The sequence below is a fragment of the Pyrus communis genome, chromosome 12 (assembly GCF_041283825.1).
Source record: "Pyrus communis isolate YQ-2024b chromosome 12, ASM4128382v1, whole genome shotgun sequence".
In the NCBI taxonomy this organism is placed as follows: domain Eukaryota; kingdom Viridiplantae; phylum Streptophyta; class Magnoliopsida; order Rosales; family Rosaceae; genus Pyrus; species Pyrus communis.
This window is the reverse complement of record NC_142576.1, coordinates 11,395,163-11,467,023: the sequence shown is the minus strand read 5'-3', so window position 1 is coordinate 11,467,023 and position 71,861 is coordinate 11,395,163. Positions and strand designations below refer to the sequence as shown.

The 71,861-nt window shown below is 35.5% G+C and overlaps 5 protein-coding genes, 1 long non-coding RNA gene and 2 other non-coding genes across 9 annotated transcripts; 2 read left to right on the top strand and 6 right to left on the bottom strand.

The window, feature by feature from the left end:
- Positions 1-10,793: 10,793 nt before the first annotated feature.
- LOC137744938 (uncharacterized) lies at positions 10,794-13,417 on the bottom strand. The gene is made up of 4 exons (XM_068484759.2): positions 13,293-13,417; positions 13,137-13,214; positions 12,905-13,000; positions 10,794-11,158 (listed from the first exon to the last, which is right to left on the bottom strand). The coding sequence occupies exons 1-4, from the start codon at positions 13,293-13,295 to the stop codon at positions 11,081-11,083; spliced, it is 255 nt and encodes an 84-aa protein (XP_068340860.2). The 5' UTR covers positions 13,296-13,417; the 3' UTR covers positions 10,794-11,080.
- A 50-nt stretch (positions 13,418-13,467) lies between these two features.
- On the bottom strand, positions 13,468-13,541 carry TRNAI-AAU (transfer RNA isoleucine (anticodon AAU)). The gene has a single exon. It is a non-coding gene; the product is annotated as a tRNA-Ile (tRNA).
- An 872-nt stretch (positions 13,542-14,413) lies between these two features.
- Positions 14,414-16,375, bottom strand: CDC25 (Rhodanese/Cell cycle control phosphatase superfamily protein). Its single transcript, XM_068485232.2, has 3 exons — positions 16,133-16,375; positions 15,923-16,061; positions 14,414-14,849 (listed from the first exon to the last, which is right to left on the bottom strand). Exons 1-3 carry the CDS (start codon positions 16,213-16,215, stop codon positions 14,673-14,675), a joined length of 399 nt encoding a protein of 132 aa, XP_068341333.1. The 5' UTR covers positions 16,216-16,375; the 3' UTR covers positions 14,414-14,672.
- A 3,086-nt stretch (positions 16,376-19,461) lies between these two features.
- LOC137745106 (uncharacterized) lies at positions 19,462-21,981 on the top strand. The gene is made up of 6 exons (XM_068484986.2): positions 19,462-20,162; positions 20,260-20,332; positions 20,429-20,533; positions 20,625-20,669; positions 20,940-20,999; positions 21,371-21,981. The coding sequence occupies exons 2-6, from the start codon at positions 20,288-20,290 to the stop codon at positions 21,431-21,433; spliced, it is 318 nt and encodes a 105-aa protein (XP_068341087.2). The 5' UTR covers positions 19,462-20,162; positions 20,260-20,287; the 3' UTR covers positions 21,434-21,981.
- Positions 21,982-24,780: 2,799 nt separating this feature from the next.
- LOC137745105 (uncharacterized) lies at positions 24,781-30,412 on the top strand. Of its 2 annotated transcripts, none has more exons than XM_068484984.2 (13): positions 24,781-25,405; positions 25,580-25,655; positions 25,743-25,832; positions 25,923-25,967; positions 26,239-26,319; positions 26,424-26,520; positions 26,912-26,970; positions 27,565-27,675; positions 27,777-27,916; positions 28,005-28,044; positions 29,032-29,094; positions 29,207-29,400; positions 29,784-30,412. In XM_068484984.2, exons 1-13 carry the CDS (start codon positions 25,014-25,016, stop codon positions 30,283-30,285), a joined length of 1,890 nt encoding a protein of 629 aa, XP_068341085.2. In that variant the 5' UTR covers positions 24,781-25,013; the 3' UTR covers positions 30,286-30,412. The 2 variants fall into 2 exon arrangements, with proteins under 2 accessions (XP_068341085.2, XP_088538112.1); XM_088681986.1 differs by having other exon boundaries at positions 24,874-25,405; positions 26,424-26,550.
- Positions 30,413-32,733: 2,321 nt separating this feature from the next.
- LOC148692338 (uncharacterized) lies at positions 32,734-33,760 on the bottom strand. Its single transcript, XR_015954499.1, has 2 exons — positions 33,336-33,760; positions 32,734-33,250 (listed from the first exon to the last, which is right to left on the bottom strand). It is a non-coding gene; the product is annotated as an uncharacterized LOC148692338 (long non-coding RNA).
- A 191-nt stretch (positions 33,761-33,951) lies between these two features.
- Positions 33,952-34,041, bottom strand: TRNAY-GUA (transfer RNA tyrosine (anticodon GUA)). The gene is given in 2 exon segments: positions 33,952-33,987; positions 34,005-34,041. It is a non-coding gene; the product is annotated as a tRNA-Tyr (tRNA).
- A 6,409-nt stretch (positions 34,042-40,450) lies between these two features.
- LOC137746198 (putative xyloglucan endotransglucosylase/hydrolase protein 32) lies at positions 40,451-43,014 on the bottom strand. The gene is made up of 4 exons (XM_068486273.2): positions 42,674-43,014; positions 42,466-42,566; positions 41,929-42,146; positions 40,451-41,053 (listed from the first exon to the last, which is right to left on the bottom strand). Exons 1-4 carry the CDS (start codon positions 42,999-43,001, stop codon positions 40,687-40,689), a joined length of 1,014 nt encoding a protein of 337 aa, XP_068342374.2. The 5' UTR covers positions 43,002-43,014; the 3' UTR covers positions 40,451-40,686.
- Between the last annotated feature and the right edge of the window lie 28,847 nt (positions 43,015-71,861).

The window sequence follows — 71,861 nt, the reverse complement described above, 5'->3', positions numbered from 1 at the left end:
ATAGACTTTGTATTACTTGGAGAGCAAGTTTCTCTCCTCCTTATTACTATAAATAAAGGCACAATGACTGGGGAATTAACACGCAATTTCTCAAGTCTATTCTCCACTCTCTTTTATCTCTTTGCCGCACACCTTAGTTAAATATAGATCACAACACAAACAAGTTTTACTTTTTAATTTTTCAAAATTAAAAAATAAAAACAGAAAACAAAATAATTATAACTCATAGAATTTGAATGAAGCTTCTAATTCAAGTAGATAAGACGATGCACTAGAGGTCTTGTTGATTATGTACATTTTTATTGTCTTTGAGTTTGGTAATATGTTTAAGTTGGTCCCTTCAAGCGGTTAAAAGGGAATCTGAACTTTGAACTACTCGATAAGCGTTCAAGTTTAACTAAATTTTTTTAATATATTGTATTAATTATCTACATTAAGGATGGACGAGTAGACTAAACTTCATAATGTGCTAATCATATTTAGTTCGCATTCGTCTTTGCTAAGAATCGAACATACATAAGACCTCTCACTTATAAGTGAAGAAAACTATTACTAAACCATAATACTAAGTAACAAGTTTAACTAAATTAATGAGGGTAAAAAATTCAACCTCAACTATACCGATGAATTAGTTTTTTAATTCAAACTGCCCAAATATCACATACCTTCATGATATCAAGACTCTCATCATGATTTTACAATCTAAACTAAAATTATTCTAGATAAATCTTATTAAAAAAAACTTATAATGTGCGAATTATATACAGTTACGCTTTTCCTCTATTTGTTCATGTGCCTAACTAAGATTCATTTGTTATAGAATTAGTGGGTGAATGCCCACTCAAAAGAATGCCCAAAGACTTAGTAATAGTGAGTAATAGTATTTGATACTTTCAAAAGTATCATCATTGCATTTTGATGGTTGTAGTTACGAGAGTCGCTCTATAAATAGAGCACTCCGTCTGTTATCAAATGCACTGCGAAAGAAAACAAGAGAAATAATATTAGTATCCCTCCCTCTCTTTATCTGTCATCCTTTTTGTGTTATAGCTACTGAAGTCATAATGTGATATTTTGCATCTGCTTTGCTCTTGTCCTTAGAAAGGTTATCTCTCTAACTTTTGTCTATTTATAACACGTTATCAACACGACTCTCTAACCTTAAATAGTTCACATCTCCCTTCACCGAAAGAAAGAAATAAAAAAAAATGCTTCCTTTAAGGTTTTTCCTGTTTTTCTTCTTCTTCTGCTTCATCTGCGTGATATACCCAGGTGATGAACTGCTAGCACCATGCCTGCTTCTCATTCTAAATTTAATAGTTACTTATAACTTTGATTTCTTGTTTGGTGTAGTTCCTGGTTTCTAACCCAGTGTTTATTTATGTTAATTTTACTGTAATCAAAGATGGTGCGGTACAATCGCCCATCTTGAACTGCAAATTTAATTTTCACTACGATCAAAGATGGTGCGGTATAGCCCATCTTAAGATGCAAATTTAATTTTACTGCAATTTTAGGTGGTGCGGTACAATCGTCCACCTTGCTCTACATATTTAAATATATTATATCTTACTCTGCATATATAAATTTTTCTGCTATTCAAGTGGTGCGGAATAATCGATCATCCTATGCTTGTTTCGATGAGACTTGTGCGGTACAATCGCCCTTCTCATTAATCATGAAAATCTCGAGCTTGAAGTTTCGAGTGCTTATCATTTTTGGCCTGAAAATCAAAATGAAATATTTGTAAGAACCAGAAGTTCTAACACCATATTCCTCTAGGAATACATATTATTGCAAGTTCTTACGCATCTCATTTTTCTTTTAGAAAGAAAAGAAAATGGCAAACTTGGCAAAGCTTGATTTTGCTGCCCTGGACATTACTGGGAAGAATTACCTTACCTGGGTACTGGATACCAAGATCCATCTGGAAGCAGGGAATCTTGGAGATACCATTAGGGAAGAAAACAGGCCATCCTCTCAAGATCGGGCGAAGGCCATGATCTTTATTCATCGCCATCTTGATGAAGGACTAAATAGCGAGTACTTAACGGTTGAAGATCCGTTAGCTCTCTGGAAGGCATTGAGAAACAGATACAATAACCAGACAACGGTGATTCTTCCAAGAGCTCGCTATGAATGGACTCACCTAAGGATCTAGGATTTCAAGTCAGTGGCTGAGTACAATTCTCCGTTGTTCATAATTACCTCTCAGATGAAGCTCTGTGGGGATACTCATAAACGAGGACATGGCCATAAGCAAAGCCAGTGGAACAGGAAAGGCAAGAATCATGGTGGACAATTTCACAACAGATTCCAAGGTAAAATTCAGGCCCGAGCTTTAAAAATGAAAATTGCCACAAAGGCAAAGTTCGTATGAACATTGCTCTTAGAAACTCTGATGGAGCCTGCCATAGATGTGGTGACAATCGGCACTGGGCGTGTACCAGTCGTACCCCAAAACATCTGGTGGATCTATATTAAGTCTCCCTCAAGGAGAAGGGTGTTGAGACTAATTTCCTCGACCAGGCTAGACCAATGGATAGACCTGATCCTGTGTGCGACTTATCAGGACAGTTGAACACAACCCACCTAGATGTCTCGAACTTCATTGTAGAAAGAGGGAATGAAGTGTATCGGTCCGACTGAATCACTTATATTTGCTGTACTTTTATTATTCTGAACTTGAAGTTTAAAAACTCGCATTTCAATAAAAGAGGCATTTTCTAAGTTGTTTTTAACTGTGATCCCCTTTACTCAGAAAGCATGGATAAAAGCTATGGTTATTCTCAAAACATGAGAAATTGCGGAGATATTTGTCTTGCGGACAGCGCAACCACACATACAATACTTCGTGATCGAAAGTATTTCTCAATCTTGATGCATACAAGAGTAAGGGTAACAACAATATCAAGTCAATCAGGTGTAATTGAAGGCTCAGGGAAAGTCCAAATTATGTTACCAAATGGAACAATATTGTCAGTACAGAATGCATTGTATGCTACTCGATCTACTCGAAATTTGTTGAGTTTCAAAGACATACGTTTAAATGGATAACACATTGAAACAAAAAATGCAAAAAATGTGGAGTATCTATCCATTACCTCCAATGATACCCAGAAACGTATATTGGAGAAGTTGCGTGGTTTGTCGAGTGGATTGTATTATACATACATAAGGATAATTGAATCATATGCTGTCATGAACCAGAAGTTCATTGATTCAAATGATTACATGTTTTGGCATGACTATTTGGGTCATCCAAGATCCACCATGATGCGTAGGATCATTACCAACTCTAATAGACATCCATTATTGAGCAGAGACATTGCTACCTCAAATGATAACACTTGCAAGGTTTATTCTTAAGGGAAGTTGGTAATTAGACCATCACAACTAAAGGTTGATGCTGAATCCTCAACATTTTTGCAAAGAATTCAAGGGGATACTTATGGACCTATTTAACCATCTTGTGGACCATTTCGATATTTTACGGTTTTGGTTGATGCATCTATCCGATGGTCACATGTTTGTCTCTTATCTACTCGGAATGTAGTTTTTTTTGAGACTTTTTGCTCAGATAAACAAGTTACGAGCACAGTACCTAGATTATCCCATTAAGTCAATTCCACTTGATAACGTTGATGAATTTACGTCTCAAACCTTTGATGATTACTGCATGACATTGGGCATTGATGTTGAACACCTTATTCCTCATGTCTATACTCAAAATGGTTTAGCAAAAGCATTGATCAAGTGGCTTCAGTTAATAGCTCGCACTCTACTCATGAAAACAAAATTGTCAGTTTCTGCATGGGGAAATGCCATCTTACATGTTGCATCATTGGTTCGATTGAGACCTAAAGCCAACCACCAATACTCCTCAGTACAACTCGTGTTTGGACATTAGCCAAACATTTCACATTTACGAGTTTTTGGTTATGATGTTTATGTGCCTATTGCACCGCCGTAACGCACTAAAATGTGACCTCAGCGTAGACTAGGAATTTATGTGGGTTTTGATTCACCATCTATCATTAGATATTTGGAACTCCTAATTGGTGATATGTTTATAGCTCGTTTTGCTGATTGTCACTTTGATGAGACAGTTTTTCCGTTGTTAGGGGGAGAAAATATCGTTCCAGAAGAACGGCAAGAGCTAACATGGGTTGTACCCACCTTATCTCATTTTGATCCAGGTAGCACTCAATGTGAAAATGAAGTGAAAATGATTGTTTATCTTCACAGTATTGCCTATCAAATGCCAGATGCATTTAATGATGCTATGAAAGTGACAAAATCACATATATCAACTGCAAATGCACCTATAAGAATTGATGTCCTTGTTGGACAAAATAAATTAGCAGCGAATGATTCATCTGGTGCACGCCTGAAGAGTGGTAGAACCCCAGGTTTAAAAGATTCAGTCCCTCGAAAGGGAAAGACAAGGGCACAGCTGAATCCAAATGAATCATTAAGGAAGAGAAAATGAATGAAAAATCTGCAATTCATGATTTTGTACTTCCAGAAAAAGAAAATGACAGCTGAATCCAAATGAATCATTCAGGAAGAGAAAATGAATGAAAAATCTGCAATTCATGATTTTGTACTTCCAGAAAAAGAAAATGTCCTTGATGAGACACATGTCCTTGAAGAGATATATTACATGAAAGCAAATAAATCTCCATAAATTATGCATGTACAAATGAATTGTGGGATTGGAATGAAATAATCATCGATGATATGTTCACATTCGCAATAGCCACTGAAATCATATTAAGTGATGATATTGAGCCCTACTCTGTTAATGAATATTCACAAACAGAGACAAGATTGGCCTAAGTAGAAAGATGCAATCCATGCATAATTAAATTCCTTAGAAAGGCGAAATGTTTTTGGACCGGTAGTCCAAACTCCGCCTGATATAAATCCCGTGGGTTACAAATGGATATTCACAAGAAAACGCAATGAGAAAAATGAGATTGCAAGATAAAAAGCACAACTCGTTGCACAAGGCTTTTCACAAAGACCTGGAATTGATTATGAGGAGACATATTCTCCTGTAATGGACATTACTTAATAAGTTTAGTGGTTCCAGAAAAGCTTAACATGCGACTTATGGATGTCATTACTGCGTATCTATATGGAGAATTAGATACTGCCATATACATGAAAGTCCCAGAAGGACTTAAGTTGCCTGAAACAACTAACAAACCACGAGGTATACTCTCGATCAAATTAAGACGATCATTGTATGGGCTCAAACAATATGGACGAATGTGGTATAATCATCTCAGTGAATATTTGATCAAAGAAGGATTGAATTTGCTATAGTGACAGTATATGTTGATGATATGAACCTAGTTAGAACTCCTGAAGAGCTCAATAAAACTGTTAAATATCTTAAAAGCGAATTTGAAATGAAAGACCTCGGGAAAACAAAATATTGTCTCGGCCTGCAGATCGAGCATTGTGCTAATGGAATTTTGGTCCACTAATTAGCTTACATTGAAAAAATCCTGAAGCGATTTGGCATGGACAAGGCTTAGTCACTCAGCACGCCAATGGTCGTTCATTCTTTGGACATTAAGAAAAATCCATTTCATTCAAAAGAAGATGATGAAATGGTTATTGGTCCAGAAGTACCATATCGGAGTGCAATAGATACTTTATTGTACTTAGCGCAATGTACTAGGTCAGATATAGCTTTTTCAGTTAACTTGTTAGCAAGGTATAGCTCTGCTCCAACAATGCGTCATAGGAAATGAGTCAAAGATGTTTTGCGATACCTTCGTGGGACAACAAACAGGGGTCTCTTCTACTCAGGAAAATCCACAAATGACCAGATCCTTGCTGGATATGCAGATGCTGATTTTCTCTCTGATCCACATAAAACCTGCTCATAAACTGGATATGTGTTCACTAATGGAGATACAACAATCTTATGGCACTCAACAAAGCAAACATTAGTTGCTACATCTTCAAATCACTCAGAAATACTTGCTTTACATGAAGCAAGTTGTGAATGTTCCTGGTTAAGATCAATGATCCATCATATCCGGAATTCATGTGGTCTACCTTCGAAAACAGACAATCCAACTGTCATCCATGAAGATAATGCAGCCTGTGTTGTCCAAATGAATGAAGGATTCATTAAGGGCGATAAGACTAAACATATATCGCTAAAGTTTTTCAGTGCACATGAGCTTCAGAAGGCTAAAGTTATTGAAGTCAGACAAATCCATTCTAATGAAAATCTGGCAGACCCGTTCACCAAGTCTCTACCAAAATGCACGTTTCAGAAGTTAGTACAGATTATCGGATTACATCGACTTACCAATTAACTAAATTTGAAGAATGCAGAATCAGGGGAAGATAAATATCAGGGGAAGCATCCATGATACATGCTTGTTGTACTCTTTTTCCTTTGACTAGAATTTTTCTCACAAAGTTTTTCCTATCAAGGTTTTAACGAGGCAACATAAGCATACTTAACACTATATCAACAATCCAGGTAAAGTTGTACTCTTTTTCCTTCGCTATGGTTTCTTCCCACTGGGTTTTTCCGAGCAAAGGTTTTAATGAGACAACTGATGTTGATATGTAGGCATCCAAGGGGGAGTGTTATAGAATTAGTGGGTGAATGCCCACTCAAAATAGTGCCCAAAGACTTAGTAATAGTGAGTAATAGTGTTTGATACTTTCAAAAGTATCATCATTGTATTTTGATGGTTGTAGTTACGAGAGTCGCTCTATAAATAGAGCATTCTGTCTGTTATCAAATGTACTGTGAAAGAAAGTAAAAGAAATAATATCAGTATCCTTCCCTCTCTTTATCTGTCATCCTTTTAGTGTTATAGCTACTAAAGTCATAGTGTGATATTTTGCACCTGCTTTGCTCATGTTCTTAGAAAAGTTATCTCTCTAACTTTTGTCTATTTATAACATCATTAACATTTTCCTAATTTTTGCCTTTTTGTAAAGATAGCTGCAAAACCCTACCACATAAAATTATACAAAAACCCTAATCCAAAATAACTGCGTTTTATTATACTTGTCCATATCATGCACAGATCGAACTTGCTTCATCAACTTTCATTTCACATTAACTGCAGAACAAAATATTCGACCTTTCAAATCACCATCACCTCACAAGCTTTCACCATCAACCTTTAGTCTACAATTCATCTTGGTTTCCCTTGGCAGGCAAGTAAGTGAAAATATAATAATCACACCAAACCCTAAGCAGAACCCTAAGGCTGGGGCTTCAACTCAACGGTCCAGTGAAGCCATTGGCCATGTTTGAATGTCACCATTAAAAATTTAACCTGCCTTTACAGCAAAGTCATCTTTCCCCATTCCTAACACACTGCCCACCAACCTCCCAATTTAAAAATAATATATTTTCCCAATTTCTTCCGAGAAAATTAAAAGAAAATCCGATTTGTCAAGTTTTTTAAATTATTTTTTTTACAAGAATTTTGTGGCAAGTACTACATGAATTTATAAACATGTGCGATAATACCACTGAACTCTCTTAATTGTTGGAATGTACATTTACGTTAATTTTCATCTATTTTGCTGTTAAAACATATCACATGTAGGAATATTTTTATTCAATTAACTTTATGAGACTGGTTAGAGTCAAATTGGCTCCAAATAATATTTCCTAGTCAATATGGCTCCAAAATTGGAGGTTTGTACAGCCCAGTTTGGCAATTCCCTTCATTAGACCTTGAAAAATTAAAATTTGAATAAATTAAGATGGATTGCACACCCACTTGTTCAACCTACAAAAATATTGAAAATCCACTGTAAATAAATGACTAGATTTATTTCTAATTTTCACCTCAAGTCTCCAACAACCCTTGCCAAAATCAAACACGTACGTAATCAACTTCTCTTTTTCACATTTTTACCATAAAAAACTTCTCTCTTTCACTTCATGATTTGACTTCAACATGCTAAAAAAAATGCCTTTTGACTTAGTATAAGTTGATTCCGGCTGGACATAGGAAGTGAATTGGCAATATCATCCCTCCATCGGGGGAGCATGTTTAACGGAAAATTGGATAAAAAGTAACGTAAATGTTAAATTCTAACAATTAAGAGACTCTAGTTAGTAAAAATGAAATATTGAAAGTACACGTAGTATTAGCACACATGCATACAAGTTTAGAAGATACACATACAAAATTCCCCTTTTTTTTTTACAATATTGAAGCATGACCTATGAATAGACCTGATAATTTCTTACACGACACGTAAATGATACAAAAATAATAGGTTTCAAATCAACATGATAACTAATCGGGTCACATGATAATAACCCGTTAATAACGGGTCCTTAACAGGTTTACACGATAGTGACACGCGGGTAACCTGTTTCGACACGATAAGAAAAAAATTATTTTGATGATTTTAATTTTTTAAACTACTAAAGAAAACTTACTATAAAATACAATAGATATAATGAATATGTATATATTGTTAATTATTATTCTATTATTATTTTAAAATTAAAGTTTTATTTATTTATTGATTTTTATAGTATATTATAGGCAAAGATTGAGATTAAAAATCATAAAACACATTAAAAATAAAAATATCAAGTAATTAAAAATACCAAACACATTAAAAAAATTATAATAATCAATTTACATATGTGAAAAATATGCAAACGCTCGTAGTCGCATCCTATACGCTTTGAGGATGGGTATATGATCGTGTCAAATTTTAAAACCATACAAACTCTCATGAATAGTATTTTAAGGGAGTTCAAAATAAACAAAATTCATAATCATTAATATATAAGTCTGAAAGATGTGAAAGCATAATAAATGTTCATAATTGCATCCTCAACGCTTAGACGATGGTTATATGGTCATTTAAATTTTTTAAACCCTTCAAATCTCATGAACAGTGTTTTTTATTTGAGTGCAAAATTAATAAAATTAATAATAATTATTGTAGAAGTGTGAAAAATGTAATCACTCGTAATAAAAAGCTTTACAACTTTCATGAAGAGGTCATCTCTGAAATTTAGTATGTATATACTAATTTAATATTATGTTTTACATTTTTTTTGTTAAACTATGTTTTTCATTTTCACTTTTATTGATTTAAAATATATTTTTTATAACATGTAACGGATCGGATCATATTACTTGATAATATTAACTGGTGGATTTCGGATCAGGTCATATTACCCGTTTACTTTAACTGATGTTAAATGATACGACCCGTTAAACTATCGAGTATAACACGAAAACAACACGAATGCCAGGTCATGAATCCTAACGGTGTTCCATGTTTGCCGGACCAACAATTGTAAATGTAAAATGTCGCTTTCCATCGGACGGTGGTCCTGGTCTTTGCTGATCTGTCCTGCACTGGCTCTACTCGATGGATCCTAACTAGATTTTTTCTTGTAGATTCTTCAAGTCAATGGAGGGCTAAAAAACACAGCCACTTAATTTTTTATCAAAAAGGCGGTCTACAGTTTTTTCTTTTAGTTAAAAATAGTTTGTCATTTTCCTTTGTTTAATCACAAAACTCAACGGTGTCCTTCCGGGGACTTTCATGTTTATGTCGCTATCTCCTCTGCTGTGTTCATTTAAATATTTTTAATCCAAACGATAATAGTTAAGTAGATTTATGGGACCGCATCTGCACATAATAAAAATTTTGATAAAATTGTAACAGAAAGATAATATTAATTTGAAACGCTTTTAAGAGACTATATTAATCGATTTTCAATTTCAATAACCATTTTGATAAGATGAGTTAATTTTAAGAATCATTTGTAGTAAAAACTCTTATAAGTCGTCGTAGTAAAATATCCCAACAACGTGGTATCAATTTGTTATTTTATTGGCCAATAATGGAAACCCAAAGCCCATAAATAAGAGCCCAAAGCCTAAAAGCCCAAGCAAATTAATGGTTTTGCTAGGGGTGGAGCAAAATGTCGGAAAACAAACAATACGGAACCGGCTGTTTGGTTCGGGTTTTTAAACGAAAATATAGTGTTCTGTACCGAACCAAGCATCTTGGTTTATTTAATTCAGGATATATGGAAAAATAACCAGAATTTTGACCTCACAACCAACAATTTAAGTTAATGATAATTATAACCAAAATTTGATATAAAAACACTAATATACCCTTACCATGCATCGTCAAGCTTTCCTTTCCACAATCCTTGCATCACCAGTGCTGCATAATTCATGTACTATTTGACTAATAATATCCAACACTAATGCATGAATAATCAGAAAATACACTTCTCCATCTCTTCACTGGAATTTGGATCTGCTTTCCCAAATTTTATTATTATTGGCTATTAATCTATTAATTTTACCCTTTTGTTCTTAATAAAATTGTACTCTTTCTACAATTTCTAACCGAATAATAATAAAATGTTCGTTTCCCAAGATCTCCATCAAAACATGTGGACGACGAAGCTTTCATACACAAACCCAAGACCCTGCTAGGCTGCTACCACTTCTGTAGTTTCTGCAATGGCTTCGATGCTATACTTTACAGTTGCTTGATTTGCTCTTGGGTTTGGTGTTCGAATCATGCAGTTCTGTATACCTACATACGTCTGTAATGGGATTAGGAAAATTTAATTTTAAGGGTATATTAGTACTTTTATATCAACTTTTGGTTATAATTATCAAAAACTCAAAACAAGGGCTATGATTCTATATGGAATCCAAATTTTGGTTACTGTTCCAAATTTCCCCGTTTAATTCAAGAGGAAAATTCAAAGGAAAATCCAAGTCAAAAGATTAATAACCAATTCAGACTGGTTTGTGCTACCTCTTCATCTCTCATTGTATAATCAAATTGAACGACAAGAAACAAGGTTGTCCAAAACGTTCGGGATTTTAGCCCCTACGATTAGAGGCAAAGGTTCAAACCTTCCAACTTTAACGAAGTAGTCGAAACAAACGACATATTTTACACATCTGTCACACCAGCTGATCGAGGATGTTGTTTTCTTGAGAAGAAAAGAAAGGCCTTATGCTTGTACATATGTCAGGTTCATGCACATAACAGCAAAAGAGTCCGAGGATCAGTCTTTCTTCAAGCCTTCCGCTCCCACCGATTCTGGAGCAGTGTCTGGTTGCCCAGGTTCAGCTTTTTCACTCACCTGAAATAAACGGAAATGCAAATTTAGCAACCACTCAAAGCATCCTTGTGAAAACAACCAGAGCAACCAAAGAGGCACACAAAAACTAGGTAAGTCAGAGGTTAAAATAGCAAGATTCAGCAACAGCCACCACTCTATCATGACCAGTAATAAGTGGCGTTTCAGTAATATCACACTTCAAAGCGTTTAGTTTAATGTCAGCCGAGCACAAGAATAACCAGCAAAGAGTAATGCATTCACAAGCTAGTAATGCAAGAATCAAACTGAAAATTGTTAGGTGATGAACTCTCATAAGCACACTTTCATGATTGGAAATGTATCTTTAGGCTATGTTTGGGTGAGGGACTTCGTGTAAGTACCAAGGGACCGAGGTCCAGTTAGTACAGAATGAATAACAATATAACATATTAGATTGAAGGAATTAGAAATGAACCATATGAGCATTACAAAGAAATGTGAGTGGGATTCGCAAATCTCTACTTGGAAGGAATCATTTACTACTCACTCTTACATGCCTCCACAATGCTCATATGGTGCAGTTCTGATCCCTCTGATCCAACATTTTGTGATCCATCCCTCACTATCATCCCATCAATCCCTTCGGACTTAGGAAATACCGCATCCAAACATAGCCTAAGCCTGTGTTTTAAAGACAATAATTTCCTTGAATCTTGCGTTGAATACAATTATCTTCTAACAAACAGCTGGAAGCAAGTAATTCAGTTTTAAACGTAAAGGCCAATGATTTTTTACAAAATCAAGAAGTCACTGATTGGTATCCAACAACCATCCATCCCACTTTTTCTCCTTGGTTGAGGGAATTTTTTTTCATGATAGATAAACAGAACCCATTATCCATTCCTCCCTTTCAACTGTATAAAGATCTCACCCGTACTTCAAACCCCCAAGAATGGAGAACAAACAGTTATCTACCACAAGGAAGACACAACAGAGTCTATATCTTAGTCCCGAAGATTCACACACCAAAGTTTTCCTTCACAACTGATATAAACCATCACTGTTTATTCTTTACTCTAACTAGGAGCAACAACCACCGGTGTCACTAGATGATAGAATTCCTTGTCACAGGAAAGAAAAAAAAAAACCCAGCTGGTAAAATCTGATGCAACTAACACCCTAAACGATCTCAATGACCAAAAAGTTCAGCTAACTACTCTCTCGCCAGTTTTCACTACTTTTCCTGGTGCTATATGCATCCATAAGGATTCAGTTATTTATCAGCTCGAAGGCACCATAACAAAGGGAGATACGTCCTCATGTTTGTTTGAGACGACAGTGCTGAGTGATCGACTTACCAAACGGAGAAAAACAGAAAAACACATTGATGCATAGCACCAAATCCAGTTCAATCAACCTCCGATCCTCAACTATTATACTAACCGCAACGAACCCGCCATTTACGCTTGATATGGCATTTTGTTTCTGTTTGTTTGTTCAAGTACAGGATTAAAAAGACCGCTAGATGCGGATACCGTGAAATGCAAAAAACACGGCTAAACCATTCTAATAGAATACTAAACATCAATATGCATGCTACTAGTGTTACAAGCTCTTATAAGGTTCTACAAATTCTGCATCCCATTTATTATCAGACCAATCCTTTCAAGAAAACCCAACAAACATTGAAACCGATAAGATCCTGTGGGACGATCCATACAGATAAAATATATATAGATTTATACTAAAAGAATTAAAGAGAATTCAAAATTCAAAATTCAGACTCACTTTGGTGTCCTTTTTAGCTACAGGCTTAATAGGGCACGCCGGAGGAGCCCTTTCTGGCTTCCTATACTCCCATCCGAAAAGCTGGTAAATTTTTCCCTAAAAATGCACAGAAAATTCAACGTCTGATAAAAGAAACCATAATTCGGACAATTAGAAAGTAAACTGGAATCAAATTCAATTTGAAGTGATGCAAAATTTTCCCGGAAACCAAACAGGGAAGTGAGGGATTTACCATGATCAAATCGAAGAGGAGGGGCAGAAGATTGACGATTGGGACGAGGAAAAGCGGTAAGAGACACGCCACGCAAACCTAATGAAAAGAGGGAGAAACATAATTAAACAGTGAAAATTGATGGAAAAATTGGATGAGAAATTGAGAGATCATTACCATCTTCGAACGCGATTTGGATTGATGAGAAGATGAGATGGAGTTCTTCTTCTTCCGGTTTGGTGGTTGTTTACACAAGTATACGGAACTTTGAGAATTATATTTAAGAAATATAAAAGAAAGAAAACAAATTAAGAAATATAAAAGAAAGAAAACAAAAGGATAAATGAAAAGATGGCCCATGCAGGTCTCGAACCTGCGACCTTCGCGTTATTAGCACGACGCTCTAACCAGCTGAGCTAATAGGCCTTTTGTTTAATGAAACCAAATAATTATTTTTCTCTCAATGCCATCGGCGCATTAAAGAAACTCAATTGAACTGGCATTGAGCGTATTCGACTACGAAAGAGAAACTGCTACCGAACGCGACTATTAATCAATCTCATTATAATAGTTTGAGAGAAACTGGATCCCATCCGGATCCACTTTAGGATCCCATCCGGATCCACTTTGGATCCTCACATTTTAGTCATTTATCGTGTATCATGTAGTCAAAAATCATTTGACTTTTTTTATTTAAAATTAAACACAAATAGTATCTGACGAAAACTAACACTTAGTACTGTATTTCTTTTTTAAGATATGAAGAGTTTACTTTTCCTTTTTTAAGTGTTCCACACTAACATTAACAGTTATCTGCCACTTAGTAGTATTCATTTTCACTTGCAATGAGAGGTCTTAGGTTCGATTCTTGCCAAAGGTGAATTTGAACTACATTATTGCTAGCTCATTATGAAGCTAAGCTCACCCTCCCTCTCCCCCTCCTTCTTTAATGTAGATAATATCGTTTGTTCAAAAAAACATTAACAGTTATCTTATGAACTGACAACCATACAAATTAGATTTGTTCTTAGGATTCATACTCCACGTTTCTATGAATCCATCCGTGCGAGTTTGAAGCTCAAATTATGGTAACGAATCCATTGCTTCCCCGTGATAAGGCATTCCTCTTCTACCCACATAGTCCTGCGTTCAAACGATTCTCTCTCCATAGTTTAGATGAACTTAGCTCTCCGTAGTTTAGATGAACTTAGTGTAAATTATCTACCGTTTGCCTTATCAAATCCAATCAACGAAATCCATTGAGTGCCCCTCACTGAATTAACCACGGCAAACAAACATTCCATGTTAAGCACACATGTTCCTTACTCATTGTTGCTTCAATCAATGGCAACTGTTGGAAGAAGTTTGTTCCCAAAGTTACATATTTGTTCCCAAATTACATACTTCCATCAACATTTGCTGTTGAAAGAAACCAATTATTACACAAATATAGTTGTTTACATATGTATTTTGTGATAGCCTGCAGCAATGGGGCAATGGAACAAAGGGAAATTCAATATGCTTCATCCTCGACGAGTATGTCCTTTTAATCACGCATTACGCACTCCCGCTCTCGCCTTTACAGGGAATGCTGTTGCAGTGGCAAACAGGTCTACCCGAACTCTGCCAGCCATTGAAGCCACGCTCCAAAATCAAAATGTCTTTGATTCCAGTCTCTTCCTTCACCTCTTCAAGGTAATTGGCAAACTTTCGTGCACAGGATGGACCCCGAACCTACAAAACCATCGCAAAACTTGCAGCATTATATAATCTTTCAAAAAAGACTTCAACCATGAGAGGGTGACTAAAAGAAAGGTAATCACTAGTATAATAAATTTTGTGGGTGAAGTTAACTCAGGATCTTAATTCATTTCCTTAACCAAAGAAACATAATTACAAAATACGAAAGTAGACGGAGTTCAAAACTTCAACCAGCTAAAGGGGGTAGCAGATATTATGATTTATGACGGCAGTTCAGTATTCGAGGATTTGGGACTATAGAAAGGAATTGCATTAGCTTGTTTAAACTTCACGGAACAGTTCTGACTCAATTATTTGCGATAAATACAATCAGAAAACTCTAAAATTTAGAAGTCAGAAAAAAAATGGATCTTTCTGCTATAGCAGTAAGCTGATTCCTCATCCAAAAAGATACTGAATTGCAGATACAAAACATATCAAACAACGATTCCTACTTTCAACTTTTCAAGAGCATACAATTTCTAGGCAGGATCAAGCTGCTCAGCTAGATACATACAGGGCTTGCGTGCTCGTTCGAAGCAAAAGGAGAATTGTTTCTGGGTTATACCAAAATTCATAATTATAACATCCAACAAATCCATTTGAAGATGCTTTCAGTTTCAAAACAAGCCAAGAAAACCATGCTAATGAGTATATTAGAGCATGCTTTAATTAAACCATTAACACTAAACGACATGTTTACGGGAAATAAGAATTCGAATCATTTTGATTCTTATGTTCCATATTTACTAAATTTTGGGTACGAAAATCATTTCACTTCATAACTTCCCCTTTGAAATCCGTAATCAAATACCTAAATTCGAGGAATAAGATCAACTAGGTTGCTTACTTCCCCTATTTCTAAGCAAACACGCCCTCAGAACATGCTATTAAGCAACGAAAACTCCATTTTATATCTCAAATCAATCTGTTTCTAGGCAACCCAAGCTTTCAAATTTCAGCACAAATTAGGAAAAACAGTAAGAAATTGTAAATTGGGTAAATGCAAATTAATCTCAGAAACAAAATGGAAAGATATGATCCATGATTGGGAAGGGTTTGCGAACCTGGCTAAGAGCGCAGTGGAAAACGAGGGTGTCTTTGCCTTTGACATCTTGAGCGAGATTGGAGATCTTGTCGTAGAAATTCCCACTCGGGTAATGCAAAGATCCTGCTATGTGCCCGTCGCAGCTCCGCTCGTCGTCCCTTTTTACCAAATCAAATTTTTAACCAAAAAAATCAAAATCTCAGAAGTAAGAGAGAGAAGGTGATGTTACCTGACGTCGATGATGGCGATGTTGGGGCGGGGTTTGAGGGAGAGAAGCTGAGAGCCTGTAATGTAGGAGATGCTCTTAGCCATGTCGATTCTATTGGTTGCTGCAGGAATCACAGCCAAAAATGGAAGATGAAGAACAAGTTGAAGAATTGATATTTTTTTTTTCTTATGGGCTACGAAAATCCTCCTTCACGCGCTCCTTTATTTTTCGTTCACTTTTCTTTTGACATTTTTGCTTTTGCATGTGAGTAAATTTAGGGTTAATCTCAATTTATTATCGGGAAAAATACTGATTTTCAATATTTGATAGATTAAGAATTTTTTCATTCTAGAATGGTATATAAAATCATAATTTTAGGATACTTTCATACATTTGTTAAAGTTACCGTTAAATCAACTATTAACTAGTATCGTGACATCTATGTGAATAATGATCGAGTGCTACGTGTCAATATGGGTCACGTCGATGATACGTGCTCTTCACCTTCTGCTGCCATGGTAGCGTAGATCCTATACGACAACAATATGAGTCATCTCGGCATCCACCACCTTTGTAGCATCGATTTGCACCCTTTCTCCTTATTGTGGATCTCCCTTTCCACTTCATGTTTGTGGTTGTAGATGTTGCCTTAAGTTTTTAATCTCCGTTTTTTTTTTAAATTTTACTTTGAGCTTTTCATGCTTTTTAAATAAATAGGGTTTCTAATAATTTAAAATAAAATATTGTGTTTTTATCACAAATGGTCTCTGAAATTAACCCTCATCATCAAGATAGTTCATGAAATTAAAAATCAATCAATGTGTTCATTTCGTTACAATTCTGTTAAAAATTATGTTAAATGCTGATGTGGCACATAAATGGGCCCCATAAGTCATTTTTCTCACAAATGGTCATTGAAATTGACCTACGACATTAAAATGGTCATTGAAATTGAAAATTGATCGATGTAGTTCCGCAAGTATCTCAAATCCATGTAGCGCTTCCGTCACAATTATGTCAAAAATTCTGTTATGTACTAATGTGACGCATAAATGGGTCACACAAGTCTAATTAAATTAAAAAATACAAATATGTTTAATAATTTAATAGTTAATAAAAAAATTGTCAACCCAAAAACCCAGTCATGCAATCACCTCCAATCCCTGTCTACATTTCTCTATCTCCTTCATTGTCTATTCTCTAGAAAAAAATTACCAATACACTTATCTTTACGCACTTCGATACCCTTTTACAGAATTGAACTTGGATCGAGATCACCTTTGGTGACAGCTTGACCCATTGGCAACGATTTTTGGGACATCATCGTTAACATTTAGGCGATCATCATCCTCACAATCTTAATCTTAGAGAGCTTGTTCGGCACTTCCCTAGTGGTCTGTTGATGCAAAGAACGACGAGGTTTGTCCTGAGATAATGAGGTTATAACCGAGGGCATCTATTGTTGGTTGAAAAATATTTCCACACCCCCTCTTAGGCCTTGGTTAAGCCTTGTGCCTTTGAGAATTTATGGAAGGGATCTCTCTTCGAAATAGGCCCTACTATAAGAAAAAAAAATTCATTGTGCAAAAAGGTATTTAGACAACTTTTTTTTTATTGATTATTAAACCCATATCAACACATAATAATTTTTTTTACAGAATAGTGGCGGAAAGATCATATTGATATGCGACACCTATTTTCAAAAACTACATTGATTGATTTTTAATTTCATGGACCATATTGATAGTGTGGGTCAATTTCAGGGACTATCTTGATGGTGTTGGTCAATTTCAAGAACCATTTGTGATTAAAAAAAAAAAAAAACAGCAAATATTGTAGGGCCCATTTATGTGCCACATCAGCACTTAAAGGAATTTTTAACAGAATTGTGATAGAAGGACCACATTGATTTGCGACATCTATTTTCAGGGACTACATTAATTGATTTTTAATTTCAGGGATCATCTTGATGATGATGGTCAATTTCAATGACCATTTGTGATAAAAACCTAATAATATTTAATAGTAAACTAATATATTTGATCAAATTTGCAAACTGTTTAAAATACAAGGACTAAATCAGTCAAATTAAAATAATAGATACCAAATTGACCAAACACGTAAAATACCATATTGACATTTGAGCCAATCTTAAAATTTAACTTATTAAGGTGATGAGCATTAACACCGTCGTCGAAGTGGTGAGCAAAAATGCATCCATGATATTTTGAACTTAGTTAAGGACTTCGCTCCATATATAAGGTTCAAGTGTTCTTCTGATTAAGTTGGAATAACAATGGAAGTTGGAAGATATGATCCATTGATCCATCTTCATGGTTTACCTTAGATTGTCTATTCTCTAGAAAAAAATTACCAATACACTTATCTTTACGCACTTCGATACCCTTTACAGAATTGAACTTGGATCGAGATCACCTTTGGTGACAGCTTGACCCATTGACAACGATTTCTGGGACATCATCGTTAACATTTAGGCGATCATCATCCTCACAATCTTAATCTTAGAGAGCTTGTTCGGCACTTCCCTGGTGGTCTGTTGATGCAAAGAACGACGAGGTTTGTCCTGAGATAATGAGGTTATAACCGAGGGCATCTATTGTTGGTTGAAAAATATTTCCACACCCCCTCTTAGACCTTGGTTAAGCCTTGTGCCTTTGAGAATTTATGGAAGGGATCTCTCTTCGAAATAGGCCCTACTATAAGAAAAAAATTTCATTGTGCAAAAAGGTATTTAGACAACTTTTTTTTTATTGATTATTAAACCCATATCAACACATAATAATTTTTTTTACAGAATAATGGCGGAAAGATCATATTGATATGCGACGCCTATTTTCAAAAACTACATTGATTGATTTTTAATTTCATGGACCATATTGATAGTGTGGGTCAATTTCAGGGACTATCTTAATGGTGTTGGTCAATTTCAAGAACCATTTGTGATTAAAAAAACAAAAACAGCAAATATTGTAGGGCCCATTTATGTGCCACATCAGCACTTAAAGGAATTTTTAACAGAATTGTGATAGAATGACCACATTGATTTGCGACATCTATTTTCAGGGATTACATTAATTGATTTTTAATTTCAGGGATCATCTTGATGATGATGGTCAATTTCAATGACCATTTGTGATAAAAACCTAATAATATTTAATAGTAAACTAATAGATTTGATCAAATTTGCAAACTGTTTAAAATACAAGGATTAAATCAGTCAAATTAAAATAATAGATACCAAATTGACCAAACACGTAAAATACCATATTGACATTTGAGCCAATCTTAAAATTTATCTTATTAAGGTGATGAGCATTAACACCGTCGTCGAAGTGGTGAGCAAAAATGCATCCATGATATTTTGAACTTAGTTAAGGACTTCGCTCCATATATAATGTTCAAGTGTTCTTCTGATTAAGTTGGAATAACAATGGAAGTTGGAAGATATGATCCGTTGATCCATCTTCATGGTTTACCTTAGTCAAGTCCCTTTTCGCCCTTTCAATTTCAGCCTGAAACCCTCTACGGCTTAGGTGAAACCAATTCTCACTCTAAGCTCACCCATGGCATACATTAACCTTTCCTACATCGAAATTAGCGACGACGACGACCAAATCCAACAGGAGCAACACCCAGAGCTGCCGATCAACGATCATCCAGAACACGAAAATGCAGACGACGACTTAGACTATGAACAGTACCTTGCCGGACTGCTAGCCTCTAGCTTCTCTCAAAATGCTGGTGGAACTGATTCCGGTGACGAGGATGGGTTCGGTGTTCCTCCAAGTGCTGCCGAAATTGCTGACCAAACAGATTTTGGCGACGAGACTGTGGAAGCTGATTTTTTTAATGTTGCCGCAATTGCCGGCGAAACGGAATAGTCAGGTGGGGCCGAGGAAGGCGGAGAGAAGCGGAGAAGAATAGGAGGGCCCGAAACGTCGGCGGCGGCGGATGGAATTGGCAGCAAAAAGGGCTTGATTTGCTCTATTTGCTTAGATTCTAGGACTGTTGAGGGTGATCACCGCATCTGGTTGGAACCCAAACTTCAATTTCTTAATCTGCATTTGTTCATTTAATCTGAATTTTTGAAATTAATTAATCTGCTAAATTTTGGTTGAGGATTTCAGTTCTCTTCCTTGTGGGCACCTATTCGGGATGTCTTGCATAAACAGATGGCTACAGCATAAAGATACCGGGAAGGTAGCGATTTTATCTGACGATTCCATGGTAGTTTTCGAGCTGTTTGAAAATGTTTCTGTTTGACATTGATGAATGTGCATTTCCCTTTACCTTCAGTGTCCTATATGCAACCGAAAATGCGAGTTGAAGGATGTTTTGAAACTTTTCGTATCATATCCATGGGATGATTCTGTTGATGATGATGAATTAGAAAATCAAAAGGTATTGTTAGGTATAACGAGGATGATCTATTTTCGGTTTGAACTGATGTGGAGTTCACTTATTTTGAATGATGGATTGTTCTTGCTTGTAGACGATTCGGGAACTCAAGGATAAATGTGCTTCTCTTGAGAATGAGGTAAGGATATTCTCTGACTTGAGTGAAATGTATGTCTTGTAGGTTGTTTTGTTTCCGTCACAATTAGTGCAGTAGAGGTTACTTAAGTGGTTCTTCTTGTTGGTTTAGTAAAGCATAGATATAGACGCAGGTGTATGTGTATGTTATGTAGCATATGTGTGTACGAACATACACAGACAATGGTATATGGAAAGGCGTTGTCTTCCATTATTCAGTAGTTAGCTTGTTTAGTAAGTATATATGATTTTAGGCATTTCATTGTATGTGCAGCTTGCTGCGTTGCGCAAGAACGAAGCTAAACTGCAGCTTAAAGATGAACAACGTACGAAGGTATTTTTAAAACTTCATTGTATATAACTACATTTTTAAATCTTTGGTTTAAAAGGTATTTGATTTTCTATTATTTCTGTTTCTTGTCAGTTTTCATATATCCCTCCAGCGTAATGTTTTTTTTTCTCTTTACCACAAATATCAGAATTCACGTTTCAATGCTTCCATAGTTTTTGGTTACATCCCTTCCCATTTTTATCATGGGAAGTATCAATTGCCTTTTTGGAAATCATATCAGTTATTTAGCTTTGAGGTTAGTCTTTCCAATTAATTAGTGATACTAATGAGTAACGGGTTTTGGTGCTTCTCATCCACCGATGGACTCTGCTTCTAATTCCGCTATTTGGGCTCAACTTGGTGACCTACTGAAGGGTATGGAAGAAAAATTCGCTGATCAACTTGCTCGTAGTTTGGATACAGATAGAAATTCTTGACTTGGCTTTGTTCATGGATATTCAACTAGGGCTTTGTCTTTGTACGTGACGATTGGATCTGGTATATAACTTGATAGATATCGTATGCTATGTTTATCATGTGTTATTCCTTGGCCATGTTAACTAGGCTCATGCTTATGTTGGTTTGTCCTTACAGCTGTTTTCAATACTATTTCTGTTTAGCCTCATCCTTCGGATGCTTAGTATGGATTGTAAGTGAGAGATTTTAGGTTCGATTCTCACTAAAGACGAATTTGAACTACATTATTATGGCTGACCCATTGTGAGGATTGGCCCACTTTCCCTCTCCTTAGTGTAGATAATATTATTTGTTTATAAACAAACAATAAAGTATGGGTTGTAATTATATTATCTGTGTGACTGTGTCAACGGAGCTCGCACTTGTTATGTGTGCATATCGAAGGGAAGCTTATGGAAGAAGGGAAGACATTGCAATGTGCACATACATTGCCATATTAACACATTTTTGTATCCATCCCCAACGACCTTGGTTATTTATAATCGAGTCGTTTATGGTTTTTGTTCTCTTTTTGTTGGTCGAGTAGGTTTACTTTCAACTTTTTTATACAATCGATACTGGGAGAGGGGGACTGAATAAAAATTTCATATGCAAAGTTAAAGCTCTTAACAACTTATTGAGTTACATGCCGTTTGCGAAGGGATTGATCTTTTTCTTTTGTCAATTGCGAAAAGATAGATTAAGCAAACAATTGCGAATGGATTGATCTTTTTCTTCTGTCAATTGCGAAAAGATTAGATTAAGCAAACAAACTGAAGCAAAATGATTATCGTAACTTCCTATCAAGTGTTAAGAGCATTCATTCCTACGCCTGAAATTCCCAGTTCGATTTTCTATCTTCCAATATCCCATGTATTAAAAATTAAAATCATCTTCCAACCCAAATGAGCATGGTATAAATATCTGATCATTTTCTAGACCGATAAGACCGTATGCAAAATCTTTCCGGGAATAGTAAAAAGATTTTCTGACGAGAATGCAACACTTCTAAATCATAGTAAAACTTTCAATCCATAACGTAAATTAGGGGACTGTTTACAGTACATGCATCAAGGCGTGTTGGGTAACACTTGGAAGATGGTGAAACTTAGGTGATGTGGAAAAATACGAATAACTTTCGATAAATAATGAAAAATCATTTAACTTACCTCATCCATACACACATGCAACGCATGAAAGAGCATGGATAATCACACAACCTACCCCATTCTTGAACACAAATACATAGATGGGTAGAAAGAAAAAAAGAATTATATGACAAAAGTGATTATTGTGTGGATGTTTAAACACATAAAAGAAATTTACAGAGTTTTTGGGTAAATTTTGATTTAAATATTTTATTTTAATTGTTTTAGCCGTTTGATTTAATTTAGTTGTAATATTTTCTTTTTACTGTTAGATTTGTTCATAATCACTTTTAGCCGTTGTATTTAATGTATTTGTAAATTTATTTATTTATTTTTTTTAAATTGAATTTGGAAACAACTCAACAACGTGGACCTTCCGATAAAAAAATAGCCGTGTCTTTCTGCAAATGGCCGAGAGCATCAATAGCTAGGTCTCATCATTAAATTCCAGCCACTATTCTTGGCTCATCTTCTAGGTTAAATTTGGCTAAACAATAAATTTTACCCAAAATTATTTTTTTTAGCCCAATGATTGGAGAAGTTTTGGGGGTTTAAACTCAAATTTTTAGTTTTAACCCAACTATTGGAGTTAGCCTAAGAGTGCACAATTTTAGAGTTAGGGTGAAATTCTTTATGAATTAAGCCCAAAATCAAATTTTCTGTTAGTTTATCCGTTAATGGGGTTAGGGATCCCGAGTCTCTACATTTAAGCTTTATGCATTTACTCTACATCTGAGCGATAATGAAAATTTTGTTTATGGGGGTTAATAGAGAGGTAACGAAAATTTTGTTTTTAGATTCAAATCCTAACAAACTTCACCACAAGTGTTTAAATCTAAATTTTCCACAATCACGAGTACCATTTAATCTGTTAGACCATCTCCAGAGAAGATTCCAAATTCTAAGTGGAATGCTACATAATAAAATTTGAAGGTAGATAGAAGCCCCAGCTAGGGATGGGTTTGGGTAAGCTCTATTACCCGTCCGTTTAAAATTCATGGTTACGGTTACGGGTAACCGTTTAGACGAACAAACGGTTATTATGGGTATAACTGTTTATCCATGAAATTTAAATGAGCGGTTATGAGTATTACTTGCAGTTATAACAGGTATCCATTTACCCATTTAATTTAATATATGTAAAGTTAAAAATAAAAGATAAAAACCCCAAATTTTCAATCTCTCAACCAGAGTCTACTTGGCAGAGAGATTGAAAATTTGGATATGGGTTTAAAAATAAAAGAACAAATGGATATGGGGTTTTGAACCTATCTCAGAGGGCATTGTAAAACTTTCGACCCGGAATCTTCTCAGTATTTGCAGTGAGGATCGGTAGGCTCCATACCCACAACTTGTTTGTAAACTATTAAAAAAAAAAGTTTAAAGACTTGCTTAGGTGTAGCAGAAAAATGTTATTCGTAAACTATTATTTCAATTATTAGAATTGTATGAGGACTTAAATGATTAAAATATGGAAATGCATGCTAAAATGTACATATAACGATGTTTAATTGTCAGAAAACGAAAATTATGGCAAAATTTTCTTTTGTAATTTTCAAGTTGTTAAAAAAAACTTGTAGACGGGTGAAAAAATAGGTAAATGGGTAGAAAAAGGATAAATAGGTTCAAAAACTGGTAAACGGGTAAATGATTATGATTAAATGGGTAAACGGTTATGCGGTTATAAACATAAACGGTTATGGATAAATAACGGCAGCTACCCGCCAGCGCCATAACCGTTGCCCATCCCTAATTCTAACCAATATGTCAATCATATATGGATTATGTGATGCCAATTTTGACATACGAAAAAATTTGATGTCAAATTATTTTTTAAATGTTTTGTTGTGTGGGTCCTAATAATGCATCAATCATAAAATCGTAAAAATTACTTTGTATTTAGAGTAATGTTAGGGAGATTAAAATTGCAAACTAAATGATGTGTCACAAATAGAAATGAGCACGTCTATCAACGTTCAAGTAATAAACCAATCATCAACTTTCATATTTTTTAATTTTTAAAATTTAATCTTTAAATTGAGTGTTCCTAGCATTACTCTTGTATTTATTTGTGTTGAATAGTGAACCCTACAAATATTAATTGAACAAAAAAAAAACTTATGAGTTAGAGTAAAAGAAAATTCGACATTACCACGTAAGGTTTCAAATTCATAGTCGACATCTGTTTTTGGCATCTCCACTGAAAATGCTGGCGTTTAAAAATTTGTAAGAAAGAAAACGAACGAAAGAAATGTGAGCGTTTTGATTTCCCACCAAAACAAATATTGTATTCCCTCCTTTCCCTTTCTCTCTCCTTCTCTCACCTCAAAACCCTAGCCAGGCAATTTTCCCCCAATTCTCACTCACTCAATCACTCTCACGGGCACACCACACTATATGCAATTGCACACTCATGGCAAACCCTATCCTATCCTTCATTGATCTTGTTGACGGAGGACTCAGCGAGGAATCCGATGAAGACGAATCTGAAGAAGAAGAAGACGAATACGAAGAAGAAGACGAGGAAGAAGAAGGCACAGTGGACGCTGATTCTGCTGTGTACCATGCAGATCTAACCGGTGCAGCCGGAAGTGCTCCTGAAACCGCGGCGGCGAGGAATGGGGATGAGGAAGTTGGAAATAAGCGTAGAAGGAGAGGAGGAAGCGAAGCGGTGTTGGTGGATGGAGTTGGCAGTGCAGAGTGCTCCCAAGGCAGCAGCAGCCAATGGAATCGGAACGAAATGGACGGGCTATTTTGCTCTATCTGCTTGGAGCCTTGGACCAATGACGGTGATCATCATATCAGGTCGAATTCTTACCTTAGTTCTTTGCAATCTCGTCAATTTTTGTTGCTTGTTTGATGTGGTGAGGATTCGAATGTTTGTCTTCGGTCTTATTTTTCTTTGTTAAACATCTTCAGTCTAAAATTTTAGAGTATTTTTTTTTATTGAATTTTGGTGTTTTGGTTTGAGGATTGCAGTTGTCTTCCTTGTGGACACCTGTTCGGCATGTCTTGCATAAAACGATGGCTACAGCAGCGTAGCAATTCGGGGAAGGTAATTACAATTCTCTAATTTTCAAGTTATTTGAAAGTTCTTTCTTTTTGTTTTGATATTCATGTTTGTACATTCTTTTTTTTTCAGTGTCCTCAATGCAACAAAAAATGTGCGTTGAAGGATGTTAGGAAACTTTTTGTATCCCAAATTGTTTCTGTTGATGAAGAGTCACAAAAGGTGAGATCAAATTTCTTCAGGCTGATCTCTTTTCAATAGAAACTTATGTGGTTAATTGTGAATGACAGACTCTCCTTTTTTATTTTCTAGAGAATTCGGTCACTTGAGGCTAAATGTGATTCTCTTGAGAAGAAGGTAAAGATATTTTACATATATCCTTCTTTATTTTTGTGGTTTAAAGTGTGGATATAGTCAGAGGTATGCATGTTGTCTTATATCCTTATGGTCTCTAGGATTGGATTGAAATCAATGACTCACAATATTCAACATATTTTGAAGGAAGAAATGAAAAAAGTTGTGTCCAACCTGAATCTACCCTATATGTGAACTAAGTGACATGTGCAACATTTCATTATTCATTTGTTATCATCTTTAGAAAGTCTACAGTTTTTCCTTTTATAAATAGGAATCTGCTTGGTGTAAGAGAGAAGTTCAATGGAGAAAGCGAGAGCTTGAACTGCAAGATAAAGTTCAACATCTTACAGAGGTATATTTGACCTCTTGATTCTTTATGATTGGAGTACTTCCATTGAAAATATATATGCTCTATGTTTTCTATTACTTTTGGTTTTTAAACTTTTGACTTTTTAGAGGGCAGCTTATTTGGAGCATCTATTAGGAGACACACAGAACGGAACATCTGGAGTAGTCAATGCTAATGGGGTCCGTGAAGGAAGATTTGTGGCTGGTGAAAAAATCTTAGATGAAAGATCCTATGGTCAATTTATTCATGTTTATATATTATTTTGGTTTTCTGGATGAAAGATATTATAGGGCTAGTTTGGGAGTGCTTTTAAAATGACTGAAAGCGCCATAAGAGAAAATGTTTTTGGGTTCCAAAAGCACTTGAAGTGCTTCTTGTTATGTGCTTCTTCCAGTAAGTGCTTTTCCAGGATTGACTTGCGTTTTTACTAAGGATTGGTTCCAAAAACATTTTCACCAAAAATGCTTTCTGTTATTTTGAAAGCACTTCCAAACGAACCCATAGATTCCAATAGTAGTTAATATTACAATCATGGCACAAAAAACTTTCTTTGCATCCTGGATTGTGTCTAATTTTCTTTCATTATGTGTTGTAGGGCGAAACTTTGGATCAAAGTTTTGTGGACAAGCATATTCTTGCAATTTCATATTAGAGGTGTGGCAGTTTTCCTTCTTCTTATGCTATGTTCTTTCATACTCTTCCTGTTTTTTCATCATCCAAACGAAGATACTACACAAATATACACACTGTTCTCTGTGTGAACTAGACCTGCACATATTGTCTGTATCAGCAAAAAGACATGGTTTTCTGGATGCATAGTTCTGCCCAGATTTTCTGTGATATTGACTCACTCTGTTCAGTGGATTTGGTGAAGAGGAAGCAGTAAAATAATCATTCTTGCCAACAAAGATAGCAACGGTAGTCAAAGTGTGAAAACAAATGAGTATGGGAAACAATTTCAGTTTTATATAGCTGAGGTAGAGGAAATACAGAGCAAAGGTGTTATGCTAGATGGCAAAAGAAATTACCTTGAAATGTTATGCTGATACAGAAATTAATTGGAAGTGGATAAGATGAAGCAACTTGGCTTGGAAGGCTAATGATAAAGTAGATGATATTCTTAAGATACGTTTAAGCAGTTGTTATTCTGCAATGTCAGGAGTATTTTTTTTTTTTTCACTTTCAGGTCATAATATTCACTATTTCGACAGAAGAAAATAGTTAACCTTGTAATAATGAACTTTGCAGAAGGAGTTGCAGGTAGATGGTGCTCGTTTATTTGATGTTGATGAATCTAACCAAATTATTTTGATTTCACGAAGGCTGGATGGGATAGGGGGAAGACATGTGCTTACCAAGGTAAAGTTTCTAGGATTCAATAAAATTTGTGCTTTTGCTGCATTGTCTATATACAACATAGGAACTGCTCTCACAAAGTTTTCTTAAATATGGCTCTGTAGATGAGTTTGATACCTCCGTATGACAGAGATGATATTCTCCTTCCTAGAGATACAAGAGCCATTAGGGATCTACGCATTTCTTCTTCTAACAGTGATCTTGCACTCTTTGCTTGCTTGGGGAAGAAATTGTCAGTTCTCAGGTTGGATTGCGATCAACTTACCCCACAGTTATTTTTTACTTTATTCATATATTTCTTCTGGTTAACTTAGTTGTTCTATTTGCTACAGTATGGAAAGCAACAATGTCATCCTTACCTATGATCTACCGGTAAAACTATTGACCATCATTTTTCTTGTGTATTAACTATTTGTAAAGGGTTTGAGTACTTTGGCTTCAACTTAAATTTCTATGTTCCTGTATGACACAGCGTTAAAGGATTTTTACATGATTATATCTGTTAAAATAAAATGGAATTCCCTATTTTGCCTTTTGATTCAAGGCAATCTTTAGTGTGTATATTCAAGGAAATAAAAGTAAGTTCCAAGAGATACAATATTGATATTCAGAAACTATATTTGTTAAAAGGTAATTAGGAAAATATGTGATGTAAGGCAACTTTCATTGAATGTGAAAGTTAGAAGTGGGTTGATTCAGTCTAGTTAGGTGGAGCTTTTACCTTTTGGATTTAGTGGAAAGCCAGTTATAGTTTTGATTTGGATTTGATTCCAGAAAATGAGCACTTAATATACTTCAGCATATTATTTGTATAGCTTCTATCATTTTAGCAACCAATCATGTTTCTTGGATTGGCTTTTTGTTGAGAATGTGAAAGCATGCCACTTCACCTATAATTTCTTCGTAATGGAATGCTATTCTGTTGTAACATAATAAGAGTTATTACTTGATCATTAGAATCCCTAGACATGACTGCCCCATTCTGATTCAAATGGTTTGTTTGAGCTAAAGCTCAAACTACACATTCGCTTGGTGGTTGACCTGTTTCAGGCCAAGCTGGCACAGATTGGGCATCTTCAGCCTAGTGGTTCATGGTCTCTACTCTCTAGTCCATATAGAGCAGTGGCGATGGTACTACTGTGTTATTTAGAATCTCTTTTGCTTACTTCGTAAATATGTCACATTATGATATGCCCTACATTAACTTTCGTCTGCATAGCAAGTGTTTGTTTGTATCTTGATGTCATTATTCTTCATTCTATTGTTTCATTTGTTATTTTCAGTGCTTGGCATAATATGCTAAACAGTCTGTTTGACTCTTCTATTGTTTTATCTTCATGTTAACATTTGTGCTTGCAGGCTGCTGCTTGGACATGTTCATGGGATCTCAACAATCCATATTATGCTTATGCTGGTTTACAGGTCTGTCCGTACCTTGAGTTTTTGGTTACAACCGTAATTTGAAGTTTAAGTATCTTGAAGGGGTTATTTTGTATGCCCTCTGGTTTAATTTTTTATACTTGTATTGTTGCAGAATGGCTCTCTTTGGGTGTTTGACATGCGCCAAACTGCAGGGCCTGTTGAATCTCGGAGAGGGCTTTCAAACAACCCAATTCATACTGTACATTCCCTTTCACATAATTCAGCTCTTCCTTCTGGTGCTAGATCGGTGCTCTCGGCTTCTTCGATTGGCTTATGTCTGTGGAACTTTGGTTGTGCCGAAGAAGGGTGAGTTCATATCTGTGTCCTTATCTTTCCTGTTTGTTTATGAAATCTTATGAATGCCCGTCTGACTTCATTCATATTTTTTTTATAAACAAAAATTTGCACCCTGAAATTGAGTGATGCCATTTCAAACATTAGCATAGTCTGTTTGCATGTTTGTAATTAAAAGGCAAGAATAAATGTTTTTCCTTGATTGTCCATCTTTGCCGAGGTCGAACAATGATACTTCTCAATTTGTTCATGTCATATTTTGCAAAGCAACATGAAATTTTCTTTCTATAATGTAAAAGTAGGTGCGGCTGTGAAGTCATAGATTAATAATTAAACTAATTTTGTTGAATTAATTACTACATGAATCTGTTCTGACTAAAACAAACTCAATGAAGGCCGACATTAGTCCCTCAAACCGAGAATCAAGGAGTTTGCATATCACTGGCGTATTGTCCTAGCAATGATGACATTGTTGCTTCCTACCGTCCCAAAGTTGAAATGCCTGATGAGACGCTCTTGTCTCAACCGCAGCTTACTCCTACCCGTGGTGGCTTTGGACAAGGAACAGTGGGTTCCCATGTTCTCTTGAAGAGAGCAGACATCAACTGTGTTGATAGGTTGGGTTCTGCATGCACCAATGTATGTGATATCGGGCTTCCAAAATCTGCAATCATCGACGTTGGAAATCATAGCACATTGTTTGCCTCTCAGGATAAGTTGAGTTCTGAATTAGTCTTACAAGAGCTACCGTCTTTTACGACCTTACAGCGTCTTAAATTACAGAAAGATCCTCTTCGCGATCTGAAGTACAGTCCGGCGATAAAACAAGGTCTACTTAGTTGTTTAAGTGGTGACAAACTGCAACTCTTCAGTACCAAGCTTTCAGGAAAGAGATGATCATTTCAGGTGTGTAGTTGCTCAATTTGTGCCTAATGGTAAGGTTTTTAACTGTTTTGTAAATATTACTTTTTATGTTTTGTAGGTTAGGAACAGTTCTATAAATAAGAAAATTAAAATTTCCGATTGTTTGTTCCAAAAAAAATAAAAAATAAAAAAATCCTTGGAATATACCATTTTAGTGTTCTACAAAATTACACTTAAAATTTAGGCTATCGTTGGGTGTGGGATTTTTCAAGTCCCAAGAGAGATGCCAACTGAGTAAGAGATGGATCAAAAACTAATAGATAGGAGGAACTAGAAATGCTATATGATATGAGCATTACAAATGCTTGTACGAGATATTTGTAAATGAATCCATATGAGCCTTCACCTGCCTTTGTAACGTTCATATGGTGCGTTTTTAATTTCTCCTATACACAATTTTATAACTTGACCCATATCCCTTTAGACTTAGGGCTGGTTTGGTATTGCTGTGCTTTGAAAAAAAGCTGATTCTGCTGTGCTGTGAGAATAAGCGGCTGTGAAATAAAGCAGCAGAGTGTTTGGTAAACTTTTTTGTAAAAGTGCTTTTGAAAAAAAAAACAGTATTATAGTGTTTGGTAAACTTTTATGTAAAACAGATGTGAAAAAAAGCCGATTTTTCAAAGCTGGGTTTTGCAGCTTCTTGTTTTTGGCTTTTTTTAACCCAAAACTGTGAAAAAAAAGCTGAAGCTGAATGTTTACCAAACACAAAAACAGCTTCCAGCTTTTTTTGATACCAGTTTTTTTTAGAATCACCTCAGTGCCAAACCAGGTCTTAAAACTTAATCGCCTACGGGCATGAATAGAGCTGGGTCCATGTTTAATGGATTCGGACTTGACTTGTTTTTTGTAAAGGAGCCTAAGTCAGTCCGAGTTTGTGTATTTTTTTTAGTGGAATCGGTTTATTTGGATCCAATTAGTATGGTCCGGTTCCTACGGGTCAAATAGATTCGTTTTCAATCACGTGTTTTATGCGTTTTCATTTTCAATCATACATATAGGAAGCCTTCAAGGGAAGGGATTCCCCCCCCCCCTTTTTTTTTTTTTTTTTTTTTTTTTTTTTTTTAATGGGGATTTGTTGTGGGGTTCACACCACATCGAACTTTAACAATCCGAATTGTCTATTTTTCAAGTTGCATCTTACAAATCCTTTTTGCAAAATATTAGCCAAATTGGAAATATTTAAGATCTCTAATTGGGTTTAAAAAAATTGACGAATGCTTTGTTATATAAGAAACAATGAAATTTTATCGTAATAATTAAATAGACAAATGATTTCGGATTGAATTGAATTTTTTGCAAGGATGATCTATGACTCAAGATTTACAAAATGGATGGTTCAGATTATTAAAATTCAATGTGGTCCATCTCATACTTAATTCTTATTTTTTGAAAAAAAAATGAGCATCCCTTTGCATAAAAAATATGCGCACGGGCACGCGCGTGCGCGCGCACACACACACATATATATATATTATATCATCTATTTGCGATAAATTAACTGTGATACTTGATAACCCCATCTCCAAAAAGATAAATAAGATAACAGAAATTAGCAATCTAATGTACCAATGAACATGTATCATGAGCTAATGGTCCAGTGGTAAAAAATGGATTGTGAGGTTTCTTTCAAATTAAAAACTAGAGGTCTTGGATTTGAAACCTGCTATTGGTGTGGAAGCTAGACTTGTGGTTAGGGGGAGATTGAAATGCCTTTGTGAGTCTTCCTGACCTTCGAAAAAGGTGAATAACCGTGACTTACCATCGATTGTCCCTCTTTTTTTTTTCTAAAAAAAAAAAAAAAAAAAAAAACAAAAAAGGATCAATGAATATAATATTTGATAGCAAATTAGGAATCTAAATATTTATTGATAGTGATACTTACACAACTAATATTTTGTAAGAAAAAGAAAACTTATTTTGATGCTAGCACTAGAAAGCTACAGATCATGGCACAGTGAAAGCATTGTTATGGAAATGGAAATTTAGTTTTAGGCTTCGCTAATCTGAACAATTTTTCTTTTATGCTAGCAAAATACGAAAGATTTAGAACATGCATGGTATATGCTTTGTGCTTACCCTTAAACGGCCTTGGCTAGGTTATCCACACATAAGAAATATGAACTCGATTCTAGATTCGTTTCCACACAAATCAGTTCCAATTCGGACCGTTTTGAAAATTAAAAATAAAAATCATATGGTTTTACATCGGCCGAGTAATACGATTCGAATCCACCGGTTCAAAGATTCATATACCATCCCTTGTAAATAATTCACTTGAAAAAACTGTTCAAAAATTAAAATATGGTCATCCTAATGCTATAAATAATAAAATATGGTCAATCCTAATGCTATTTATAATTAAAGGTAATTTAACCAAAGGTCAATAAAAACTTAACTATTAAGCCATATATCAATGACATATTTTTATTTTGGACTTAATCAATGATATATTTTTATTAATTAAGTATAAGTCAATGATGAATGTCACATAATTAACTATTTAATTAATAAAAATATAAAAAACCCAAACCAAATTCCTATCCTCCATCCACCACCAAACACCCAAATTCCTATTTCCACCGCCTATCTTCCTCTAGGATCAAAACCCAGTTCTTGTTTCCACCACCAAATTTGTTTCAGTTTCTTGTTTCCTTTGGGATCCACCACCATGGGTTGCATCTGCACAAAATCAGTGAAGAAATTTTCCCGCTGGATGATCAACCGCTGCTACTGGCGCATGGCCCTTGACTTCACACCAACAACAAGATCCTTGAGAAAGTCACCATCATCCCCTCCAAGCACCTCCACAACATTTCTCTGGAGCGGATCCAAAAGGGCACCGATGAGATCTCCGTCGACAAAGGAGACCCTCGCATGCCATGTCCCCTGAACATGAAATAGACACTGCAACTTGTTGGTGAAGATTGAGACGTTGATGCTGTAAAAGCACAGAATATGAAATATACATTGCAACAAAATGTCTGAATTCACAGAACAAGAAACAGACGCTGCAATCCACAAACCTATTTGAATCTCCATGCACAATCACACAACATAGAACAGACACTGCGTTGTAGTGTCTGAATCCACAAACCTATCTGAATCCGAATGCACAATCACAGAATAGGAAATAGACACGGCAACAAAGTGTCTGATTCCACAAAATCGGAAACAGACACTGCATTGCAATGTCTGAATCCACAAACCTATCTGAATCCGAATGCACAATCATGGAACAAGAAACAGACACTGAGTTGCAGTGTCTGAATCCACAAACCTATCTGAATCCGAATGCACAATCACAGAACAGGAAACAGACAATGCATTACAGTGTTCAAAAAATGGAGGTTGAAGGTGGTGGGAGGCGGGGAGGTTGAAGTCTGAAGGTGGTGAGAGGCACAATTTACAATGAAGGAGATGGAAATGTTTGGTGTTTTAAATGGTAATGACATCATTTGTAATTTTATATTTGATTGACTCTATTGTAAATATCGTAACTTTTAATTGATTTTATACAAAATCACCTATAATAAAATATGATATTCCTTAGGCTAAAAATAAAAGATACGAGTCCAAAAGTGGAGGAATTATTTTTTTGGTAAATAAATATGGAGAAAGTTGGGAAAAAAAAGAAGTCAATCCGACCTGCCGGATTCGAACCAGCGACCTAAGGATATCTGATGGTTTATCAACTACAGTCCTCCGCTCTACCATCTGAGCTAAGGTCGGTTTGTGGTAGCACCGCACCGTTAAACAACTTGAAATATTTAATATGCCACATATTTAAATTGCATTGCGTATTTTAATTTCAGTCACAGCAGTGAAGGAAGTCATGGAGAAAAAAGAAACATTCTACCATTGACCATAATTTAATTCCATCACTCCAAATATTATAATTGTTACTTTAAAAAAGAAGAAATTAGGTTCTCATTTCTCTTTTCTATATTTCATTTATTGTAACTTTTTTTTTTTTTCAACTTTTGATCAATGCCCTTTGATTTTTATATATGTTATTATTTCAATAATAAAATATTTAAATTTTACAATTAACAAAAATATTTAACCATTTCTAATTACATATTTAGTTTAGAAACGTTACGTATTTTTGTTGTAACTAGTGTGTTTATTTAGGAATATGATTATGTAACTTAAGATAGAATCCCAAAAGAATTGAAAATCAAATCCTCATGGGCTTTGTATTACTTGTAAGGCAAGAAAGCTCATCATGATTAGTATAAATAAAGGTACAAGATCATAGGGGTTAACATGCAATACTCATACACTTGAGCCCTTTTGTTTCTCTTTGCTGTCCCCATGTTCACACCTAAAATGGTCTAGCAGAAGCGTCCGCTAAGCACCTTAAAAAATCTCAAGGTCCTTGGATGTGCACACCAAGCTATCTGTTTCTCCATGGGGCTATGCAATCTTAAAAGCAGCTTGAAAGCAATTATGTTAGTCCATATGCGGCTCATTTCCACCCAACCTTATTTCACGTTACAGTTGGTTTACGGGTACAAGCCAAATGTCTCGCACTTACGTGTCTTTGAGTGGTTGTTTATGTGCTAATTGCACCGCCTCAATGTACCAACATGGGCTCACAAACAAAAATGTGAATCTATGTCGGTTATGATTCTCCTTCAATTATTTGCTACTTAAAGCCCTTAATAGGCGATCTTTTTATTGCTCAATTTGTGGATGGTCACTTCGATGAGACATTCTTCTCGCCATTAAGGGGAGATAAGAACACCAACATTACTAATGAACGACATGAACTAGTGTGGACATTACCCACTTCATCTCATCTCAATCCCCGAATCATCTAGTCTAAAACTGAAGTGTAGAGAATTCTAGATCTTCACAATATTATCCAAAGCACGCCAAACGCTCACTAATCTAGCAAAATAACGAGATCACATATATCTGCTACATATGTGCTTACATGCCGTCATTGAATTGGCTTTAAAGACGTTTTTCTGCTACCCTCAAGGTACTCGAATTTGGGCTTATCCTTACGCATCTCGAGCATATCCAACCCCCTGATCCTTGAAATGATGCTTGCCTTACTTGTTATGTTGATGCTGGTTACTTATCAAACCTGTATGAGGCATGTTCCCAAATGGTCATGTCTTTACCATTATGGATACTGCAATATTGTGGAGGTCCACGATATAGATCTTAGTTACAAAATCTTTTGAATCGTTCCAAAGCTCACCATGCCTCATTACGCCACATTTGAGAAATAGGGTTGAGAGCTCTTGTTGAGCATATTTGAAGTACATGTTGTTTTTCATCCGTCATTGAGTTCCCATGACGATCATGAAGACAATGCTAGATGTATTGACTAGACCAAGACATGATACATCAACAAAATCAACACCAAGCATATTGCGCCCTCATCATATCAGCAAAGCATAAGGATATTGAAGTCAAGCAAACTGATCTTGTGACAACCTTGGTGACCTATTCACAAAGTCAAAATCGAAGTCTACCTTCCAGAAACTTGTCCGAGGAATTGGTATGCGTAACTATCTCACTTGAAATGCTTGTAGTTCTCATTTGGATGTTTTGTCAAACTTAAGGGGAGTATCTAAAAGTATACTCACTTGACCGTATGTACTCTTCTTCCTTACGATTAGGAGCATTTTTCCCATTGGGTTTTTTCTACCTGAGGAGGTTTTAACGACGCACCCATCCTGAGCTGGTCATACCCTTATGTGCGTTCTACTAGTGTCCTGAAGGCATTTAGTTTTGGCTTAATACAACTTCTCACTTTTCTCCTTAGACTATGAGTTTTATCCTCCTTGGGTTTTACCATAACGAGGTTTTGTGAGTCCTACTACTTATGCATTACTTAGTTTATTTTTTACACTCGCATTCGTTCATTGTGCCGATTAGACGTGATGACTTCAACAACTATTTTTACATCATCACATGAAGACTTGATGCACTATTTACTTGAGTATTTACACACTCAAAAGAGAGTGCTGCTAATTTCATTAGCAATGTAATTGTATAAATCCCAGTAGATTACGTGTAGGATTTTACAACATATTTTAGATAGTTTCCTTGTATCACTTGTATTACTTGGAGAGCAAGAATTCTCTGTTATTAGTATAAACTAGTATATGCCCACACACCAAGTGTGTGAAATTTTTTACTTTGGTTGTTAAAATTGAAGGAGAGAGGAAGAGAGTAAGAGAGAATGTGGGAGTTAGGAGAGAGGGAGAGAGGTTGTTTTTTATTTTTTATTTTAATTTTTTTTATATATTAGGGATGATAAACTTACATGTATGTGAGGTTTAAAAAAAAAAGTAAAATTTTGTTTTGTGAAGTTACGTTACTATCTTTAACTTTTTTGTTGTGATAGAAGAAAAAGATGTCTTTTCACTCTCTTTTGGTTGACAAAGGGAGTTTCATTAATTTAGTATTAGATAAAGGTACAAGGCATGAGGAATGTGTACACAAAATTCCTCAACGCCATTCTTTCCCTTCTCTTCTCTCTAGCCGATTTCCCTATCTAAATTCATACTAGAACAATAATTAAATTAATCCTTTGATTTTTTAAAGAATATAACTTTAAACCATTTTCTTTTCATACTTCAAATGGTACAATTTTATTAGTGGGAATTGGTTTAATTAGGTACATTATTTCTCTTAACAATTGATCAAAGAATGAATTGAAAATTTTAACTTCTAATAATTCAAACAATATAGTTCACAATAATTTCAACCACTATATATATATCAAAAATAATTTCTTTGAATTAGGTTTCAATAACTTGTTTAATCAAAATCTCATCACAATTGCATTATGGTGTGTTGGGTGGACATCACCACTGCTCAAATCAAACATTTCATTCTCAGCTTCTCATAAAATGCCAAAAGAAAAAAAGGGTTTGTGGGGAAGAAGATATAGACCTTTGTTTAAAACCATATCTATTTGTTTGTAAACTTTCCGTCCATTTCATACCATTTAAACTTGAAAAGCTGCCCACCAACAACCCCCCATCTACTTCACTAAGGCATCTTTTAGGCCTATGCCTTGTGAATTATTGTTTCTCAATGATCTTAATCCTTTTCAAATGTCTTACTGATGGCTTGAGAGAAACATGTTTTCTGGGTCCACCAAAGAAAAAGAATAAAACATGTTCTCCCAAGCATATTGTGAGCTACCCCTTGTATTTAAATTCAATTTTATTTGTTGGCACAATGCGATATGCAAAGGAAATGAAGTAATAACTTAGAAGGTAAGAATATGAAATCCACCAAGAAATATGAGAGACTCATCAAGTATTATTGGATAATAATATGAACAACAATCTTAAAAGCAAACCAAAAGTTTTTATACACCTCAACTCTAGTTTCGCTAGACCCCAATTAGGAATGGTTAATCAACATTTATCTGAGTCGTTGATCTAATTTTGTGCATCTTTCAACTTTTATGATTCGATTAGAAGACCTAAATACTCCTCCATTTAATGTGGTGTCCCCCCTTGTGCCTTGGATGCTACTAAATCTTCAAAATCTAGACAATAATCGCAAATCTGTGGGAAATCTTCATTCTACACTGTTTGCACTATAATTGCAATAATGTCTTCTAGAAAAATCGGAATCGTGAAGAGTAAAATTTCTCTAAAAACAAGACATCTAGAGCTTTATATAAGGTTTAACATCTGGTTCGCTCCGAGAAAGCATAGTTTAATCTTCCAACTTGATTGATCTGCACAGCAAACCTCTGCTTCTAGGGTGGAAAATGTCTTTCAATCTCTATAATGCTCTTTTAGCTTTTAACTTCAATTTTCTTGCCTGAGAACACAAATTTAAAAAACCCAATGAAAAGCAAAGGATGAAAATAGGATATGACACAAAAATTGTCTAAAAAGCAATGAAGATATTCCTCTTCACTTGTAAGTGAGAGGTTTTAGGTTCGAACCTCGCTCAGTGGGAATTTGAACACTATTGCTAGCTCATTGTGAGGCTAAAATCACCCATATCCCTTAGTATAAATAATATCGTTTATTCAAAAACAAAAAAGCAATAAAGATAGGTACGAAAACCAACCTATCATTTTGTGACCTGTAAATGTTACGTTTTGATGTTTTTAAGATTATTGTCAAACTGCTCTTTGATTATGTTCTACATCATTTGTGTTTTGTGGTACATAGTTTCGTGATACCATGTATTTCTCAACAGCCGTTGCATTTTTTTCTTCATATACCCTATGGCATGTGGGTGTCACAACTGTGTAAGAGTGAACATGATCTGGTTATGAGGCAATATGTGAAGATAAATGATCCACTAGTATAATATGCAACTAGATGTATCACTATTTCTATGCCAACTAGAATTTATGTGAAGGGATGTATCAATATTTCTAAGCCCTTAATTTTATGTGAAGTAAGATGCAGAAGCCATGTCATTTTTTGTTAGCATATCATGTCAATTTCATGGAAATCAATATATTTTTGAGAAAATCTTCTGTGCCAATAGATATAAACAATTATATCTTCGCTTGTAGAGAAATTCTTAATATTAACATATAAATTACTTGATGAGCGTTATAGATAAAAATGATTATATCTCCGCTTGTACAGAAATTCTTCAATATTTAGAGCTGTACTTGAATCGCGTGAGCTAGGGCGATTGCTTATAGCATTTCTCATATATTTTTGTGTTGGCCATTCTTATTTGGTTGTTTTTTATTATCCCATAATATCATATTCTTTAGTTTATTACTTCATAAGACAAATATCTTATCTCTGGCACACATCTAGTGCAAGACAGTTCCAATGTTTTGGTGGTAGTGGTAAGGGGATGAATATAGACCCCCTCTGAAAATATCACAGCAGCCAGCTGTAGTGCTTGCCGTAATGATCTTTAAGTTTTTCACATCTCACTGTGACTCCCATGTTTTTGGTTTCTTATCTCTTCACTCTTTGCTGAGGCCTTCATATGAGTTCAGTTTAATTGATCCACACAGTTTAAAAGTTGTTTTGGGAACTGTTTTCACACTGAATGTAGTCAATGTACCTGTTTGACGTTCTTTTATAGGAGTTTCATGGAATAGATTCATGGTCATATGACGTTTTGATTGAATAATACAATACTATGTATAAATTTTTCTCCATGCAACTAATGTAGGACAAAAATGGATTTATTTTAGGGGTAGAAAAATTATAAGGAGGAGGTGGCATTTAATAAAAAAAAAATGGAGAAATGGAAATTCAAGGGTTAGTTGATTATTTGCTACAACCATATCCCTGAAGTGAATGCTTTGGACTTTTCATGTTATTTGAATTAACGTAGCTTTCTGTTTGGCATGTAAGTTTTAGGTCCGTTACGTATGAATTCGAAGAAAACAACGAGATCTACAAGACTCATTGCTCAAAAATGAGACCAATCGAAATTTGGTGAATTATATCGTTTAATTTGGGTTTTAATAATTTTAGATATTTTGAATATTTTGTTATTTGTTTAATTCCTTTGCTATTTGGATTCCTAGGGTTTCTAGGGTTACGTATAGGTTATGTTGGCCTTAGGTTTGTAATCTTTCATATTATTAATAAAAATTCGAGGACTTTTCTTAATTCTCTAGTGTTTCAGAATTCTATTCAAGAGTGATACTATAATTTCCGTTGTGTCAATAACAATGCTATGTTAGACCGAAACGACACAATGCCCTTCAACCCTACCTTATGTCAATAACAATACAATATTAGACGAAAACGAAGCGACGTGATGCCCTTCAACCGTACCTTATATCAATAACAATACAATATTAGACCGAAACAACGCGATGCCCTTCAACCCTATTATATATACTGCTCCTCTTTATGTGAATTAGCTCAGAGTTGAGAACATGACCAATCATAAAAGTGCCCCGAATTCTATGGCAGTCATTAGGACACATAGAAAAATACAAAAAAAAAAAAAAAAAAAAAAAAAAAAAAAAAATCTGCTCTCTTTTGCATTATTAGGAAATGACAAGTGCTTCTGAGCAATGAGATTTTAATAAAATAAAATAAAAAGCAAGTACACTGCACACACTTGCTCAAAACCCACGTCCTCCATTTTCATTTTTATTTTATTTTTTGTAATTGCCACCGCTAGAAAAAAAAAAAATGGAAAACATAAAACGTAGACCAAATGTTCCATAATAAAAAGGGGCACACAAACTTTCTTTTTGAAGCCTTGGATGATCAGATTTCCTTGCCAAATGTTTTTGGCAAGTAATGACCCATCTCAAGGCAGTTTCACACATAATTTTCTTTCTTTTTAAATAAAAAACCATAAAATTAAAAAAGAGGATGCACTTAAGTGAAGTGAAAAATATGAGGGAACTTCCATCTGTGAAGCATATGACAATCATCAGTTTTAGCCCCAACACTCAGGTGTTTTGGAATGGTCCCTCTTGGGGTCCCTGCAATAGTCATATACCAAATGGTTTGTTTGAACCCATCTCATGGTCCTGTACTGCTGTCGGGTCAGCCTGCCAGACCGAAAGGGAGAGGCGGACACTGGGCGACACCAAGCCGGGGAATAGGCGGAGCAACCGCTGGCTTTGAAATTGGTATACTTGGCAACAAATGGTTGATATCTGTAATCTGCCTTGTATTTTCCATCTTCAGTTGCCCAAGATGAGGCATCCCAAATTGAACCATAAACCCACATTGGCCTTAAGGGAAATGTTGCAACACTTTTCCTAGCATACCTCCTTATGGGCACATCATCAACCAAAAATCTGTACCAATAATTAATCTGGTATTAACTTAAACATAAGATAATTAAACCCAGCAACAAGGTAACATCACAGTTCTCGTTTGGAAAAATATGACTGTTAATTAGTATTCCGAATATATTTTATTATTAGCTTAATTAGTGGCCAGCAAGAGGAACCAATGGCTTTGTACTATTATATTTAGTTTTTTTTTTTTTTTTTTTTTTTTTTGGAACTTTAACGAAATGCTTTCAGTACTGTTTATTTTAACAAAAAATCACATTTTTACACTAAAAAGTCAATCATGATACTATTTCTTTGGCAAATGACATCCCCTTATGGTACTTAACATATTTGAATATGGGGCCCTCAAACTAACATAATTGAGGATAACGAATAACTTATTTATCACATGACAAGAGAACAACATACACAAAAATGATATACAACAGTTACATAAAAGTTTTACTCTTAAGATTGTATACATACCAACAATGATAAAAATTTGAACTTGAAAACAAGAGAAAGTTCACGCTAATTGATCAACTAGGTTAACTGATCGGGTCTGACTTCTTACGTTGCTTACAAGTTTGTACATGCATATTGGTCTCTTTTTATAATTTATGTTTACTCCAGTCAAATCACTTGGATTTTCCTTAAGTTTAGAGATAAAGTAAGAAATGATTTAGCATAGTCATATTAGTTTCAACTTTAAAATTATCATTAAAGCTTTTCAATATAATATGATGAATACGAACCCTGCCCTTAATTACAGAAGGCTTCTTTCCTGAATTTTCTGGTAAAAGTTTATTCAGATTAATAATTCTAAGTCATTCTTTGATTTCGAGTATATTCCGATTAACAATTCTTACTCTTTGATTTAAAGTTAGAAAACTTACATTATGTCCTTGGGACTCCATAATATAGCATAGTGATGGAAATTCTTAGTGGGATCAAACCACAAGTGAAACTTCATCTCCCTGCCAATAATTCTTCCATCCCCACTTCCTCTGATGTAAACATTGGTCTGCAAAGTATAAGGCTTCCCAAATGTTGTCCCAAGAAACTCAATGTCCACTTCATCATGGTATCCTGGATGAGCTTCACTGTTTGAAAGCTGCAATAATACTATTTGATCAACTCACCAGGCATTTACTTAATCTAGAACACCCAATTTTGCTTAGAACTTGTAAAACCATTCTAACAGATATTCAAAACTACGTTAATAAATAGGAGAAGGATTCAAATGGGGTGCAATTGGTATTTTTGACAAAATGATATTCTAAACTACTCTAATATATAAAAGGGGGATTCGAAACGCATGCAAAGGGTAGGACACACTGTCTTAGTCAACTAGCATAACCAAGCTTCAATTCCTTAAATGGCATAAAATATGCCCATCTGCATGCATGTTTGAATTCTTTAAATTTTCTCACATAGAAAGCTGTTATTACTCCTGCTGTGTAACCAGTTTGAAGCTTAATGGAGGCACCAAAGTAACCGGATCTAAATGGACGAACTGATTTGAACCCACTTCCTGTTCAGTAAAATGGACAAGAATTTAGACAAAATTATAAACACATTCAATAGGTGCCCTGCTAATTCAGGAAGCAGTAAAATATGAAGTAAAAGTGGGTGTGAGACCTGTGGTGCTATCAAGCCAGACTGTTAATGCATTTTGGTCTAAGCTTTGATGCTGAGGACCCCAGAGAGTTTTGAATCCTTTATAAAAGCTCATAGACCTGAACTTAGAGCTTGGCCAGTAGCCAGGTGATGGTGGCCAGTCAGCATTAGTTGCAGGGACTAAAAGAATCAGGAGGAACAGGAAGATAGCCATGGATGGGGGGAGAGGAGGAGAAATGTATATAGAAAATAGAATAATTGGCCTCTGTACAAATGCAGTAGAGAGAGAGAGAGAGAGAGAGAGAGAGAGCTGAGGAAAACCAGGTGTGGGTAGATGATGAGAGAGCATGGTAGTACAGCTTGATATAAATAGGAAGATTATTTTACATGAATTAACCATCCATATAAAGCGAATGGCGGTCCACATTAGATGGCTATGGTAAGATTTTGGCATATTAATAAAATAGGGTCAAAAGAGGTTATGTAACTTTGTTTGATATTAAACAGCGGCATGCTGTTAAAAATTTGGTTAAGTTGGAGACTAAATGACGCAAACCAAAATTATTGGAAATTAGACTATATATTGATTAAATATTTGACGACATACCTTCAAATATTGACGACATAGGAGTCAAATATTGACAACAAATCGATGAAATACTAAAAAATCATCATTTGAAGAATTAGAATTTGTGAATTGGTCATTTTAGAAAATTATCCAAAACTAATTATAGTTAGACATCTTGAATTTCTAAGAATGCTACTCCAATAATCCCTAGCTAGTTTTAATTAACATTGCCTATTTGATTAATTTTAATGAGATTAAATGATTTATGAAATAGAGAAAGAGAGGGCACATATTTGAGCAAAGTTGATTTCTCTCTCATGGCTAGCTACTATTCACAAAACAAATTAGACTCATGGATAACTCGTCTGCTAGAGGAGTGTTTTGAGGATCTAAATGAAAAATGATTTAAACTTGTTTAATTAGTAGTGTGATGGAGAAAATACTTAATCACAAAAAAATAAAAGTAACAAGAAGTGAGAAATATTAGAAAGTACTCGGTATAATTTTCTTCTCCCACATCACAACTACTATCTTTCACACCATGAATGAGGAAACATGTTTGCCTTTGGTTGCATGGTTGGAAAGCTGGGACATGAGGATGTGATGCAGAATGGGTAGATGGTTGTCTCTTAAATGTGCCCTTTTTCCCTCTGTCTCTGTTGGTGCATCTGTTGTTTTGTGATTCCATAAGAACTTGGGGCTTATGCGTAAAACTGCTTTATCCTCACAAAAAATATGAAAGCTACATCCCATTTATGTCTTTGCCTTTAAAGCAAACCCTGCTGGATTACCCCTTATTGTGTGTGTTTTTACCTTCTCTTCTGTTTTCTCTTGCCAGGAGTGTCAGCTTCATATGCAGTGGAATATAAATGTGAAACGTTTGATAGTTCAGCAGTAGTACTTAAAATCTTTCATATAATCTGAATATGCCCCTTTATTTTATGAGAGAAATATGGCAACCTATTGTGATGTTGACATACCTGGTCCTCTGATAATTTAATTTTCAATTTTTGTTTTCACTTTTTTGAAAAAATTAAAAGCTCGTTTGATAACTACTTATACTTTTTCAAGAAAATGAAAATTGAAAATCAAAAAGTGAAAACTACCATATTGAGTTTTTAAAATTGGGCCTTAAGTTTTTAAAAACATGAGGTAGTTACCAAACAATTTTTCAGTATAAAAAAATAAAAATGAAATGGTTATCAAATGACCCCTTAATTAACTAGTTTTTTTAATTTTATTTTTAATTTTTTTACGTGAAACTGTGTGAGAGTTTTACGATTTGAACTATTGTGTTGTATTCTTCTCTCAAGGAGAAAATATATATGCAAGTACAAGGATGTTTGGTACATTGAATTTCTATGATGAGAACATTGAATCCTTATTCTAGGTACATTGATTCAAGGCAACATACATTAAACTCTTATGGTACATTGACTCACGCCAACATACACTGAATCCCTATGGTGCATTTGTTGGAATATGAGTATGAAACTAAATATCATAGCCGGTTGTAGTGTTTCAATTGACATAGAAAAGTCTTGCTAGAAAGTTTAAAACTATCGTAATTCCTGGAAGATTGTAATTAAGATATGATTCGGATTCATAGTTGGTATCCTATTGTGATTCTAATTGGAGAATGATTAGTATTGATCTATTATAAATAGTGGTTACTGCTCTCACAAAATACACGCTCAACATTAAATTAAGACCTGTTGTTAGTTTGAGTATTTTTGGTTTTGCAAGAGAGGAGAATGTTCATTGTTTAGAAGTCTGGTTTGGCTTCTTCTTCTACTATTTTTACGGGTTAGTTTGTTATTGTGTTTATTGAATTGTGATTTTAATACTTGTATATATTTGTGGTTCATGATCTTAATCTTTTAACTTATGTTTTTGATAAGTTTAGTCTTACAACATTGACTCACGCCAACACTCCCTCTCAAGTTGGTGTGTAGATGTCGCCTAAACCCAACTTGTCAAGTGAGTCATGAAACACTTTTGTGGACATTGCATGTGTTAAAACATTTGCTAGCTATTTTCTGTCACCATGAATGGAATGTTTACTGACTCAATATCCCGCTTCTCCTTGATAAAATGTCAATCCACAACAACATGTTTAGTTTGATCATGTTGTACCAGATTATTGGCCATCTTTTGTGCTGCTTTATTATCACAATATAAAAACATAGGCTCATTGGGCTTGAAATCTATCTACGTGAGTAAAATTCGAAGCCACAAGAGTTCACAAATACTATGTGCCACCTCTTTATACTCGGCTTCCGCAGAGGATCGAGCCACAACATTTTGCTTTTTACTTTTCCAGGTCATAAGATTCCGGCTACAAATGTGAAGTACCCTAATGTAGACAGTCAATCAGTAATATTTACAACCCAACCTGCATTAATATATCCATTTACCTCCATATGTCCATATTACTTGAAAATTAAACCTTTCGTAGGAGCTCCTTTTAGATAACTCAAAATACGCATCACTACTGTCATGTGGTCTTCACTTGAAGCATGCATAAATTCACTCACTACACTTACAGAGTAAGCAATATCAGGCCTTGTAAGTGATAAGTAAATCAGTGTTCCCACTAACCTTTGATATCGATCCTTATTAGTTGGGACTTGATCTTGGTAAATTGAAAGGTGATGATTTTGCATAATGGGTGTATATGTCGGTTTACATACCAACACACCAATTTCGCACAAAAGATCCAGTACATACGTACGTTGTGGTAAGTATATACCTTCTTGAGAGTGAGCAACCTCAATTCCTAGGAAATATTTAAGTCCCAATAGATCTTTCATCTAAAACTTGGAAGACATGTATCCCTGTAGCTGTTCAATCTCATTGATGTCATTACCTGTAACAATTATACCATTTACTTATATACTACGCAATGTAACTTTACCATCCTTCCATTTGATGAACAAAGTATGGTACGAATTTCCCTGTAGATACCTATATCTCTTCATGGCTTGAATAAATCTCCCAAACCATGTTCTAGGTGACTGCTAGCCATATAAAGCTTTTTAAAGTCTGCATACATTTCCATTGGAATTTGGCACGCCATACCCAGGCAGGAGATCCATATATGCCTCATTCTCCAAATCTCCATTTAAGGAAGCATTTTTTACATCATACTATCTCAGGGGCCAATCAAGGTAAAAGCTAGAGATAACAATACTCGAATGATAGAAAAAAGTTTTCTGGTAGTCGACACCAAAGGTTTGTGTATATCCTTTAGCCACTGATCTCCCCTTGTATCGATTAATCCTCCTCGATTAATCCTCCCATCTGCCTTGTGCTTAATTGTAAACATCTATTTACATCCTACTGGTCTTTTTCCTTTTGGAAACGAAACAACCTTCAATGTATCATTCTTTTGTAATGCCTCAATCCCAGTTTGCATTTCGTTTGTTCACTTTGGATCTTTCAGAGCTTCTTCCATCCTTGTTGGTATTTTGATTTCCCCTATCCGTTTCACTAATGCACAGTATGCTGGTAACATTCAATGAATAGATACATACTTTGCAATTGAATATCGTACATATCGTTTTAAAGAGTACATGTTAGAGGGTTGTCCACGATTCTGTCATGGAGGCAACTGATAAGCATGCTCAACAACATCGGTATTAGATCATGTACTAGGTTCTGAAATACTTATGTCGGGGTATCCATGGAATTGTTAGTGTGTACAAGTTTGTAGGAAAAGTTGCCTCACAAGCTGGTTTGCTGCCCGACAGCATGTGACTATTTTTTATTAGTAGGTTATTGTTGATAAGTTGCTTAATGATGTTCAATAGCTACCTGCTGATCAGACAACTTATGTTCGGTGGCTGCTTGTTGGTTAGACAACTGTTGTTCGATGGCTTTCTACTGGTTAGACAACTGATATTCAGTGGCTTTCTGCTGATCTATAGTCGGCTGTTGTTTAGTAATTATTTCTTCGAACCCCGTCATCATATACAAATCAATCTCCCCTAAAGGACACAAATGAGTTCATCAGAAGAAGAAAAAAAATCTTGTATTTTGAGAATGTGACATCTAGAGTGGCAAGAGTCTATGGGATGAAGGATGATAGTACTGGAGCCTTTTTTTGTGGTGGACCTTTTTTTGTTGCAAAGGTCAAGCTTGGAACACTGATTCTTGTGAAGGTGAACATACGACACACAACAAATAATACATGGGGTATGATCGAAAGATGGCAAAGACATATGATCTGTTAATACCGTCAGAGAAGTGAGAAAATCAAGCACTTTGAAGGGTATTCGATTAGTAACTTCAATGAGAAGTGCCCTAGCAGTCTCAAGGACATGTTGATTTTTTCGTTCAACCACCTCATTATGTTGAGGTGCTTAAGGACAAGTGGTTTCATGCAGGATGCCTTGCTCTTCGAAAAATTTAGACAATTCGGGATTAACATACTCACCCCCGTTATCGGAGTAAAACAATTTAATAAGAAGTGAAAACTAAGTCTAAACCATCTGATGAATCCTTAACAATTGTAGTAACATTTCTTTTGTGTTTCATTGTATAGAGACAAGTCATCGTAGCATAATCTTCCACAAATAACACAAACCATTGAATTCCTTACTACAAAGTTGAAACTAGGGAGGGATCCCACACATTAGAATGCACTAATTCGAACAGTATAGTACGTTTAGTGGAACTCAATGGATAAAAAGTTCAATGATCTTTGCTAAATTACATACATGACACCCTAGTTCAGAGTTTGAAATACCAGTAAAAAATGACGTAACCAACTTCAGTAAATAGCTAAATGAGGCATGCCCAAGTCGTCGATGCCATAACAAAATCTTCTTAATCTTGTACCATTCCCATTGCGTACTTGATTCACTCTGCCAGGAGCCACATCATCGACATAATACAACGACCTTCTCTTAGTATCATCCTAATTATAGCCCGAGTCTAGATATGCCGAAGTAAGCTAAAAAAAAAAAAAATGAAAACATTAGTACGATACAATCCAGTTGTTTAGTAGCTTGACCGCTTGATAAAAGATGATTTGATAATGCCATGATAAGCAAGGTATTGTGTAAGGATATAAAGATGGGGGTAAGGCACTTGAACCAGCCCTTGTTACTGAGATAACACCTCCATTGGCAATGATGACACTCTTTTTTGGATGAGGAATCGTAAATTGAAAGAGAGATTTGTCATAGGTCATCTGGTCAGTAGACCTGAAATCAATAATCCAATTGGAGTCACGATCTTTAGACACAATTAAGACTTTTCTCAAATTTTCCGAATCATCCTGATCATCAGAGATAGATACTTGATCAACAAGAGATAATATTATCTTCTCTCACGTGGTTGCGGCATATTGATGTGGTAGGCTTAGGTTTAAGATTCTCAATGCCGATTGTCAAGAACAAGTTGCACGGCAAAGGTTATGATTTCTATGTTGCTTAAAAACACAAAGTGGCACCAAGTAAATTTCGGTTTAGGGTAGGATTGATTGTCCAAAACACAAGACAATCAACAAGTTTAGGGGGTTGGCGGCCAAGAAAGCTACACGGCAAGAATAGGTTTTTTGGGTTTAGAGTTCTTTTCGAGAAAGAGACAAACTGAAACCTGTTCTGATGCCAAGATAAAAGTGTAAAATTATATTAGAGGTTTACGGTTTGAATTATTGTGTTGTATTCTTCTCTCAAGGAGGAAATATATATACAAATACAAAGATATTTGATACATTGAATTCCTATTGTATATTGACTCATGCCAACATACATTGAATCTCTATGGTATATTGACACACGCTAACAATTTTAGAAACTGCGCTAAAATTTTATTTTGGCCAACTTCATAATGTGAACAAATATGATTGGAATTGTTCCATTTTTTGTCCTTATTCAAGAATTATTCATGCCAAAATTCACCCCTTTCGGAAATTTTTACCAGTTTGATTACTATTACTAGGGTTTAGAACTACACACTAAATTCTTAAAAATTGTAAGAATGACATAATGGCATTTTTATCAAATAACTAAAAAACAAATAGTTCGAATCAGCGAACAAATTACGAAGTTACGGGTGATTAGTAATAACATGCATATATGCCTGGCCTTTACCTCACCGGTTCAGAGTTTTTCTATTATTATTTTTCGTTATTTAGTAAATAAGTCTAAATGAATTGGAAATAGAAAATGGTAACATGCCAAAATTTCAGTAGTTTTTTTTAAATAATGACATAACCCAGAAAATAAATGATACTACAGAAGCATCCTACTCATTATTGGCCTGCATGGGGTTTTATTTTTTATTTTTAATTCAAATTCTTTTTCTTTTCTTTCAGTCTGAATGCACTTGGATGGATTTGGAGCCTGTGAAGTTCATCAGTGTAGTGGGGGGCATGGGGGGCATGCAAGATGGGACCTGGGCGCGATTAGATTACAAGGCATATATCGATTGATTTGGACTCGTGAAAAGAACTATTGTGCGGTTATTCATATTTTATTCAAATGTTGATTAATTACTGAAAGAGCTAACTATATTTTATTGTCTTAATTAATAAAAAAGAAAACTAATGAAAAGAATTTGAAAACTTTGAATTTTAACGATAAAGACAAAATAAAGGGTAAAGTGAATACTATCAGGTTTGACCTTTTGGTGTAAAAACATGATTTTTTTTGTTAAAGTGAACAGTACCACGAGTTTTTCGTTAAAACTCCCTTAATCAAAATGTGTGAGCAACTATAAACCTTGGTTAATTAACGAATTACCGTAGTTATCCTTATTTCATCACCCTTTGCTGCTTAACGCAAATTGTCCATATATTATTGCATCCAATCAAAGGTTATATACCAATTTATTCCAAAAAATAAGCCTTGTGAACGGGTACTGCGTATTTTAGTCATGCCTAAAATTAACTAAAACTGAAGGGACGTTAAAACTTGTTAATTGATCCTTTAATGACAAATAGTTAACTGAATTAGAAGACTGCATGCATATTGCAATACCATTCTGGTATGCTAGCTAGCGAATGCCATTACTGGAACACCATGATGACTATGATCTCGTTTTATGTAAGTCTTTTTCCTAAGCCTAACAGAAAGACGTGATCCTGTCAATTATAAAAGTCTATGTGAAAACATTCGCATTATAAAATTTTGTTACAACCTAATGTATGCTTTGGCCCTCACCTTCTTATACACCTTAATGAAATGGGATTATAAATTTCTTAACACTAATGCATATTTTCTTTTGTTTTGAGAAAACATCATGGATCAATTCAGTCAATAATGCCCTTGGATTTAGGGTCGGGAAAGGATGAAATTAGTAGAAATTCAAACAGAAACTGCAGCTGCAATATTAAAACATAATGCTAGACAAGAATGTTGGAATCCTTTATTGCTGGATGGTGGCCAAAAAGCTTTAGATCCACTTACGATTAAAGACGTCGATCTTCTTTCACCATACATGTATAAATACATGTATATTTACACACACACATACATACTTGAAAATTTAGATGCTGACCAACCCAACAATATATCTTCCTTGTCTTACATAGTACAAAGACCTTTTAGAAGCATCCCACAAAATCAAACACTGCTTGATTCTGTGGACCAACTCACAAAAATGCAAATGCTAAAGATCTGAAATGTCTAATTTTTTATCGGCTGTTAGTTCTGATCTCCCAGAAAAATAGTAGAGAGTGCTGGAAGCCAGCCACATAATTTGAAACTTCAAAGACGAATATGTGGGCTGATGGGCACAATTCAATAACAACATTAATTTTGATTAAGCACCAATGTTTTGTTTTTTATGTTTCTTTTTTTTTTTTTTTTATTTTTATTTTTTATTTTTTTATTTTTAGAAAACTTCATTTTAATCCTTGGTAAATATGACTTTTAGATTAAAACCATGAGTAAGATCAAAATCTAATTGTGGTCCCTTAATACATTAATAACCTCATTTATTAATTATATTTTAATTTTTAATTATTTCTCTTTTTCTTCCTATAATTTTTAATGTATTAATTTTATTTTATTTCTTTATAATTTTCATTTTCATTTCATTTATTGTAATATATTTTGTTGTAAAATTTAGATAAACTAATTTTTGTTATACAATATATTTCTATGTACTTTGTCTTCTTCATTTAGTTACATTAAATTCATTATAATACATTTCTGTGCATAAATTTAGGTACACACATTTTGGTACATACATTTTGATACAAACATTTAGATACATTAATTCAATATGATACATTTCGATACTAACATTTTGGTGCATACATTTTAGGTACATTAATTTAATATAATACATTTCGGTGCATATATTTTAGTACATACATTTCGGTACTAACATTTAAATACATTAGTTCAATATAATACATTTTGGTACACAAATTTTCGTACTAACATTTAGGTATATTAATTGAGTCTTTCAAGTTTGAAGAATGTTAAATAAAATTAATAAATAAAAAAACTCTTTTTTGGTAAAAAATAAATTAAAATTTATATATTAATAAATTTAAATATTTAATGGGAGATATTAAATAAAATGTACATTAATTATTTTGAATTAAGGACACATTAAGGGATTATAATCTATGCAATTTAACATCAGTTTATTTAAATTTCAATCTTCTTGAATGATTAAAGTTAAATATTTATTATTTATTATTATTATTTTTTTTCGGTCAACAAATCTCAAAACTCATAAATTTCCAAAAAATCAACCTAATAATTTCACACACACACGCACACACGCACATATATTGGTTCTGTGCCCTATTGGAATCAAAATTCAATGGCCTCTCTGTCTCTTTCTATGACCAAAAATAGGGCAAGTCCACTAATTGGAGTGTTGCACTATTTTGTCGGCGAAAGATGAAAAGCGGTGGGGTGGGGCTCACTTGACCGACAAGTAAAGAAAGCATCATGAAACTGGAATGTACATATTTACGTACCTTTGTAATCAGGGTAAATCGGACATGCTTTTTTGTTCCTTAAGAAATCTGGGTCACGGGTCATGTCAATATCCATCTCCTAATATAATTACTCGTTTAGAAGTCGATCCAAAGTAGATCGTGATTTATCAATTATCATGCAAAAATCTTGGCTTTTCTTGCTATTTGCTATTATTATATAGGGAATTTTGCACAAGTACCATATGAACTTAAAAGTATATGCGCAAATACCATATGAACTTTCAATTGTAGTTTTTTACCACTTGAACTCTTTTAGTTGTTGGAATCTACCACATATCATTACTTTCCATCTATTTTGTTGTTAAAGCATGTTATTATATTTGTGGGGGTATTTTTGTTAATTAACTTCATAGGATTGGTTAGAATAAAATAGCTCGTAAATAAAACTGTCCAAGTCAATATGGCGCCAAAATTGGACGCATAAGTCAAACCCCCAATTTTGTAAAAAATTACTAGATTTTTGCATAAATTCATTGAGTATGCTATAGTTATGATTGCATAGTCCAAAAACTTTTTACTTGCAGGATGGCAAGCCAATTGATGGAAAGTAATGATGATTGTGCAGATTAGGGGACAACCTGTGAACCAAAATTCTGGTTGCTGCTCTTCTTAGAGGGGGTAAAATAATTGTGTGGTGGGGAAATGATGACTATCCTGTGTTTTTTTGTGGCATATAAAACTAGTTTTTTCATAACGATAGATTTATGATTTAGGTAATTCCATAAAGTTAAAAACAACATAAATCACCCATAGTAAACTTATGCTTCATCAACTATAACAAATAAGTTCTAGGAAATTAGGCATATACTAAATACCAAAACTAGTGCTTCATCAAACATGGTTGTTTTCCTTTCTCTCCATGAAGCCCTTCGTATCCTGCTACAACAAAGACCCTCCCTCTGCCAGGTGCTGGTTTATCAATTTCTTACATATAAAGTGATTTGAGGAAATTTAGAAGGTTAATTGATGAAAATGCCCCCACAAGTGATATGTTTTAATAGCAAAATGAGTGGAAAGTAACGGTACGTGGTAGATTCCAACAATTGATAAAGTTTAGGTGGTAAAAATACAAAATTGAAAGTTTAAGTGGTATTTACGGACATGCTTTCAAGTTCAGGTGGTATTTGTGCAAAATTATCTATATATATATATGCCTTTAACATTTTTGTATATTAGCTTGAAGAAAAAGTACTGAATATCCACAATATAATAGTATTATCGACGAATCCCGTACCTAATTACATGCATGCTTTGATTGTACGTTATTAAACCCGATCACACGATTATTAGAAAGGACGAAATCAAGTTAATGATAGGTTCGATTTCTTTTTTTTTTTAACAATGGTTTGTACGAAGTCTAAGTTGTTACTAAGTCTAAAAAGGCTTTTTTTTTTTTTTTGAATTTTTTTTATTCTTATTATTTTTTTTAATTTAAAAAAATGTGGCCATGCCACTACTCGGCTTGAATGAACTTGAGCAGAAGACGAATGAGAAATAATATACAGTAAACATGCAACCAATCTAAGTTCTGGGTTTAAAATGGTCAATATATTTTGGTGCTCCAATATACTGGAACTTAAAGATCAAGAAAGTAATCATTTCAATTAATTTTGTAGACTCGAACAAACTGAAAAAAAGGTTCCAGGATGTGGGATGCGGGTTTTGTTAGGCTCAGACCTCTGGTGGCATGACCCACGATTTTTGATTCGAGCAACAAAAATAAGTGATAAACTTAACACATGGGAAAACTCTGTTATAATGAATGTACGAGGTACAAACACTATTTGAATCGTTAGATCAACTTATATGAATACTATTTAATCGCTGGAGCAACATTAATTAGACCATCTTAACGACTCTTTGATAACATTTTCGTTTTATTTTCTAAAAGAATCCAAGTAGTGTTCTAAATATTTGTGCATCCAAATATCTGTGCCTAACTAGAGAATAATATTGCAAAATAATCGAGAAGAAATATAAAATAACATGCAAAAGTGTACATAAATAATCGAACGAGAGCGCCTTTTTTTTTTTTTTTTTTGAAGTTCATCAATGGTTTTAAGAGAACAGAGAGTTCAACAAAGTCACATAATAGGTAGCCCAATTTGATATCGAATTCGTCATCCATGAGATTTGAACCTAAAACCTCTTAATTTCAAGTGAAAAGAAATATCACCAGATCGTAATACTAAATGGCAACGAGAGCTCATTAAACAAGAATAATTCATAATTGTGTAGAAGTGGTGAAATGAAAGTATGAAACGTTAAGCATTAAAATAAGGGTTCTTTTGATATTGGCGCCTCAGTTTTGAAAATTTTAGATCAAACATCCATGTTTTTTAGTGATTTGATTAAACTTTTTTTGTCATAATTTTGGTGCTATATGCACATTATATTGTAACAAATTTCCTATAATCTAGCCTTTTGATTACGCTTTCCTCCATTAGAGATAATTGTAAAAAAAAAAAAAAAAAAAAAAAAAAAGGTTAGATTTAATTTATTTTCACAATAATGCTACAATTTAACAATAATTATCTACGATTAAAATATTTTCTTTTCAAAATAGTTTAAAATATTTTTAAATCCCCCAAAATCAAACGTACCGAAATAAGTTTTTCTTTTACTACGTTAAGTAAAAATAGGATTGAGAATAATATAAACATACCAATACACAATGTGTACAAAATAAAATGTACCAAAATAAAAATAATGTACCAATATTAACAAATGTATCAAATCAAACGTAACAAAATTGCAAATAAACGTACCAATTAATGATTTTTGTAAATTCAAACGTATCCGCAGATAATATATATGTAAGTACCTAATAATAATTCGTCAACAACTATACTTAACAAATTAGCAAAAAAACATATAATTTCACAAAAAAAAATTGAAAAAATTACACGGAGCTTTTATGTTGATCACCAACTATTTGAAAAAAAAAATCATTTGGAAAAAGAAATAATATTAAATGTTTGCATAACCAAAAAAAAAAAAAAACTATGATCGAAAAAACATATTTGGAAGAAGAGAAAATATAGTTTAATTACTAATATCTCCGCTAAATAAGTAAAAATGCATCATGCAGACAAAAGGATAAATTCAAATATTATTTTAATTTTAAAAAATAAAGGTGACTATTGGTCAAAGCACTTTAATCAAATTTTAAAAAAGCACAGATGTTTAATCTAAATTATACAAAAAAAACTGTAAGGGATTCTAATTTTTTCCTTAAAATAATAATATGGGATCCAATGGCAATGTTGAAAATATAAAAAACGCTCAATTACTCATCTCAACGATCTCCATAATTTTTTTTTTGGTACAATATATTTTATACTAAAAGAAGAAGGAATTCAATTAAGCACACAATAAACAATTTAATTTAATACCAAATTTATCATTTATAAAATTTAAATATAAAACTTTTCACGTATAAATGAAAAAAAAATTACTAAATAGTAATGAGTTGCAATGATTTTCTTAATTAGATGCGTATGATTGGACAATCGTGCATCGGACATGCATGCTTTTGTTCTGCCGACACTTCGATAGGCTTTTGAAGGAGACACCGTACAAGCCTACGTCATGAGAGCTAGCTCCAAAATAAGAAATAGACAAAGATATATAATATAATTTTACCAAAAGAAAAAGATAAATAATTTAATAAATGTTATAAAAGTGGATGACCCACTTAAAGAAATATGAACCGTCCACGAGTCTAGTTTCTTATTAGATTTTTTTTGTGAGAATTCTAAAAATTCGTGAATTGTGTTCGTTTATCGTATATTTCGTGATCATAAATTATTTTAAATATTTTTATTTAAATATAAGCATAAACAATGCTTGATAAAAATTAACCGTATGATATATAATGAACAACACGATTTATAAATCTTCAGGATTCTCACCAGAAGATCCGAAGAAGATCCTGTTGGACCATCCTCCGTCTAGTCAGCAAATAGATGTTGAAGTTGTACTGACAGTCTCGTGTAGGATCTGTTACTATTACAGTATTTTATTTATTTATTTTTTTTTCGGAGAAACTACTATTACAGTATTTGGCCTTATCAAAGAACTATATGGTTTCCTATATAAAGTCCTATTAGGTCGTAGTGAAATGAAGAATACCAGTGAGTCATATATCCCAAGAATAAAGAGGAAAGAAAATAGTGAAAATTACCTTTGTATTCATATTATTTCAAATAATAAAATAGATTACTATTACTGTTCAAGAACGTAGACACATTTACCGAACTTTGTAAATATTATTTTTTATTTACTTTATATTTTATTGCACACCTATGATCGATTTCACAACATAGAAATTTTTATTCGAACTCAACATTTCTCTTTTTAAATCTAACTTTAATCTTTTATGATTTTTAATCAATAAATCAACTGTCATTTCAATAAAAATCAATTTATAACCTTTTTAACCCAGTTTTACCCTACATATAAAGTGGGTTTAGAAAGAAAAAGCCATAAAAACAGGTCATCAGTGAAAAGTGATATGCCCGATTACCCCATCCACACCCCTCCAAAGAAAACACCCCCTCCCTCCAATCCCGTTTGCGGAAACCATTTGTCATTCCTATTGAAAGATTTAATTTCACTGAGTTTGAACCTCAAATTTGTTTAATTCAAAAAATGGTTGATTTTTTCTGAAAATGAATAGTGAAGAAATAGGGTTCTCATTGATCTAGTTTTTAGTGGTTAAAATCAAACAAATTGGCTTAATTGGATCGATGATGTTTCTTAATTGATTTATCGTTATGATGTTCAAGTATTGCTTCTGTATAATGGTGCAATGAGATTTGGGTCTTTGATCGTGGGTTGTAGGGGTGATGCATGTGGCGTGGCTGTGAAGTTGGCGAATAGATGAAGAACATTAGGTGTCCTTGGGTTTGGATGGTAGGGGTAGGTTTGGAAGGTAAATTTGGTTGAGTTTCTTTTTGTTTTCCATTTCCTTTTTTTTTTTTTCATTTTTAATTTGGAATAAAACAGAGATTTTAAAGAACAAAAAAAAAAAAAAAAAAAAAATTGGGTTTAGATAGAGAAAATTTGAGTCCCAATAAAATTTTCCTATATAATATTCAAATTGTTGTAGTAATATTCTAAATAGGAATGTGATTGTGTAAACTAAATCTTAGTGTATCTAGGGATATCTTGAAATATTTCCTTTAGTAGATATTATTCTATTAGAGTTGTAATCCTGTTAGGGTATGATTTAACATATCCTACTACTATAAATAAAGGCACAGTGGGGTGAAATACAACACACCTCACAGTTAAATCTTTCTCTTCTTTCTCTTATTGATGTCGGCCTCCCCCTCTTTATTCCCTTAATAGTTCAATCAATTAGGCCTACAACACGTTATCAGGTACAAAATTCAAAGGCTTTTATTTGTTTTCTGCTAATCAAGTACGCTTAAAATAAAGTAAGATATTTGAAACATCCACGAAGCATGAAAACATTCCCTATGATGCATGAGCCCCCTATATTTATATTTTCGTTCCGATATATATTGTATGTGATTCATATATTTGCCAATATATATATATACACGTTTCATGCATTACGCAATTATTATTTTGCTATGTGGAATTTATGTGTTAAAGCATATAAATAAATTAGAAGCAATTTAGGGTTTTTCAAACATAGAGATGTGAAAAAAAAAAACTTGGAAATATGTGGCATGGCTGCGACTCGCCGCCGCTGGCACCACCGCTTAGCACCGCACTGGCATGCAATCCAACTGCGTCGAGCACACTGCCAGAATGATGTCGTTGCGATGTCTGGACCATGACAGCAGCCCTTTGGGCTTTGTAGTGCCTATACGAACACCAGGCCACCGCCCGAGTAAGGGTTACCATGGGCCTAAAACCCCTCCAACCCAAAACCAGTAACTTTTGAGTTGTTGAGCTTTGTCATGAGTCCCTGGCCCACACTTGCAGCAAACCTGTTGCTTGCTGGGTTTAACCCGTGCCCAGGCTTGCCTCTAGCAACCCCATGTTGCTTGTTGGGCTTCACCACCCCCTGGCCTAACTTGCCAGCAGCCTTTTGCATTGCTGGGCTCAACCTGCCACAGCCCAAAATCCAGAAGCTAGCTTCCCTGCACTAACTTGCAAGCCAGCCATAGGTTGGGCTTAATTCCATGTCTATTTTTGGCCCAAACCAACAACTTTTGCTATTGTGCTCACCCATACCACAAGGCCCAGAGGCTTACAGCCTTCCCACAACCCAATAGCTTGCAGTAGTGCTACAGGGCCTGTCCTCACATCGTAGCCCGCCTACTTTTGGCTGGGCCGCATTATTTTTTCGACCCAATGCCAATGTTTGGCATCCCCGGGTTATAAATCATGCCCAAATATTTTCTTGGGGTACTTTGGTTTACGCTAATTAATTCTAATTTAATTTTCAGTTGGTTCATCACCAACAGAAACTAATATGATCCGTCTGTCATTATTTTTCTTCCACGATCGATCTCGTTTGGTCCCGATCTATTGAATTAATTAAAAGTGACCAGCAGTCCATTAATTTGATAATTAATCCAAAATTATTGACTTGAAGACCACTTTTGGACATTAACAATTCAATAATTTACTTTTATACTTTTAACCGTTGACATCCTTTCGTTGTCCCGAAGCTTTCACACCTGAGTTCCCAAAGCAACTCAAATCCACTACATTTCAATCAGAATATTACATTCTGTATTCTTGCAAGAACCTCTCCTTTATGAACTAATCATTCATAAAAATAAATTGAACCTGTAATTTCATATTTAGTGCCTTTGAAACCCGAAGTTTTCATTCAAAACTTACCATATGAAACCTGTAGCTTTCATATTTAAATGAAACTTATACATGTATATAGAACCCGAATGTTCTACGATGTATGTTTATGGCTTTCCATATGACTAACCACGTTTTTGTATCCTCTGTTTTAGGGACATGTCAAACCTGAACAAGCTCGATTTCATCACTCTGGAAGTATATGGAAGAAATTACCTGAAGTGGGTTCAAGACGTGAAGCTTCGTCTCACTGCAAAGGGTATTAGAGCCACCATCGAGGAACCTATTGACGATGAAACGTCGACGAAGTTGAGAAAGCTACTGCTATGATCTTCATTCGAAGACACATCTATGATGCACTGCAGACCGAGTGCCTTGTTGAGGAGGATCCATACACCCTCTAGCTTACTCTGGTCGATCGTTTCGATCACCATAAAGACATTTACTTGCCTGAAGGAAGACACGACTGGCAGCATTTACGTTTCCAAAACTTTAAGTCCGTGAATGAATACAACTTTGAAGTTTGTAGAATCTGATCACTACTTAAGTTTTGTAAAGTGGACTTAACAAAGGATGATCTTCTGGAAAATACCTATTCGACCTTCAGTACCATAAATATTGTCTTGCAACAACAATATAGGGCATAGAAATTCACCAAATTTTTAGATTTGATCTCTGTTTTACTTCTCACTGAAAACCAAAACCAACTTTTGATGAAGAATCATTAAGATCGACCTACTGGCTCGAACACTCCGCCTGAAGCGCATGAGACTAATTTTATTAACCGCAAACAACGAAAACATCGTCATGGCCGTGGGAATAGCGGCAAGCCCATCCACGAGTCCAAAGTCCACAGAGCTAAGGCCCACCAAAGGTAGGAAATTTAACCCAAAAGTGTGAACCCCTTGCCCCTAAGGCCCCAAACTTCAAGAACAAGAAAAAAGCTACCGTTTAATCGCTTCCACTGAATTGGACATATGCTACCGCTGTGGATCAAAAGATTATTGGTCATGTATATGCCGAGCTACCCCTGAGGACATTGCCAAGTATCATTCCTGTCGTTTGTCTAACTTTACCCATGTGGAACATCCAAAGATGCTACTACATCCATGGAGATATAAGATTTTTAGGAGGCATCCGCTCATATGGAAGAATAAAGTTTTATTTTTCTAGACATGTTTTTGGGGAGTTTTTACCCCTAATGGCTGAACCCAAAAGTGGCCGAACTCAGGAGTGGCCGAACCCACCCCCCTTAGTTTTTAGGTTTATGGTTTAATTTTTGGACAATTTTTTTAAGTCTTTGGAATAATTTGTTTGGTTTTGGTTTGTTTTGAATTATGGATATTATTTCTCAATTGATTAATTGAATGAATGGAATTATATTTATGCATGTGACCAATTCAATTAATTTATTCCTAGGTATGACTAGTGTGGAAGTTAGTTGTCTGGCTGATAGTGCTACCACAAATACCATATTATGTGAGTGACACTATTTTACTAACTTTGTACCTAAAAATGCACATCTGACAACCCTCTCAGGCCCATCCAACCTGATTGAAGGATATGGAAATGACTGTATAATGTTGTCTAATCGTACTGTCTTAACCATTAAAGATGCCCTCTATTTTCCACGTTCCAGAAGAACGTTGTTGAGCTTTAGAGATATCTGAGATAATTAATATCATGTTGAAGCCATTGAAGAGAATGGCTTCGAATTTCTTTGTATCACTTTATATGAGTATGGCTAGAAGCGTATTCACGAGAAGCTATAATGCTTTCCGAGTAGGTTGTACATTACAACCATTCGCGGCATAGAGGCCTACCATGTGGCCGACCCTGTGCCTAGGTTCCAGAACACTTTGCTGCTTTGGCAAGACCTTGTAGGACAACCTAGACGTGACATGATACGCCGTATCCTTAAATCATTACATGGGCATTATTTACCTCCCTTTGTTAGATTTCTGCCTTGCAAAGCTTGTTCTTTGGGGAAGTTGAATACTCAACCCTCAATTACAAAGATCATTCATAGCCTTCCTAAATTTCTTTAGAGGATTTAGGGGGATATTTGTGGATTTATCCAACCAATATGCAGACCATTTAGATATTTTATGGTGTTGGTTAACGTATCGACACGTTGGTCACATGTCTATTTATTGTCCACACGCAGCGCTGCATTTGCGAAACTTCTAGCACAAATTATTAAGTTTAGGGTTCACCACCCTGATTATCTAATCAAGTCAATTCGACTGGATAATGCTGGAGAGTTTACGTCACAGACTTTTGACGATTAATGCATGTCTATTGTGATTGATGTTGAACACATTGTACCCCATGATCACAACCAAAACGGCCTGGCAGAAGCTTTCATAAATCGCCTTCAATTGATAGCTCAGACTTTGGTTATGTGAACTAAATTGTTGCTATCTGTTTGGGGCTATGCAATATTGCACGCAACTATGTTGGTTTGCCTGAAGCCCACCACTACCCAACCTCATTCACCATTACAATTGGTTCTGGATACGAGCCTGATGTTTAGCATTAACGTGTGTTTAGGTGTGCAGTTTATATGCCAATAACGTCGCCACTACATACCAAAATGGGTCATGAAAGAAGAATGAGAATCTATGTTGGTAATGATTTGCCATCAATTATTTGCTACTCATAGCCCTTGACAGAAGATCTCTTTACCACATGTTTTGCTGATTGTCACTTCGATGAGACAATTTTCCTATCATTAGGGGGATATAATAACATTAACGTTCCTGTAGAACGCTGCGAATTGTGGTGGTATACTCCTACTATGTATCATTTAGATCCTATACCACTCAGTCTGAAACTGAAGTGCGTCGTATTTTAGATCTTCAGAGCATTGTTCAAAGCATGCCAGATGCTTTTACTGATCTAGTAAAGGTAACGAGATCACATATACCTGTTGCAAACGCACCCGTAAGGATCAACATACCTAAAGTACGTCGTAATACCGCCTTGGAAGGCCAAACCATCCCCAAGGGTAGGGCGGTGGCACCTCCACGTGGCAAGGTACATTGATGGTTAGCCAATCATCTGCTCTTACCCTGAAGCATGGCAGACCCCCTGGTTCAAAGGATTCACAACCTCAGAAGAGGAAAATGACACAAACTAGTGACCCTAGTCTGAATCCAACCATCGTTTACTCATCTATTCTAACGTATGAGGTTATTCTAGATTACATTGATGTCCTAGATGAAACAAACTGGTATTTCAAGAATCGCAAAAATTGGGTCCACTATGCAGTATTGGATGGGGTTTGGAATCAAAATGAGATGATTGTCGACGATGCATTTGCGCACACAGTAGCTACTGACATCATGCTTGGCGATGATATTGAACCACATTCCGTTTGATGTGAAACTTATGTTGACACACAAATTAAACCCTATTTGTGACAATTGTAGTACTGAAGTAAGTAGGGATCGTTCTAACCGGGGATTAACTAGGGGTGCTAATCTAATTTGAATTGACTCAAACAGAAACTAGAACTTAATTGGGACGAATTTGAAAGTGTTATGACTCGAATTGCTTAAAAACACAAAATAAAACAAATACGAATGACTACGACTCAACAAAATATGGGGGAATTGTGGTTGGACGAATTTAAACTAAATGGGCAGATTGTAAAGAAAACAGATTTTAAGATAAAATTGTGATGAATCAATGGATGATGGAATAGCTAAGGGGTTCTTCTCCACACATGAAATATATGCAACGTAAATCAATTTCCAATTATCAATCCAATAAGTTATGAACCTCGACACTCCAAGTTAATTAGGTCCGCTTAAATTAACCTTCAGATTTCCCTAGAATCATTGAATTGGATGAATATGCATCGCAAACAAATTATTCCTAACAAATTCTCTATATGAACAGCATGATAAAGATATAAGTTAGAATCATTACGTTCTTTGGAAATCATAAGCATCGACAAGGCATTTGTAACTATGAAAAGCATGATACGCTTGCCAGGAATCTACTTAACATGATCGTGACTAGCAACCTTCACTACTTGTGAATATAAATTCATAACGATTAGGTGAAACAAACTTATATCCTAGCATCAAATTCAAGCATGCAAATTAAGCGTGCACTCTCAATCAACATACAAGAATAAGTTTTAAATCAAACGGTTAAGCAAATTGTATTCAAAACTTATGCAACGATGGAAGTAATCAACTTATTTCACATATATAATCATGGTTTCGAATCACCCCCTAGCTAACTAGGGGGTTTAGCCTCTCATGTTCACAAAAAGAGAAACAAAATTGAAATTAAACATAAAGCACAAAGGATTGATTACACCTAGAACGCCCAATGAATCCACTTGAATTTCTGCGCGTCTAAGTTCCTCTTCCTCCTTTTCTCCTTGCTGCGGCAGTGAGGTTAAATGGAATTTCTGGATGTTATTTTGGGTTGGGGATGGATTTAGGGAAGTTTGGTGGTGCGGCAAGGTAGTAGGGAGGTGTATGGAGGTGTGGAAGGTGGCTGGAAGGGATATGGTGGCTGCGGCAAGGATGAGGGAATGCTGGAATTGATGTGGTGGCTGCGGCTGTGATGTCAATTGCATGAGAGAGGGGGGTCACGGCTGGCTTAGGGAGGAAAAAAAAAGAGAATGATGGTGGCTACGGTTTAGAGAGGAAATAAGTGTGTAAGGGGCTGAATTAGGGTCAAAATCCCTGAATGGTTTGATCAATTAAATGCATGGATCTCAGCGGCTGATTAGAAATCTCGGAATATGGTGGCTGCTGCTTAAAATAAATGGGAACTCACGGCTTAGATTAAAATTAGGGTCAATGATGCCCGGCTTTTGGGAGAGTGGAGAGAATAATAATATGGTGGAAGGCACGGCAAAATAATGGGAATTGGCTGCAATGGCTTGGTTGTAATTTTGAGTGAATGATGAATGGAATCAAAAGTTGCGGCTGAGATCCTTTTTTGGTTTTTTTAAGGTCCTTGATTAATGGGAGCCACGGCTTAGAAAAACAAAAATAGGTTTTGTGGCTGAAAAGGGAATTAGGGTGGATGTGTGTAGTCACGGCTAGGTGGGAAATTATGGGATGGTGGTGACGACTGAAAATGGAGAAAAAGGGTTATGGAGGCTACGGCTTCAAGGGAGATTGTGGAAGGGTGCGGCTAGGGTTAGGAAAATGTATGATTTCAGAAAACTAACCCTAACTTATTTAAAATTAAATCAAAGGCTTACGAAAATAGGAAATTAAAACATAAATATAAAGGTGCGGCTAGGGTTTAAAAGCATGTGTTTTAAGTGCAACCCTAGGACAAAATTGCCCTCCCTTGCACGGCAAGGGAAAGGAAGAAAATAAAAGGGCACGGCAAGGATGGATAAGGAACCTAGGGCCTTTGTTTTGTGTCCTAAAGTACCTACAAGGTCTACAAAGTGGCTAGAAAATACGGACGTTTAGATTAGGAAAGGTTACCAAAACGGGAAACTTAGGGTTAACTTTCCTACTTCAAGTAGGAAACCTTGTTTGAGTAGGATTCCTCGTTTTGGTAAGAATTCATCGTTGGAGTAAGAATTCGTCGTTTCTTCAAATCTTCAACTCATTCATTCCTCTTTCGCTCCAAAATACTCCAATTTGCATCTTCTTGCACACTTTGGCCTTATAATCTGAAAATACACAAAAGTAGCCTTAAACACTAAAATAGCTAAGTAAACACAACATAAATGCACGAGAACAAGCTAATTAAGTCGCATGAATATGCTCCTATCAAATTCCCCCACACTTAACTTTTGCTAGTCCTCGAGCAAAACAAAACAACTAAACTAAACAAAACGAAACAAAACAAACAAAACATAACCTAAACCTTCCAACGTTTGCCTCAGGGATTTCCAATAAAACATGACATGTCAAAGATCATTACTCACATAGCTTTTAGTCTTCCTTCCCCTCAAGCACATACTTAATCATAGTCATAGTTCACTAGTTTGCATTTAATCAATTAAAACACATTTTGAATGTAGTAACATGCCTTAGAGAATTCCCTCAATTCCTCACTAGTTATGCACTCAATTTTCACTCAGATTTTCTGACTACACTCCCTACACTAGTTATATGTGAGAAGATTGATGTAAACATGAAAGACTAGTACTCACATATGTTATAACAAAGAACGCAATTTCTGGAGTAATTGAACGTGTTTAGATATGATCTCATGAATGGAATGCTACTACTTAGATGCGAGAACCAGTGACACCATATGCTCATACCAAATTCAAACTCCACAAATGAAATGCACAACACTCAAGATAGAAGTCAAGGGTTGTAACGGGGCTTGGGGTATTGGCTCACAAGGAAAGGTAGGGATAAACAAAAGTTCTTTAAGCAATAGCAAGCAAAGTAATGAAATTAAGACCTAGAATTCCCTTAGAATGCAGAAATCAACTGTTAGACAAATATGGGAGATTCAAACAACTCTTAGGGCCTAATTCATTGTTTTGGGCCTTTACTTCAACAAACAATACTTTTCAACTCTTTTTCACTTCTTTTTCTTTCTTGTTCTCTTTTTTTTTTTTTCTTTTTTTTTTTCTTTTTTTCTTTTTCTAGCCGTGCCTATGGCACATAACTCACATCAATAATCCTTCCCCCACACTTATTTCCTGCAGCACATTAATCAAAAGGAATTCATTCATGCTTACTATGCTTCAAGAACAAGGGTACGGATGGTCCTAATCTAGGCTAGGTGAGGATGATATGGGTTAACAAAGAACATGGCTAACACGGCTCAATGGGGTTAAACTTAAACACAAAATGAGTGAAGGGCACATGGCTGTTTGGCTTTGATGGTGGTCACTACACAACTTCATCTTGAATACGTATTATGCAAATCAATGACATGCTTTGAATGAAATGGGCATGAGTTCTAGCATTTGGAACTAAGTGATGAAACGCCTTCTAAGTAGTAACCAAGCAAAGAATAATGAGATCGTGCAACGACTTCAGAAAACAATAATGCACAGATTTTAACTCTCCAAATAACGTTTAGGCTCAAGTCTCACAGGGTTGTAGCGTTTGTTTAAGTTCATTCCTTCAAGCATGTTACAAAAACTAATTTTTCTTTTGTGATTGCATGTGAATTCGTAAACTATAACTACAACCAAGCATAAACCAAAGAGTATATCAAACGTCCATCCATGTTTGTAACTTTCTTTAACCATCATGCAATTAAAAACCAAATCCTCATCATTGCGTTGGAAGGTGACCTACGACACAAACAAACACACAAAAACAACTCTTTTTGGGTTTTTCAAAACAAATTTTCAAATTTTTATGGTATTTTCGGATTTTTAAATCAACACACTCTAAAACACTCTAAAATAGCTTAAAAACACTTAAAAACAGTGGGAAACAAGTTTAGACATGTTAGGTGGTAATACCCTACGAATTTCATGCAAAAATATCTCAAAACAGAATGTTATCCCCCCCACACTTAAACTAAACATTGTCCTCAATGTTTTAGACACAATTGAACACATTACACATAACAAAAAGTAAGCAACAAAGGAAAAGGGTTTAGGGACGCAAATCTGAGTGTGGAGCGATTCCCAAGTTCTTCCTTTGTTGAGTGCATGGGTTGCCTCCCAAGTAGCGCTTGCTTTAACGTCTTCCAGCCGGACAAGACCTTCTTTTAAACTCCACTAGGGCTCACGGCATGGAATGGGATCTTCTCCACAACATGCCCTTCAACACTTCCATAATACGGCTCAATGAATGGGCAGGGATAATGATCCTCCCTGATGGTGGTGCTTCGGTTCCGAACGTCCATGTAACTGCTCCCACCACCTTTAAATCGGTTGCTCACCTGCATCACAGAAGGTAACAACCTATTATTTGAAATGGGTATTGGAATTGGGCTTGGCAACTTACAAACATATTGTAGTGAAAGCTCAAAATCGGCAGCCCTATCAACAATGTCCCCATTTGAAGTTTCGGCCATATTGGGTGGTTGTAGGGCAATCACTCCAAGTTCTTTTCCCATGGTGGTGCTTGACACATCCTTCGTGGTAAGTGTGGATCCTTTCGGCCCTTTATCCTTATGCACATCTACGACAAAACAAGAATGACTATCGTTAGGATTCTTAACAGAGTCATAAACATTGAATTTAATTACGTCACCACCAAACTCCATTGTTAGTGCTCCTTTGGCCACATCAATCTTGGTTTGGGCCGTTTTCATGAACGGACGGCCTAGCAAGAGTGGCAATGATGGAGCATCGCTCGAATCCTCCATTTCTAAGACATAAAAATCTGCAGGAAAAATGAGATGATTGACCTGCACTAAAACATCCTCAAGGACTCCCTTGGGATAAACATTAGAACGATCGGCCAATTGAATTATAACGCCATCTTGTTTTAACTCACCAAGGTTCATAGATGCATAAATGGAATATGGCATGACATTAATAGAAGCACCTAAATCTGACATGCATTGTTTAAATCTAGTGTTTCCAATTGTGCATGGGATGGTAAAGCTCCCCGGATCCTTACATTTTGGAGGCAACTTTCGTTGCAAAACCGCCGATACATTTTCACTCACTTTCACAACTTCTTTGTTTGCAATTCTTTTCCTAGTTGTGCATAACTCTTTTAAAAACTTTGCATACCTCGGGACTTGCTTAATGGCATCAAGTAAAGGAATGTTTACTTGGACTTTCCGAAACGTCTCCAGAATGTCTTTTTCCTGCTCCTCCTTCTTTGTTTGCATAAACCTGCTAGGAAAAGGAACATCGGGTGGAACAAAGTTAGAATTAATCAATTTTGAACCCAACTTACCTTTGGTGGCCGAATGGGATGAGGTGGGTGCATTAATGTCCCTAGGTAGTTGCGGCAAGGGTGTTTGTACCCTTGCCGTGGGCTTGCTTGCCTCCTCTTCTTCAATTCTCTGTTTTTCATCCTCTTCGGGGCTTGATGGTGATGGTTTGGATGTAATGCCAACTTCTTTTCCACTTCTCAAGGTGATTGCGTTGGCCGTTTCGAAACCACCCTTGGGATTGACCACCGTAGTACTTGGTAACTTACCATTTTCACGGAATTGTCCCAAAAATTCGGCCATTTGGCCCATTTGCTTCTTTAGCTCATTAACCTCCTTTGCTTGGTTCTGCATTCCCTGCGCCATTGTGGTTAGTAACTGATATGTTTTATCGTCATTCATAGACGTACCTGAGTTGGTTTGGGATGATTGTGCTTGAGGAGGTGGTTGTGGTGCCATTGGCCTTGGAAAGAAACCCGGGGGTTGTCGGAATTCACTTTGTTGGCCATATTGTGGTGCATCTCTCCATCTGAAATTGGGGTGGTCACGCCATCCCTGATTGTATGTGTTGGAGAAAGGATCACCTCTTGGTTGGTTCTAATTCCCATAGCCCACGGCATTGGCAGATTCCCACCCTCCGTTCTCAATTAATTGAGGGCATTGATCAGATTGGTGTCCTTGAATGGAGCAAACACCACAGATTGTAGTTCCTTGCGTCTTAGGGCCTTCAACAAACTGCGATAACATAGACGTAAGGTTAGCCATTTGGGATTGTAACTCAGAAATAGAACTTACCTCATTTACATGCTGTGGCCGTGGGGTGTCTCTCTGCCCAACACCTTCATATTGTTGTGCATTGAGTGCTCGATTGGCAATGAGAGTTTTGGCATCCCTAGGCGTCTTGTCCACTAGAGCTCCTCCCGCGGATGCATCCAACATTTGCCGTTCAAGTGGTAAAAGGCCTTCGTAAAAATATTGAAGAAGTAGCTCCTCCTTCATCTGGTGCTGTGGACATGAAGCAACAAGAGATTTAAAACGTTCGTAATACGTAGGAAAAGATTCACCTTGGCTTTGCTGAATTCCACTAATCTTCTTGCGAAGAAGAATGACTCGTGATGTCGGAAAGAACTTCTCTAAGAAGGCTCGCTTCATACTCTCCCATGATGTGACAGCTCCAGGAGCCAACTCATACAACCAATCCTTAGCCTTCTCCACCAAAGAAAAAGGAAAAGCCTTCATCTTCAATATGTTGCTGTCCACGTTCACCGGTGTCATACTTGAGCACACCACCTCGAATTCCTTTAGATGCTTGTTCGGATCCTCCATGGCCAACCCATGGTATTTCGGAATATGGTGGAGCAAGCTGGACTTCAACTCAAATTCATCGGTCTTCTCAGGGGCTGCCCTAGGGTATTGGATGCAAAGAGGTGCTGCATTGGCCAAACCCGAGGCAGAAAGCTCCTTGATGGTTCGATTGTCCACTGCCATGGTTGTTACTTCCTCTTCAACCCTTGCCGTGGCCTCCTCTTCAACCTCAACTTCAACTTCTTGCTCTTCTAATTCAGGTTCGGGACTAGGAGGATTAGACGCTTGCGATTTCTTTTTCCTTCTCAAAATCCTCTCGAAATCACCGTCAAAGTCGGAGATATGCTCACGAACAGGTTGTGAGCCACGGGTCATAAACTAGTACCTGCACACAAGAGTAAACAAGGTTAGCAATCAACCTAATAGACTCGGCACAAGTAAGGAAATAAGGTGCCACACACGGCACAAAAACAAAACACACACACACGGTGCAAAAATTAAAACAAAATAGAAACTAAACAACTTAAACAAGACTCAAGACAAGGGATTAGCAACTTTGCTAATCCCCGGCAACGGCGCCAAAATTTGACGTGAAACTTATGTTGACACACAAATTAAACCCTATTTGTGACAATTGTAGTACTGAAGTAAGTAGGGATCGTTCTAACCGGGGATTAACTAGGGGTGCTAATCTAATTTGAATTGACTCAAACAGAAACTAGAACTTAATTGGGACGAATTTGAAAGTGTTATGACTCGAATTGCTTAAAAACACAAAATAAAACAAATACGAATGACTACGACTCAACAAAATATGGGGGAATTGTGGTTGGACGAATTTAAACTAAATGGGCAGATTGTAAAGAAAACAGATTTTAAGATAAAATTGTGATGAATCAATGGATGATGGAATAGCTAAGGGGTTCTTCTCCACACATGAAATATATGCAACGTAAATCAATTTCCAATTATCAATCCAATAAGTTATGAACCTCGACACTCCAAGTTAATTAGGTCCGCTTAAATTAACCTTCAGATTTCCCTAGAATCATTGAATTGGATGAATATGCATCGCAAACAAATTATTCCTAACAAATTCTCTATATGAACAGCATGATAAAGATATAAGTTAGAATCATTACGTTCTTTGGAAATCATAAGCATCGACAAGGCATTTGTAACTATGAAAAGCATGATACGCTTGCCAGGAATCTACTTAACATGATCGTGACTAGCAACCTTCACTACTTGTGAATATAAATTCATAACGATTAGGTGAAACAAACTTATATCCTAGCATCAAATTCAAGCATGCAAATTAAGCGTGCACTCTCAATCAACATACAAGAATAAGTTTTAAATCAAACGGTTAAGCAAATTGTATTCAAAACTTATGCAACGATGGAAGTAATCAACTTATTTCACATATATAATCATGGTTTCGAATCACCCCCTAGCTAACTAGGGGGTTTAGCCTCTCATGTTCACAAAAAGAGAAACAAAATTGAAATTAAACATAAAGCACAAAGGATTGATTACACCTAGAACGCCCAATGAATCCACTTGAATTTCTGCGCGTCTAAGTTCCTCTTCCTCCTTTTCTCCTTGCTGCGGCAGTGAGGTTAAATGGAATTTCTGGATGTTATTTTGGGTTGGGGATGGATTTAGGGAAGTTTGGTGGTGCGGCAAGGTAGTAGGGAGGTGTATGGAGGTGTGGAAGGTGGCTGGAAGGGATATGGTGGCTGCGGCAAGGATGAGGGAATGCTGGAATTGATGTGGTGGCTGCGGCTGTGATGTCAATTGCATGAGAGAGGGGGGTCACGGCTGGCTTAGGGAGGAAAAAAAAAGAGAATGATGGTGGCTACGGTTTAGAGAGGAAATAAGTGTGTAAGGGGCTGAATTAGGGTCAAAATCCCTGAATGGTTTGATCAATTAAATGCATGGATCTCAGCGGCTGATTAGAAATCTCGGAATATGGTGGCTGCTGCTTAAAATAAATGGGAACTCACGGCTTAGATTAAAATTAGGGTCAATGATGCCCGGCTTTTGGGAGAGTGGAGAGAATAATAATATGGTGGAAGGCACGGCAAAATAATGGGAATTGGCTGCAATGGCTTGGTTGTAATTTTGAGTGAATGATGAATGGAATCAAAAGTTGCGGCTGAGATCCTTTTTTGGTTTTTTTAAGGTCCTTGATTAATGGGAGCCACGGCTTAGAAAAACAAAAATAGGTTTTGTGGCTGAAAAGGGAATTAGGGTGGATGTGTGTAGTCACGGCTAGGTGGGAAATTATGGGATGGTGGTGACGACTGAAAATGGAGAAAAAGGGTTATGGAGGCTACGGCTTCAAGGGAGATTGTGGAAGGGTGCGGCTAGGGTTAGGAAAATGTATGATTTCAGAAAACTAACCCTAACTTATTTAAAATTAAATCAAAGGCTTACGAAAATAGGAAATTAAAACATAAATATAAAGGTGCGGCTAGGGTTTAAAAGCATGTGTTTTAAGTGCAACCCTAGGACAAAATTGCCCTCCCTTGCACGGCAAGGGAAAGGAAGAAAATAAAAGGGCACGACAAGGATGGATAAGGAACCTAGGGCCTTTGTTTTGTGTCCTAAAGTACCTACAAGGTCTACAAAGTGGCTAGAAAATACGGACGTTTAGATTAGGAAAGGTTACCAAAACGGGAAACTTAGGGTTAACTTTCCTACTTCAAGTAGGAAACCTTGTTTGAGTAGGATTCCTCGTTTTGGTAAGAATTCATCGT

Excerpts from the sequence above, each read along its gene's own strand:
- LOC137744938 (XM_068484759.2), bottom strand. Across the intron at positions 13,001-13,136 it reads TCCTCTTCGATTTGATCATG|GGAAAAATTTACCAGCTTTT; the intron begins GTAAATCCCTCA and ends GTGCATTTTTAG. Across the intron at positions 11,159-12,904 it reads TAGCTAAAAAGGACACCAAA|GTGAGTGAAAAAGCTGAACC; the intron begins GTGAGTCTGAAT and ends CGTTTATTTCAG.
- CDC25 (XM_068485232.2), bottom strand. The coding sequence starts at position 16,215 with ATGGCTAAGAGCATCTCCTACATTACAGGCTCTCAGCTTCTCTCCCTC. Across the intron at positions 16,062-16,132 it reads ATCGCCATCATCGACGTCAG|GGACGACGAGCGGAGCTGCG; the intron begins GTAACATCACCT and ends TTTGGTAAAAAG. Across the intron at positions 14,850-15,922 it reads TCCACTGCGCTCTTAGCCAG|GTTCGGGGTCCATCCTGTGC; the intron begins GTTCGCAAACCC and ends ATGGTTTTGTAG.
- LOC137745106 (XM_068484986.2), top strand. The coding sequence starts at position 20,288 with ATGTCTTGCATAAACAGATGGCTACAGCATAAAGATACCGGGAAG. Across the intron at positions 20,333-20,428 it reads AGCATAAAGATACCGGGAAG|TGTCCTATATGCAACCGAAA; the intron begins GTAGCGATTTTA and ends CTTTACCTTCAG. Across the intron at positions 21,000-21,370 it reads AAGATGAACAACGTACGAAG|GGTATGGAAGAAAAATTCGC; the intron begins GTATTTTTAAAA and ends GACCTACTGAAG.
- LOC137745105 (XM_088681986.1), top strand. The coding sequence starts at position 25,014 with ATGGCAAACCCTATCCTATCCTTCATTGATCTTGTTGACGGAGGACTC. Across the intron at positions 25,656-25,742 it reads AGCGTAGCAATTCGGGGAAG|TGTCCTCAATGCAACAAAAA; the intron begins GTAATTACAATT and ends TTTTTTTTTCAG. Across the intron at positions 27,676-27,776 it reads GAAGACATGTGCTTACCAAG|ATGAGTTTGATACCTCCGTA; the intron begins GTAAAGTTTCTA and ends ATGGCTCTGTAG.
- LOC137746198 (XM_068486273.2), bottom strand. The coding sequence starts at position 43,001 with ATGCTCTCTCATCATCTACCCACACCTGGTTTTCCTCAGCTCTCTCTC. Across the intron at positions 42,567-42,673 it reads CTGGCTTGATAGCACCACAG|GAAGTGGGTTCAAATCAGTT; the intron begins GTCTCACACCCA and ends TTTACTGAACAG. Across the intron at positions 41,054-41,928 it reads TGGAGTCCCAAGGACATAAT|ATTTTTGGTTGATGATGTGC; the intron begins GTAAGTTTTCTA and ends TTATTGGTACAG.